We start from the raw sequence: 72,089 nt of genomic DNA, 5'->3' as shown, positions 1-72,089 counted from the left end.
TACAGGTTTTAAATGAAAACTCCCATTTTTTCAGAGACAAATTCTTGTTATTATAAAAAAAAAGCCTTGAGAATCCCTGATAATAATAATTTATCAGCATTTATGGCCCACTGGCGGATACAAAAACTAATGCCACTTGGCCCTGGGGAGATGGAGGAGTTCAGAAAAGCTAAAATTTGCCAGAAAAAGGTAGGATAATCCCTCTGTGCCGTGAACCTTTTCTGAGTACCTCCCTTAAATTCCCCACTCTGCAGGTTAGCCCTGGATACTATTAAGAGAGAGGGCAAATATGTCAGGAGTCTGGATTTTGCTCTTCGGCCAGTGTGCACGATGCGGCAGCCGTGCCCGGTGATACCCGTTTGCATCCTCCTGCCGAATGCAGTCGAATCTCTTCGGCGTGTAGTTCCAAGCTGAAATTAAATACTGCAAATTCCAGGTCAGGCACTCGCTCTTTTTGAAAGCTAAAGTGATCGTTTCCCTGTGCCCAGTTTTGATTTCCTGAGCATAAAAGTAATGTGTGTTCTCCAAAACATTGGCCCACACAAGCTGGGCACGTACCCGCAGGTTTTGAAGGTTTCTTTTATGAATCTCATGGAGATGTGTGGCTTCAAAAACCAGACAAAAGTCTGCCCTAAGTCAGCGGGAGCTTTGCTTGTGCAAAGACTGCTGGACTAAAGCTAGGAGATCTTTCTTTTTCCCTGTTACACGACAATAATCCATGGCATTTTACAGAAACAAGGGGTTTTACTTGCAGGATAATGGGTGAATCACCAGTCCCTCAGCAAGAAAGGCAAAAATATTCAACGAGTGGAGGGGATGGGAAATAAAAAGAAGGAAATCAAAGATGTTACACTTAATTTTGAGAATGAGCAAGGGAGGGATGCACACTCTGATCAGGGCTCCTTCCCTGCAGATCTCAGCCCTTGGGCTGGGTGCTGCGAAAGGGCCCCCTCCCTCCCAACGCACAGGACTTTCCTTTCTAGTTTAGCACAATCACAGGGAGTGAAAGGTAATATATTTTTTTTTCCCCCGAAATGAACAGAGTCGATTCCTGTTCCACAAGGTGGCAACATCGCTTCAGAGCTCGCAGCATCCTGCAGGGCGCAGAGACGGTTCAAAATTTCCTATCTTTTAGGCTATTTCAAACATGGTCTTTCAGATGATTTAAAATTAAGGGGGGGGGGGGGGGGGGGGAGGGGGGAGGAAGCCATTGTTCTCATTGTCATCATTTTTATGTTTTCTAAACATGCAATTTAAAATCATACCTACCTTCTTTTATACATTTTACTGTGTGCACTACCTGTATGATTTCACTTGCTGCCGCTCTTTCTGTATAGCTCAGCACGGGGGAAGGCTGGTTTAATAGCCACTGAGTGGATGCCCACATCTACAATCAGAGTGGCCAAAATAAGAAATAGAACCAAAGCTGAGCCTTGATCTTCGGCATTGGTAAGAAACCAAATTTTTATTTAGCATTTTTAACCAGAGCTTAACTTTACTTTTAAGTAACTTTTTAGAAGCCAAACTTTCTTCCTGACAGACTGTCTTTTCATACCTTTCTTCTCTATGTTCCTAACTCCTGTTTCTTTCCCTAAACAATTATGCAGTCGTTCTGCTCTCTTCAACAACACCTCTGCTTTTCTCTAATGGCTGCACGGCTATTTCTTCCGGGGAAGTTGAAAGGAAATGAAAAACCCCCACCTTCTTAAAAGCCTTAACTCAGCCACTCTGCTTGGCCCGCACAGTAATAAGGACATAAAAGTATGACAGATATTAAAAATAAACCACCTGAAAAGAATACGGATGTTGTGAAGTTAATGGCAAGTACAAGGCCCTTCATTTCCCACCCTGGATCACACAGGCTCTGATATTGTAAAGGGTGTGAATAATTTGGCATGTGTACCTAACATCCTATTAGCCCCCCTAGATCAGAATGAAAATGCTTCGTGACCATGCTGGACAACATCAGTGGGCAAAGAGCAGGAGAGTCAGTCCAAGGAACCTCCCAGCATGAAAGACCTCACCAGATTGTAACTACTTGAGCTGTGAATCCAAGCGACACTCCTGTAACATCACAGCAAAGCACAACGCCTGCTTCAGCAGCAACCTTGTCTTCCACGAGCTCTTTGATCTCATCAGGTATGTCTGCGTTCGAGCAGCTCAAGGGATGTCCCAAGGCCATGTCACCCTGCTGTGGATGCTCCATTCCTGCAGGGCATCTTCACAGCCAGCCTTGGGATGTCTGTAGAGCCAAGTGAATGTGTTCCACAACCTTTGTGCAAGCTTTGTTTCTTCTCGCTGCCCTTGCAAGGAATGCATCAGGCAGATTTATGAATAGTTTTTCCCCAGAATGACACAATGTCCTCTGCTACAAAGGCAAATGTGTGCGCAAGCAAAACTCAAGTTGCCTTCAAGGGCTGCCCATGAAGGCAACACGGTGCGTGGTACTGGCTCTCCAGAGCAACAGGGCAAATGTATGTGTAATGCATTTGGAAAGAAGGTTTATTATGGATACAGGCATCATGTCTGGGAACAACCCTTCCAAAATACACAGCCAGGAATGTTTCAAAGGTCTGTTGGCAATATTGAGCCTGGTGGTGGGGGAATGTTTCTGCCTCTATGTAGATCAGTGCTGGCTGGAGGAGACTCACTGCTGATATGCTCCCAAGATAAGAGCTGAATGCAGACAGTGTCTTTTGTTAACTCCTCTACAAACATCAAATCTCCTGCTTCTCAGAAATGAACCAGGAGTGGGGGCTTTCCATTGGCTTTGTTTGACTCTGCCGAAGCCAAGTTTTTCCAATGCTCCATGTATAACATCTATATGTTTGCTTTTCCATGGGCCGCAGGGCCCAGAGATGCCCTGATAATGGACACTCAGTTCACTTGTGTATAAATGAATACACAGTATAAATGAGAAGGTGACTCAGCTCTTTCTTTTTTACAGCTTTAACTTCTCCAAGGAAATCTTGGGTATGGCTCCTGGTTAACAGCAGAGATTCGAGCTAGGAGTGGCAAATACAAAGCTGCTCCCGTGTTAGCAGCTGAGCAGGCTTTAACTTTTCCTTTCTTCCCCATTCTTCCCCCCCCGATTTTTCCATTGTAACTCAGAGTGCATTTTTGCAAGATATCCCTGAAATTACTATTACTACATCGCAATATTAGATCAATGCAGTGGTAACACACTCCAGATTGTTAAGGCATTCGCATCTTGATGCCTTCCATACTGTCTTGTGGAATCTAGCCTAATACCACGATTAAAATGCCTTTTCCATTTCTCTAAAGCACACTGCCTGCTGCCATTACATAAATGTCTGCCTATCTAGGGTTTTATACTGGCACCCATCACCGGGGTATTTGAGAGTCTAATGAAAAGGACCTCCGCTCATTAAAGGGAGATGAAGGTTCTTGCCAAAGCCTGGGATTAAATTAGAGTCCATTAGGTTTCTCTTCTCACTGACATCATTATGAATCAGGAAAAACACCCCATTCAAGTGAGTTGCGTTACAGCAGTGTAAAGCCAGCGTGAGCTCAGAATCAAGCCCTTTCATTTTAACACCAGCCTACCTCCGTTTTCTCTGGCAGCTTTCTCCCACTCCGCGACTCAACCACTGAAAATAGCAGCCCTCGGTGTAATATATCTCCTTCTCATGGGCAAGCACTAAGCTTCAGAGGGAGGAACCTTTCAGAAGCCACCCTCAGGTGGGATCGGAGAGAGGAAAAAAATAACAAAAAGTATGAAAAAAAGAAAAGGAGGTAACTGAGCTCTCACAGACTCTGTCACGGTCTTTGAAAGTGGCAGAAAGTACCTTGGTTCCTGCCAAAAAGAAGAGTGGGGCTTCAGATATTGTGTGACCTTGGGGTGACTGCAGAACAAGAAACAGCAGCCCATCTCTTGCTGAGAGCTGCAGCCTGAGTCCTTCCCTCCTTCACTTCCCTCTGAGGACTCAGAAAAGAAAGACAGATGCACAGGGAGAGGCACCATCCACACCACCAGGTTTTCCAAGCCTCCTCTTCAAAGGGCTGTACTCACAGTGGGAGTTGCCATCCTTGGCATCATGAAGACAGATGTGAGCAGCTGACAGAGGAACCTTGATTTCCTGGTGTCCCCAGGGCTAAGAATAATCTTGCTGCGAGTTTAAATGCCCAGTGGCAGCTGTGCCTCAGTAGTCCAGGCATGGCATGGACAGACTTGAAAGGAGAGTCTGACACAATCTTGTTGAAGAAGTTTGGTGGTTCCCACCATGTGGATAACCAAGAATGGGAGAAGGAAACCCTTGATGACAGCCCAACAGGTCTTAAAGCTATTTCCCACAAGTGGGAAGCTACTGACTTCAGTGGGATCCCACAACACAGTTGGCATTTAACTGTGATGTCGACGTTGGAGGTATAATCCCAAGGTTTCCTGCATCATCAGTGAAGAAAAATAAATACTTTCAAGGGGCAATTTGGGTGTTAGGTGGGAAAAATGGGCTGATCCAGAGGGATGGGATGAATCTGGTCCAAGGAGAACAAGCCACTTAGGGAACCAAATTGAATTTAAAAGAGCTGTCCATTAAAATACATCTGTGTTTGCCCACAGATGTTGAAAAAGCCCTTCCAAAGGGTCAGACTATCATTTCACACAACAGCAAGACAGTCATCCTATGCCATTTTCACATTAAAACTGAAAAAAACACCTAATTTTCAGGATTCCCTCTAAGATGTCTCCTGTCCGCTCTTCTGACATTATTAAACCTGGTCAGATCTTTTCTTGACTAACAGCAAACTTCTGGGAGAATTTTCAGTTTGAGGGATGTTTGCACACCCGCTACTTACAGAAGTAGTGCTGGCTCATGAAAACTTGAATTGCTGATTAAACTGCAGTGGGGTTCTCTGAGTGGCAGTTTGTGCCAGGGTATTTGATAGTATTCTCCAAGTGTAACAAAATGGAATAGGGCAATCCCCTGCTTTATATGTCTGTGAACCCTGGAGTGGCACAGAATATGTTTAATTTGTTTCATAGCAAACTGAAGCACTGCGGTTTACTTGTGTATTGACGTTACTCCCAGGCTGGGCACTGGTGATGAGCTCTGTCCTGTGCGTTAGCTTCCCCGTGACATGGATGTGAATACCAATCTCTCTTGTAGAGCCACATGAAAAGCCATGAGATCCAGTGTGAGAAACAGGGGATGTGAAAAAAAATCATTGCAATGATTATAATTATTAATTACTCTTAGTTATAAAGGGAAATTAATAAAACTGCATAAAATGAAGAGATTTCATTAAATAGGTTCATGAAGTCCACGTGCAAGCACTCATGTGTCTCTCTCTTTTGCAATAAACAAAATCGGGTTTTTTAGTTAGGAGACTTAACAAAGTGCTCTCATAATCACAGTAATAATAATATCAATGTTAGTAATAATATCAATAGTAATCAATAGTAATCAATAGTAATCAATAATAATAATAATAATTATTATAATTCAATTGCACCCGAAATTAAGAAAACCCATACCAAACAATCAGCCAAATTGTTAGCAGATTCTTTTCACTGAGAACCTGTGAGGAAAGTTGCTGGCTAAAGTCTTAGTGGAATTAAATCCTGGTGCTACCTTGAGTCACTATGGGATGTCAACATCTTGTCCCTAGTAATTAAGCATGTAGAAGAGAGAAGCTATTCTTGGCACCACCTACAAGCTGCATGGAAGCACTTGGACACACCGGAAAGTCAAGGGCAGTACAAGCCTGTTGCAAATTCCTTAGGCAGAGGAGGAAACTGAGGCAGAGCTGAGTTACGCTTTGTAATCACACCGCAGATCCACAGCGCTCAGATCTGCACGTTCTCCACTACCAGCCCTTACAACACAAGCAGTGCTCCTCATGCACAGCAGTATTTCCAAGTAAAAGCGAGAGATCAAAAGCAGACGACAGCCTTTCAGATATTCCATTTCATCTGTAAAGGCAAGCGTAGGAAGATTGAAATGATTATTTTTTTTTTTCTTCTTGCCCATTCGATTAACATATGTTTGTCTGTGTTTCAGTATTTTACCACATATTTATATGAAATCCCTCTGCTTGGTTTTTTCTTGGCCTCTCACAGGCTTTCACTCATGATCTAGACGACTCCGAGAAACTTGCCCACAGTACACCATCCTCGTCCACACAACCCTGAACCAGTTCCTACACCTCAGTCAAGTAGCATCCGAGGGCATCTTGGATATCTCCAAGAGGAGTAGGTGCTCCTACTTCAAACAACCCCTGGATAATCCCCAATCTACTGAATGGGTTCAGGAGTGTTAGAAAGCACATACAACTCAGATCAAAAAATGAACCCAATTACAACTGTGTCACTGCCTTTTTTCCCCCCTTTGGGAAGGTGGAGTGAGTCACAGCAGACGATGTTTGGTTCTTCTGGCTTGCTCTCAGGATTGTGGTTTCCAGTGATAAATTCAGCCCCTGGGCAATTTACTGAGGAATTACATAGTGTGGTATAGGCGTCCTTCCACCAGTATTCAAGCCCCAGGATCTGATGAGGTTCAGTGCAGAGCATTCAGATTTGGTTTCTTTTTAATAACGCTTACCGAACGTGAACGGCTTTAATAATCCCCAGCAGTCATTAAAAGCTTTTCATCTTCAAAGTGCTCTACATATGCTAATTAATGCTCACAACCATCCTGTGATGGTATTATTATCCCCATGTGGCAGCAAGGGAAATGGAAGCAATGAGGTTAAGTAATTTGCCTGAGGTCAGAGGGAGCTGATGACGAAGCCGCAAGCAGAGCGCCTCATCCTCTGCTCCACCACGCATCTTCCTCCCGCAGCACTGTCATCTGGTGCCCAAAGCCCTGGCTCTGTCTTGTCTTATGTGAGCATGGGACAGGTACCAGGAAAGGGGTGAAAAATGTCGTTTTTGCCTCGCATCCCTACAGGCATTGGCTATGCCACCAAGCCTACACGGGTGCCAGCCTACACGCCACGTTACCAATGCACAAAAAGCAGCATAGGCTGCTTTCAGGATAAAGTTCCTGCTGCAGCTCCCTATGTCAGCACGGGCCCAGGCCCTCCCTTCATGTTCTCCAGACTCAGCAGCCACAACCTCAGGCATCCCATAGCCCAACACACCAGCAAATAACCCAAGGCTGCCTCTTTCTACCCACTCTATGGCTATTTTGGCTACATCAGTTCTAATAACTTAACAGTGCCAGGGCCCATTCCTCACCATTGAGGCCAACTGTGACAGTGTGACCATACCTTTGCTCCAAGTCTCAACTCCCTAAGTGTCCCAAACATGGTGACCATCTCCAAAATGCCTACGGGGAGCAGTCCCTGGCCTGGCCTAACCCCCTGACCATGGCTGGGAATTGCTGACAGCACTTTTGGTCAGGGCCAAAAGTTTGCCAGAGACAATTCCAACAATTTAATGGCACAGACAACCAAGTCATAGTGCTCAGGCCAAAGCTTGATACCATTTGATTTCCTAGTCTAGATTTAGCCCCTGTGGCTAAACTACAGCTACAGCCAGCAATGTGGGTACCTTGTCCTCAAAAATTTTCAAAGACAAGCCTCACTGTCTTTCAACTGCCACCATATAGAAGAAAACAAGGTTGAGAGTCATGACTTACTCAGGATCATGCACTATGTTAGTGCCACAAACATGAGCATCACTTTGGTCCTCTGGCTCAAAAGTCAATACTTCATAATTTGGTCAGCTTTGCCTTTCCAAAACATAGATACCTGACCATTAACCCAAGCACACTAGCTTGTTTCACAGCCAGCCCCTTTATGGTGGGTTCAGCTGCCAAGGATTCACTTTTAGCCCACATGATTAGGAGCTGATGAACTTCTCCTTCCATTCTCTACCCATTCAAATAAACACTGAGCTGTGTTTTATTTTAAAAATAAACAAAGGCAGGCTGGACTGAAACCATGGTAGGAATGGCCCTAATTCTGTTCTTGGCTGCTCTGCCACTCCTAGAAGGTTGTACTACGCTTATAGGGAGAAATGACTTATTACTATTAGAATAATAAACTCCTTTCTTTTATGCTTCAAATCAAACTGCAATCTGGTCTGTGCAGAACACATTTCCCACTCCTCCTCCTCATTCTCTTCTTCCTCTACCATGGGCTTCAAACACAGAATCCAGATGCAAGCTATTTTTCCCCCAGCCGAAGGATCTGACTTTTTGGCAAGCTGTGCAAGCTGTTGTGTGGGTGGTTTAAAACTTCCCTCTGGGCCTGTCATGTGGTTAGGGCTGTCTGGGTTGCTCTGAACTTCTGGACACCATTTTCCTTTGACTCACCTTTTATTCCAGCAGAAGCCAGGACCAAGTGTGCCTCGCAAACGGGACTACGCAGAATTCCACTTTGGAGCCAGGACTTTGACGCTTTTTTTTCACTCATGTTAAGCCCTTTGGCTGGGTTCTCCAGACAATGCTGTCAGGAGGCAATCCCTGCAAATAGCTGTCTCCACGACTTTGCTTTGAGCCACTTCATACTCATTTTTCTGAGCAGCTATTCTGTGAAAATTCATGCTTTGTCATATGTTACTAGTTAAGTCAGCAGCAAAGTCTATTCTGGGTCTACCAGGAAGGCCTAATCCCAGCCATCAGAGCTGCAGCACTGCCTTTCCCCTGCTGCCAGGCTGTCTTTCTTTAGATGATGTGCAAACAGTGTTTTGCTTCTGCATCTTGAAACATATGGAGATACGGCCCCAGTGCCTCCAGAGCACCATGAGTCAGATAATCATGCCATAATTTTCCCCTTTTCCTTTTTTTTTTTTTTTTTTAAATTTAAATGAGAACAGTGGTTTGCATCTTCCTGTTTAAGAGAAGATACAACTCTCGTAAAGCAGCCACATCTGCCCGAGTCTGCAAGCTGTGAGCTCCAAGTTGAGCAAACCACCCTGTTCCTCTCATCCGGACTCCATTTAAGGTTGGCAAGCCAGAACACTGGGTAGGTCCCCATCAATATCATTTCTTCAAAGACCTCTGAGTGCATATTGTGTGTACGGATTCCCTAGCTGCTGTCTTCCCTATCACAGCCTTACAAAGACAGGCTCTACAAGCAATCTCTCTACACTCGAGGTCATCACTTCTTTAAGTCTAACTGCTTCTGAAGGTGGAAGAGATAATTTCTGTGTGAGTAACCTTTGATATTGCCCAAAGAAAAGCCAGTGGATAACCCAATGATAGCATGAATGGCACTGCCCAGGGAGGGTGCCCTGCACCCTGTGTCAGGGATGGGAACTGTGATCCAGTGCAGGGCTGCAAGTGCTGATACATTTACTATATATAATGGATCACTGACTCGGCAGTGAGAGTACCACAGGCAGGTGAAAGCAGACACAGACTGTATTTAATGAAATACCTCTTTCCTACAATGTCCTGCCTCTAGACCCTTACAAATCTCTTCAGAAGTAAGCATAGGCTCTTTTGAGGGCACTTCAAGCCCTCAATTGTTTTTAGTCCCAAATGATCAGAGCTGGTCCTGTTGGTTCTTCTTATGGGGAAAAAATTTGGTTTAAAAAAAGCTTGATTTAACTTGGTTTAAAACCTTGAAACCAGAACCGCAGGTGTTATATACCACCAAGGGAGCAACATCCACCTGAGCCTGCAAGCAGCATGTTTGGACAGGGTGTCCAATCCACACGTTTGAGATTCATTAAGTGCAATCTTGCCTGGCAGCCTCACAAAAGAGTTAGGAGAGCCACCATAAATACGACAATAGTAAAATGTTTAGTTCCTAGAAATGGATTTGTCCCTTCATACGGAGACAGATAATTTTCTGAGAGAGGCTGACAACGTGCACCACAGAAGACAAAGAATCAAATTTGCCTGATCACACAATCATTATAACATAAAGAAACATTGTAAATACTGGCAAACAGGCCATGACAAGTTATTCCTGCAACATGCAAGAGCAGGAAACGTTATGCTTTAGAGTACCTCAGAAATCGTGGAGGTCGACTCAGGACATGAAACAACGAAATGAGGAACTTTGACTCAAGTCAAGTTCAAGTGAAGTAGATAACTAACCTCAAATCTTTGCCCAGGGCTACTTAACTGGTGCCAAAACCATTTTTTACAGCTCTGAAAATGTTTTGTTAACTTCCCCTGGTCTTCAGAAAATACACTGTTGTCTACTCTGCCTACCCTTGAGTTTTGGGCTTCCAGGAAGATGGTTCTCTTCCCAGGGCATTTTTATGCAGTTTGGAAGCAAGGTGGGCTTCCAAGGAGATTTTTGTTTCACTTAAGAGGTTTGCATGCTTTTGGAGAACATTCAAACACACACCTGTACGTTAGGATTCAACTGCTTGGTGTCTGGTGCTTGTCTCCACCGACCACACAGCTTTGGTATAAAAGCTCGGGCCAAAGTTTTCAGAAATGGGTTGCTCAACAGGGAGCCTGGGTTTGGCTGAGCGCACAGCCATTCCCTTCATATCAGCATGACTTGATAGATTGTGAACGCTTATTTCAATGCCTTGCTTTGGATTTAGAAGCTTAGCTGGAGGCATTCAGGTTTGAAATCTGGCCTCAACTCCCTCAGTACTTCCATTTCATCACCTATAAAATGGAGGATACCATTTCCCTACAGGTGTTTTATAAGGCTTAACTCATTCATGCGTGCAAAGTGTTGAGATACTTGAATGAGCAGCACCGTACCAGAACAATGTCTTATTTTGTGAACGTAACCTCCAAAACTTTTCACACCCTCTTAGGCCTTCCAATACTTCCTGCTTCCCGCCAGGCTGGGACAACTCCTTTCAGGACACTTTTGTGCCCTATCCTGGCTGGGGAAACAGCAGGTGGTGAAAGGAACAAAAATGAATAGAGGTGGGAGGAGAAGTTATCCAAATATAGTGGAACCTCAGAAAAAGTTCCAGCCAGGGGTGGAGAAAGATCGTGGAGAGTTTGTTTTTTTTCTTTCCCAATCCCCCCAAAAGCTGTTTACCGGTTCCCATCAACAGCAGTGGCATCTCGTGCTCTGTTGACCACACCGCTTTACAAGATGCTTTGGAGGGAGGCGTGCTGCAGGAAGAGTCATCGGGGACTGTCACCACATCTCAGAGCATGGGGGAAGAGGGGCTGCAGAGCCGCTGAGATGATTTTGTGCCTCTACTCCTTCCCGGAGGCACGGGGGGGAAATGGGAGGTAGCGGCTGAGACCCTCCTGCCACAAGTCTCTCTGGCTGTTTTAAAGCTGTGTTAGCTGGTGGAGGGCTAAAACAGCTAAAGGACAGATTGGGAATTTGAAAGGCACAAATGTGGTTTCAATCTGGTTCATCCTTTCTGCTCGTCTTGCACCCAAGTCTTCTGGAGCACAACGGCAGCATCCCCCTAACACCGCCCCTTGCCCAGACAACTTCTGCTCCTTCTCCCCACTCAGACAATGTATGAGCAAGTCCGGAGCAGGAGACAGTGAGTGAATATAAGTACTTTCCCTCACCCCCCTTCCCAGCCCTGACATAATAACAAACAGCTCTCCAAAAAGCACTTAAATTTACGAACAGTTTATAAATTCACAGACGTTGATTTATAGATGTTGGCTTGACCCAATATTAGACACTTTGGTTTCTTTTCTGTTTTCAAAGTGCTGCTGTTATGGCTTGGGTTCTGAGTGCCGTCACACACCAAAAACAGCCTCCAGGTCCTCCCCATGGGCTTCTCTTTGCCCGCGAGACAGGCCGGAGCTGGGGCTGGGCTCCCACTCTTGGAGGGGTGGCTCTTCCCCTTGCCCGGCAGGATGGCTTCCAGCTGGTTAGCGAGCTGTGATGACAGGCTTTCTAGGCAGCTTCATTTCGGCTTCCTTGTCTTGCAGGAATGGTGGCTGCGACACGGGGCGTGAGGAAGAGCCCGTGCCTGTGTGTGTGGTATTCCCTGCCTATGAGCCCCCACTGAATTAACCAGAAAAAAAACCCAAACCAAAAAATAAAAAAAAAAAAAAAGGAAAACCCCAAACCCTGCCTGGAGCCAGTGTTAATTGGCTAAAAGAAACAAAATGAGCAAATTCGAGCTCCAGGAATGTCAAAATTCCACCCTGAAAAATCGTGGAGCTAATGTGTCCAGGCTTGTCATCCTATGGCCACCCAGCGTGAACAGAAAGCCCCACGTGCAGACCATGCCAGCAGGTGAGATGAGGGTTAGGGATAACCACTTTCCACCCCATGGAACTTCACAGTCATGTCTGGCTTGGAAACCCCAAATTTGTGGTAACATACGGAGCTGTGGGCTTTGATGGGAGCCATGAGAGCCTGGCTGAGGGATCGCAACATGTTGAAAGGCAACTGTGACCAATTCCCCCACACTCCCTCTACGTACACATGCACACACAAATAAAAGATATGTTACCTACTAATTGCTTTCATTTGTTCTTTTTCTACCTCTGGGCTAGTCACCCGAGTTTCTCCAGCTGTGAAAAGAAAGAAGTGATGGTTCAGCCTGCATCCTGATCTCAGAGCTACTGAACTAGTAGAGACAATTGCCCTCTTTGGAGAGAAGGCATTGATCTTGCAGGAAATCCTAATTCTGGATAAACAGTCTGCTAGAGTCAGGCAAATCAATAGTGGTCCCTCATATAAATAGACATTTGCTAACACAATGTCCCATTGATGAGTGGGTGTATGAGACATCAGGCCTTCATGCCTCACACTGCTGGTGAGTCTTTCCTAAAGCTGCACCAGCAGCCAGCAGAAGATGCGCAAAGAGCACTAAGAACTTTGCAGCCAGGGTTTGTAGGCTCTTGCTCGGGGTCTGCCATTTTACCCTGCTCCTAACAGTACCTCAAGCTGCTCACCTTGATAAGCATCCCCTCCTTCACCCACCAACAGACACTTTGTCACCAAGAGAAAAATCTGGTGGAGCCACTTGGAGAGGTAGTACTCTACCATTTCATACTTCTATCTTTGGATATGGGGTCCATATTACTTTATTTTGATTTTTTTTTTCTCATACAGATCTTCTACAAAAGAATTTCACTAACAATAATTATTCTAAGTGTGTAAAAGCCTGGGATTTTCTATCAAAATAAAATTTTACCATCAAAATAAAATTAAAATTAATAAACCAGACTAAGTTCTTCTTTGAGAAATGCAAGTTTTTATTAGAAATAGAAAGAAAGCGAGAAGTCTTTTTTGTTTTGCTTTTAATGAAACAAGAGACCAGTTCTCACCAGGTCTTCTATATCTTACAGACTTTTTTTTTCCTTAAGAAAAAAACTACTGGAGAAAGTGAGCATTTAAGAACACTTGATAATTTCATCGTGTAGAGGCATGAGTTGTTTGCAGGCAATTCTGCATCTGCATAGCCCTTCTCCATTGCTAATCCAGCCCTAGCTGTGTTTTAAAGACAGTCTGCCATCATGCTGTAGTTTTGTAACCGTTAACAAACTGGAGAGGAGGCACCGGCCACCCAATGCATTTTAACCTGTGATTTAATGCTGGATCTGAACTCCAGGCCACAGTTTCCCCAAGAGTCAACAGCTTGAAACCTTCATGTTCATGAGCTTTGCCAACCAGAATTTAAATCAAATATCATCCAACCCACCTCAGGAACAGGATGATGGATCTGTGGCCAAGACAACGGACTGGGATCCAAGAGACCTGAGGTTAAATCCAAATGTGCTGGCTCCTTCAGACTAAATTTTAGACCTGCCTGAGCCTTGAGGAAACCACCCATTGGGAAGCCCAGTCCTGTCTTAACATTTATTCAGTGTGGGGAAGATGCTGGATTCACTAAGGGAGCAGTATCCAACTCAGTGTCCTCTGGAGATCCAGCAGACCCACAGCAAAGAGACGTAGACACCATCAGGCAGGGGCAGAAGGGCTTACCCCAGCGCTTATTCAGGTGGTGTGCACCCATGTGTCTTCCAGAAGGAAAAAAAAAATTCTTGTGAAAAAGTGCACGTAAAATAAATTACAGCAGCCCCCGTTCCTAATTGAAATAACTCAGCTCTTCTTTTCGTGTGTGCCTGTGTTTAAAGAGAAACCTGAAAGGCACAAGTTCACATTATGGACTAATAGCCTGGAAAATTTCAGTTTAAAAAACAAAGCTGGCTTTGAGTTACACAGGAGAGGCCTGAAAAAAGCATCTGAAACCACTAACTTCTATTTTTTCCTGCACTTTTTACAACATAATATGGCTGAACAGATTTTATTTTATTTTATTTTATTTTATTTTATTTTAAAAACTTGCTTTAAAAAAATAATCAACACAAAAATCCTCTCTCTGGCCTTCATGTGCCAAGTTTCAGCCCAGGGCAAATTTTTTACAGCTGAATTATACACCCTGAAAAATAAGGGGCTTATAACGACAACATTGAGAGTCCCCTAACTATAGTGGTATGAATGGGGAGGGAGGCATAATAAGAATGGTCCATAGTGTGTAGCAACAGCAATAAGTGAAGGAGCCCTTACTCAGCATGAGGAATTCTATATATCTTGGAAGGCTTTCATGAACCTAAACATTATTGCTAAGAAAGGAATAAACAGTTTGAACTGCTGTTGCCATTCATCCAGCGCTCACACACTGAGGAATACACAGAGTTGTTCTCTCAAAGCCAGAGTGAAATATTCCAGACATAACTCTTTCTTACTTCGGGGCTGGAGAGGATTTTGAGCCTCTGTTTGAAGGCAAGCTGGAGAAACACTCTTGCTCTGGGAGAAATTTTTTTTACAGCAATGATGATAATTGACTGCGTGCCTACAGCTCTCGGAGCTGAGCTTGAGCTCGCCAATGGCCACAAAGGACCATTATTGGCTGGGATGGGTATCTCTAGGTGAAGTGAAACCAAACTAAGGAAGTTAGCAAAATGACTGCCAGTCTTGAGGGTGGACCAAATCTGGCGGCCCAGAAAAGGTACAGGAAACAGTGCCATTTTTAAAACTGCTGCTTGTAAAATCATCTAGCAAGTTGGAGGCAGAAGTGGGATTTAGGCAGATGCAGGAACCAGGGTGCCCATGACACCAGAGCCTGGGTATCTCCTTACAAACTGAGATCAAATGTCAAAATTTCCCTTCTCTTCACTGCCCTTTTCCCTTCTCTCCTCTAAATACATCAAGTCAATCAAAGCACTGGGCTTCTGCCATTCCATAAATCTTCAATTTTAATTTCAGCATGTTTGCGTACAAACAGGCACACATAATCATACTTATAAACAGCTCTACCTGCACATATCTATATAATACTCACCTCACTGCTGTATTTTTATTTTCTATTACTTCGCATTTGCTATATGAAGAATCACGTTAACATCAATAACAGAAAATTGACATTTTCTGAAAAGAAAATGCAGCTGAAAAATTTTCACCAAGCTCAGTGATCATGTTCTTATTTGACCAAAGGACATGACTTTAGCACATGATTCTCATCTGAAAGTGGGCATCTGAAACAGGTTGGAGGAATCATGTCTTAAAAATGCACCTCCGTTGCTACTGATTTCCTGAGAGCCTATACATTACCAGCTCCGCTCTACACGTCTGCACTGTAGCCACCTAATATTAAATAAGGAAATTTCCACTCCAAAATGTTTTGTTATGGTGCCTATACCCCAAAACTGCTGCTAGCTTTCCCCTCTCCCTGATTAAAAGCCACAATTATCAGTAATTGCTGGATCAAAGGTCTGATCTGGATTTCACATTTTCTTACCAGTACGATACAATCTCAGCGTTAAGACCGTAATGTAGATTAAATTTGTGTCTGTTAGCACAGAAATTAAGATTACATTAATTTTCAACCTCCCTACCATGCTTCCTTCTGTATTAGTTAATGAACTGTTTCTTTTTTTAATTACTTCTGCTGTACCTCAAGCCCAGGAGCATAAATTGAACTTACAAATAAGAAATTTAACAGAGAAAGCAGTTCATAGTCTTAAATTCACACTACTCAAGTAAACCCAGTCTTTAATCTCTGGAACCCATCTTGGACAAACGTTTCTAGAGTAAGTGTCAAGTTTCTGGCAGTAAATTTGGAATAACAAACAAAAACCTCAGGTGAAGAAACTTTCTAAGTCCCAAAACTGCATGAGTTACAAAGTTAATGTTATTAAGAAGAATTCCTGAGCATGATATTTTTTCCATACCTGTGAAAGGACTAAAGTCTAATGAGTTTGCAAAAAGTTTGGACATGGAAATTAGTAAAAATTACGCGTGTGTATAATCCTAGAAGTTTGGACATGGAAATTAGTGAAAATGACATATGTGAATAATCCTAAAAGTAATTTCCTTGAAAGAGCAGTGAAAGAGTAGCCAAGTATTTCATTCTAAATATTGAGATTTAACGAGACACTGGAAACCTAAAAAGCAACACATCTCTCTTGAAAGTTTTGGGGTTTACTTTGTGTTTTCTATCTCCCCACAAGACTATTAAAAAGGAACAAGACTGGAAGGGAGGGTGGGGAGGGAGAGTTTTTATACCCTATCAAAGTCTTTTCCTTTTTATTTCATATAAGCAAGTGCTTTCTTTTTTCATATAACAACATAGAGAGGTATACATCTGACATTATACTCCACTGTGAAGCTATTTAGGTATAAATTATTTTGTATTTATACCTGTGCAGTAACCAGAAAATATGTGACTATGAAATTATGCTATAACTCTAAAAGCCTGATCTTGTAAAATTATGCTGTATTGCTGATCTCCAACATACTGAGAACTTTTAGTGGTAGAAATTTTGGGTTGAAATTTACATTTTTAATCATGAATATGGGAATTTCCCTTCTAAATGAAGTGGAGGGGGAGATACCTGCTTTGACAAGATGTTCCAGGTTATATATAAAACAAAAACATTTTCAAACTTTTCAGTGAGACCAGAATATTTTGCCTTAATCTGATAAACGTTAGGGAGATATTTTGGAGGAGAAGGACACATTGTGAATGAAATCATAAAAAATGCTTAGAAAGATTTGGTCGACAATACCCTGTCCATGTGAAGTCAAATGTCTTTGTGGAAGCTCAGGTGGAGCCCTCCACCAACCGCAGGGATAGTTGGGCTGTGAAGAAAGAAGGTCCATGTCTGCAGGGCAAAGAGCTGCCCAAAACCTCTCCCAGTGCTCTCAGTATTACTTTGTATTGAAGTCCAAGAAGTCCCTACTGCAATAATTACTTAAAGCTGATGCCCAGCTCAAACTGTCCATGTTCTCCAGGCCTCCCTGAGTGATGAGTACCCTCTAACCAGACTCCAGAAAGACAGCCAGCAGATCAAAGTCAGCTTTCATCCATCCATAGCAATGGGATGCAAAAAGGAGCTTAAATATACGTAACTGAGTGTGTCAACAATGAAAAGTCATTTTGCTAAAAGTTGTCCATCAGGCATTTGTATCACAAACTCTGTTATTTTGGCTGCTCACCTTGCCCTGCTTTTCACATGGTGCTGAACATCCAATCCCTAAAAATCAGGTCTTCTCCAAGCTGCCACAAGCTAAGCACCCAAATGCACTGATCCTTTTTCACAGTCTTGGGCTCATTTTGTAGCAGTGCATGTCCACAGTAGCTCATGGGAGCTACTAATTTTCCTTCAGCTCCTTTTCTTTACATAGGGACTTTGACTAATCTCCTTCCTCTCTGTCACAAGAAAAGTGATTTTCCTAATGACACAGGCTAGACAGATGACAGATTGTCAGGTCACACAGTACATGTTTTCTTTAAGTGAGCTTTTTATTTGTTATTTTAAGGTTATTTCCAGATCCCTGACACTTATTCCAAAAACTCAGGTAACCAAGACAGAGCTCAGAAACTGAAGTTATTCTTAGACTAATCAGACCGTGATCTAAATCTACAACACTAATCTCATAATTTGGCATCACAAAGCTTAACCAGTCACATCTGGATAAGGTACTCTACACTTATATCCATATTTAGCCCCACTGTTTTCAACCTGTTTACTCTGGAAAATAAAACACTCAGGCTGTTTCATCTGGAGCTCACGTTAGTGAGACCTACTTGGGTGGAGAGAAGAATGACACGACGAGATAGGGCTGAAGTCACAGCTACCCTAAGAGCACACAGCTCCATGCTATTTTGTAGCTCCATGCTATGTTGTAGGATTCTGTAGACTACACTGGTCTCTTACAACCCCTTACACCCTACAACAAGGTGTGAAAAGACCCAACTGGTACCCAACAACCTCTGTTGGGTTTTCAGGTTCAGCAGAGCGGTGCATGACAGTGTCACCAATGGGATCCCATGGCAGAAGAGAGGAAGCCCCTTCCTTTGGATCGTGCCCACTCAGCACCCTAAAAGAAATCCCTTTATATCACCCACTCCTTTCTTTCAACACATAATCTTGAGGGAAAACATTATTACTATTATTGTTACCATTGCAGTAGAGCAAGGAGGCTGTGCCAAGACCAGGTCCCAGTTGTGCTAAGTGCTGTGCAAACAAACACGTGGGGCATTCATGCTCTAGGCAGCACGAGAGACAAAGGCAATATTATTAGCATGCCCATGAACTGAGGCACACTGAGATTATCCAACTTGCCCAAGGTCACGCAGGAAGTGAGTGGCAGAGGTGGAAATTGAATGCAGATTTCTTGAATTGCAGGCCAGGATTTTAACCACAAGGCCATCTTTCGTCTCTCTCAGGTTTTTCCCCTCCGATCTTTCTATTTTAGCACACTTTTGAAAAAAATTACTCTTAAAAATCCATTCGGCAATACTTTAGGTATGCTGTGGCCTCCACAACCATATTTAGCGCAATTATAGGCTAAAAGGAACTCTTGCAAATTATGTGCAAATAGATACGTCTTTATGTAAATCCAAGTTCTTGGAACATAAATCTACAGCCAAAAAAATAGAAAGGTTTAAGCCAGGGAGGAATTAAGCTCCAAATTTTTTCCTCTTCGAAGGTTGGTATCTGAGGTACAACCCTCACCAGCTAAAGAAAGGAGAATACAGACTAGATGCCTGGGGAGGAGTCATGCCAGCTCCAATAAACCTATGATTTCACCTATAGAAATGTGAAGGCAACAGACACTTGGTCATTGTTTTGGAGGATTCTGTCCCATATATGACTGTTTCTATATACATGCCTATTTTCTAAACCAGTTACTGTACCAGAAGTGCAAGAATACTGAAAGCCAGGCAACTTTCTGATCGTGCACAGCCCCACAGCAGATATGGGAGCCTGAGCATAGGAGGGTAATTTGGCGTTTGGCTAGGGATATTGTACAAGTGTAGCCATCTGGGGAGATTGTCCGTCTACTGAAATAAATGTGCAGGCAGAGAAGTAAATATCCTCTCTCCCAGGCGTGCCAAATGCCTGGCTGCTCCCAGACCAACATACGGCAGCTTCTTGCTGTTGTAATCTCAGACACAGTCCAGGAGACAAGCTACCATGTTGCTCAGCACAAACACAAGCGGAGCCAGATTAAACTTATTCACCAGGGCACCCAAGCGCGGTCTCTGATTCCCATGACAAGGACGTGATAGCTCACAGGAAACAAAAGAGAGCTGGGTTTTGTGCTCCTGCTGCCAAGGGGAGAGTGCTCCTTCTGAGTGCCACACTTGGTGCACGGTTGTGCCTTGGCTGCAGTCCTACCTTGGATCTGCAGCTTTGGGTACCACACCAGTTTTGTGTAGGCCGTTGTTTACAAAGTTCAATTTAGGCAGAACACCCTATTTTTTCTCAAGGAAAGTCTTACAGATTTTTTCATGAACTTGATCATATAGATTTGGTTAAAATGGTGCAACACATCTTCTCCTTCCCTCCTCCAGAATTCAGAAGGGAATGAGCTTCTTTATACGGACAAAATGTGATATTCTTCATAATATGGTAAGAGGAATATGAATCCATACAATTTTTCTATCAGAATAAAAGCTAGGACAACTGTTCTGCGATGTATGCTCCTACATTTACTAAATAGCTAGAGACCCAAACAGTAAATGGATCTGTTCACTAGTTTGGAGTCTAAAGGGCACTGCCTAGACACATCCACGCTATTCAGCTTTTATGGTCTCTCAAACGGGACAACCACATCCAAAATACGTATCAGGAACAGTCTCTGGCTTGTACAAACTTCAAGAGGTGTTAGGTATCACCTACAAATGCCAAGGACTGCACCTGAGTCTCCGTGCCTGACCCTCTGTCTCGGCAACATTAGATTTACTAGCTAGAAAGGAAACTTCTCCAAGACTATATTTAAATTCAATGTCTTCTACTAAAAATCCTCAAATTTTGAGTACAAAGGCTGGGACCCTTAGTCTAAATGCTGGCAGCCCTCAGCCTCTGAGAATGGTTTCATTCTTTTGTCTAAATAGAGCTGGGTATGGTTGGGGTGGCACCAGGGACAATGGGGGAAGAGGGAAACCATGAGGTTAAATGGAGTATCTAGTAGGTAGAAGACAAAGATGGAGGGGCCAATAGCTCATCCCCTGCCTAGAGCACTTTTAATGAAAGACCATATGTAAATATATATATGCATCTTCTGGAGCGTGCTGGAAACTAAATGAGCAGAGGGTCAGTCTGGTTGGGAGCTGTGGGGCAATATTTATTTCAGGACCACTTGCTGGGGCCAATACCAGTGAGAGTGCAGGACCAGTGCCCACACATGCTATGGAGTAGATACACAATTACCAACTTTCCCAGTTATGCAGCCGATTCAACTGAGCGTCATGAGCCCCGTTTCTGAAGGGAGAAGCACGTGCTATTCTCTGCATGCTGCACGTGGCATCTGCAAAAGGGACCAAGTAAGAAACATCCAGTTTTCTTCAGAACGGCATCATTCAGGAACAACACCAGTGTCTTTAGTAGAGCAACCCAGCCCTGTAATATGGTAACCATCGGCAGTACTTGTCCTCCGTGTGAACACGGGCGAAGGCTGTGGAGTCTCATTTAAAACTAATCCAGCAGCAGCCAGGAGCACCAGCAGTGCTGGCTCAGCACTTCCACCAGGACTGGTGCAACTCGCTATAACTCATTCCTTCTGGGCTCTTTTTTAAAGTGCCATCTGGGACTCTGCTGCTAAGCTGTCCTCTGAACAACAACACTGTTAATAATAATAACAATATTCAGGTCTTACATAGCATTTTTCACCTTCAGATCTCGAAGTGATTTACTATGGGAGGCTTTGGAGGGATTTAAGAACAGATTATACAGACATCTGTCAGGAATAAACCAGATTTCCTGACCCTGCCAAAAAGCAGGGGAATAGTTCGATGTTCTTTCTAGCCCACAATTTCTATGACTACCCCCCCATTTTGTACAAAGAGGACTTTGACTCATTGAGTAGCAAGATGACCTCGGTGGATCACACAGCTACTGATTTGAAGCCCCTGTGGCAGGGCAAGACATTATAATGGTAAAAGAAAAGAACTGAAGCTGTCCCCATACTAACACTGTAACCAGCAGTCACGGGTGGTCTCTGTGGAAATGCACCAATGCACCTCAGATGACTGAGCAATAAGAAAAAGTGTTACACAGACAACATTTCCAATGGCAGGAAACCATATGTCCTGTTGAAGACTTGAAGAAGGACTTAAGTCGATGGCAAAGATAGGATTCATCCTTCAAGATGGAGGTGAGTAGCCCTCCGTCTCCTTTCACTGACAAAGTGGAGCTGGAGGTGGTAACTAGATTAGACACTTGATTTTTTGGTTGTGATGTTAGATGAGAGACATTGCAGCCAGCCTGGAACGAGGGAGAAGGATATTCTCATGGCTTCTTTGTAGAAAGAGGGCTTCCATGAGCACCTACACACCTCAAGGGGCTCATTTCAAAGTTAGGTTTAAATTACTCTGAAACAACACTGTCTGCAGCCTCATAAACATCAGAGACAGATCAAAACTGCTGTTACAGAAATTAATTAGCAAAAGAGTTTTAAAAATGCACTTTGGAAATGGCAGAGTGGAGAGCGTGACGGAAGCCTTGTGACGATTTTGACACAGTGACACCCTGATGGTCTTCAGTTGCAACAGGGATAAAAGAACCAGATCTCAGTGCACTCCAGAAAACTACACCTTCCAGGTGCGGGGCAGTTGGGCTGACCTTTATCTGCTGAGAAAGGGCCCCAGGGGTTCCCTAAATGCGTAACAGTGAAGAAGCCAGTGTCAGATTTTAAGGCTTACAATATTCTGTTACAGTTTGTCTTCCTTTTTTTGTAACCAATAACTTAACTCTTTTGCTTAACTCCAACAAAACCTGACTGGTTTGAGTTTATCTATCTGGTGTGTAAAGTGGTCTCAAGTACATGACACAGCCACTGAGCTTCCTTAGGAGCAAGAGATCCAAGCACATTGAGGGTGTCCCGTGGAGATTCCGCAGTGCAATACATGTTTAGTCGCCCTCAGAGACTGGAATTTCTTTGCAAACATCAGTCTAAGAAGCAAAATCAGCAAGTGCCAAGAAAAAGAGGAGCCATCCTCAAGCCAGGCACGACTTCGTGTTATTTTGCAAGGGACATAGAAAAGTGAAGAAAAATGAGAACATTCTGAACCACAGGAATAAACTCCTCATTGTCACAGGTCACAGTTGGAGTTTAGTCATCATAAATGCACGTTCATATCTGTATTCATGGAGCAGCACCTGAAAGGGCCCTGGGACAGGCAAACAGCAGCACAGACCTCAGCTGAATGGCTGCTCCATGCAGACGCTGCAATTTTAAGAATCATTTTATGAAATGGAAACAAATATTTTAAATTATTTTTTTTCCTTTTGAGTATTTTTATTAACTTTTTATTTTTCAGTCAAATTTGCTATGCTTTTTTTCTTGTTTTCTTATTAAAGGAAAGATAAAAACAAGAAACATCAACCTATTTCATTCTGCAGACCCTTCTTCAAATTCTGGAAAAGTTTTTGATAAAAATGTTCAGTTCTCAGCAAATATTTGGTTTGGTGCATTTTTTTAATTTTTTTTTTTTTTTTTTTTTGGAAAATCTTCATTTGTGACAAAAGCCCACCTTTTGTGGAAATCACGTTTGAGTGGAAAATTTTAGCCACCTGCGGAAATGAAATCTGTGAACAGCATGTAATTTAGGAGTCGGATGAAGATAAATTCAATGGACTGATTTTTAGTTTCTCATATTTCGGAGTGCGGCAGGGATCCAGGTCCCACCATGCCAGCACGGCCACAGGATTGGACACTTATCAAAGCGGTTGCCTTCGGGACTCTCACAAGATCAGGCTTTTACTCAGTGAGAGCTCCACGTCTTCGGAGGGAGCAGCAAGGCCACAGGAACAGCCTCATTTCAGCATCAGCCCCGAGAAAAAACAGGAATGTGGAGGGACTTAAGAATTTTAAGAAACAGCAAACACAAAGCTAGTGTCAATTTTCCCCACAGATACAGGAAAAAATGTTCAGGCACAGTTTAAAATTTTATACTGGTTTAAAAAAAATAGAAAAATCCACGTGAACTTGTTCACTCATCACCCTGAATAAAAAAGGGTAAACTCTCCCCATTCCATGAAGCTATTCTTGGCCACTGTAAGCTAAAAAGCAGGGAGGGCAGTTTAAAGGGGGCAAATACAATTAATGTTCCCGCTTTTGCCATATTTCTGGGCCCAGGGGACAAATCAGGAAACTTTATGTCAGCAGGAATGTGAACAATAAAGGCAAAGTGGGTTGCATGTTAGAAAACCATTTCACTCCCTTTTTATATTTTTTTATTTTATTTTTTTGCCCAGCAGTATGATGTGTTAACAATTTTGTTGGTTTAACAGTTCACACTTCCAGCACATTTATCCATTGGCACATGGGGGTTTTATGCATTTAACAGTTTTCTTCATTAAAGTGGGTTCCACTGTGTCTTAAAAATTGTTTTCTTTAGACTGCGTGTTTGTTATTTTATATGGTGTGACTGAAAAGCAGGCCAAAATTTTGGCCTTGGAAAATGCACACTGCGGAGAGGAGCCCAGCGCAGGCAGCAGGATTAACCTCCCTCAAAGCCCAGCACATATTCTTTTAGGAACTGCTGATTGCACTTTGAAGCTTTCTCCCCTAATTGCTGGGAGATTCTTAATTTGTCCTGAGCTTGGGAAAACGAATTGCAGATGTACGTGCTGCAATCGAAACCCTCTCTGCACAGGGTTTTTGCACGCTGTCATTGAGGTGGCCTTCATCCCCTTCCGCAGCGCCCTCTAACCACCTGTTTTTTACAAAAACAGTGCCAGCATTTTAAATTTTTTTTTTTTTTTTTTTTTAATTTTGAAGGGAGAGCGGGGGCTGGGGGAAGGGAGAGGGCGGCTGTTATTTCTACAGAAGCAGGGCTGGTTCTTAGAGGCATGAGAGACACCCAGGTGTTTTCACAGCGAGCCCTGTGCAGGGCCCTTTTGGAGCCGAACTGGATTCCTGTTTGCCAAACTACACTTTCAAGAGGTGTCAGATATCGAGAACCTGTTTCCAACGCCAAGCCAAGCAACGGAGGGGAAAAAAAAACCAAGGGGAGGGAGGAGGGGAGAAGGGGGACGTGGGGAAAAAAGGAAAAGGGGAAAATGTTCCTCCTCGAAGAAAAAGGTAGTTGTTCCAACTTGGCTGTTTCTTTTTAAAATAATTAGTTAAGCAGCGCATAAAAACAGGTAAGTCTGTTCTGCGTTGCTCATAGCCTTGGCAGGCCCCGTCCTTCCCTGCGTTAGAGGAATTTCTGTGAACCACCGCCGCACAGGAGAAGGGAGGGGAATTGTATCACCGTGACCTAAGGCAACCCAGCTTGTAAGGTTAACCATAATTTTTTAAACTAACATGACCTCTGTTAACCCCTCCAATCTTAAAAAAAGGAAAGAAAGAAAGAGAGAGAAACATGTTTACAAAACCACTAGAAGGAGAAAGGTGGGGGGGAGAGGAAGAGGCCGAGAGTCCTGTTCCTTCGCTTTCCCCTCTGTCCCTCCATCCATCCCTCACCTGCTCCTTTGTCCCTGTGTGTCCACACCGCTAACTGGTGTTTACTGGATCCTGATGCAGCACGTCTACTAGGGACTTTGCTTTTTCTAATGAGTCACGGAATCATAAAATTAAGCCATTCTGGGAAGCCAAAAAATTCGGTTCCATGTGTGCATTTGGGGCTTTGCAGGAATGTTCGTGTCTGGATGTCTGAGTCACATGCTCTCACGGTAAACGTGATACATCCTCTTTTTAATGACACCATTGGCTTACTTTATTTATTTTATTTCCCTCTACTCATCCCTCTCTCCTTATTCTGCAGAAGAACGCGGGTCATTTCCTCCAGCTGGGATGCCAGGTAAACCCACCTCAGGCACCCTTTGCCCTTCCCTCTTCTATAGCCGTCTTAAATCAAGTAACCAAAGCCAGTGCCAGCACGGCCCCAGGCCAGCTGGAGGTGGCATGGGGCCATGGTATATGGTGTAGTCAGCTTTCGTGTCAACATTTGGATGCTGAGTTCATCTTAACCAGAATGTGCCAAGCTCAAAGGAATCTGAGTCTGCCTCAGAAAATACATATGCAATGCGCAGCCCACACAAAGGCACTGGCTCAGGGAGGAGGCTTCTGGTCTCAAAATTTTCCTTATGGCTTTCTCCTACCTATATTCATTTCTGGTCACTCAGAGACAGATGTGGCAGGGGCAAAAAGGGTATAGGTATGATATGTAAAGACCTGACCTCATCTCCCACTGATGCACAGGCTGCAAATGCTGCCTAACTGCTCGAGTACTGCCCTCCTCCGTGCTCCACCAGTTCACACGGGAGACACAAACCTCTGATTTTATATGGGACTGCAGTTAGGCCATTCAAAACATCTTTTCTTTGAAACAGTTCCTTCCCTGCTTAAACAAGCACAAACACACACTCCTGGTTATATATTTATAATTATTAAGTGTGGAAAATCTACCAATTAAGTGAAGTTAATGTACAAAATAAGGAGCAAGAGGCCAGATTCGCAAGTGGTATGAGCTGGCGGAGGTTCAAGACTTCATTGGAAAAATAGGCCTGAACTACCATTCATTTAATATGTAGTCCAGCCCTCCATCCTAGAATGAGCTCATGTACAATTAATTGTTTATATACATATATATTTGCAGCCCTGTTTGGCTGCAGTGAGTGCATGGGAAATACCAGGTCTACCACAGACCACTCACCCTCAGATGTGCTGAGCTCGGCTTTCCCCAGACCCACTGTTTGGGGAGTATTTATAGAGCACAGTGTAAAATGGCCACAGTAGCTGTTTATTCTGAGTTGTTGTCCTTCCTAAACAGTTCTTATAGCCCATGAGAAGACATTCGCCTTTCAAAGATGAAGCTGAGCATCCAGTTTCAGCACCTTCCCAGAATGATGTTTTCTGGAAGTAATTCCGTCACCGTCACCACTAAATAACAAGGAGACCTGTGTCGTTATGAAGGCACTTATTTAAACAATTTAAACATATTCCCCTCATCTAGCTACTACAGCCAGTGATATAAGAGGGCAGTGCACATCTGAAAACCTCCTTTTCAGACAAGTGAAAATAGCCTCTAAGTTGTGCTAGAGGTAGTGGTCATCTCAGAGAAAGGACCGGGTTCTAGATGTATTCTCAATATCTTGAGCTCTGAGTACCCATGGGCTTCAAGCAAGGGAGGTGACCGTAAAGATCATCTCTATGCTTCTTTTGTATGTGCCAAGATGGACCCACACTGAATGGCTGAAAAAACTGAAAGAAATTGTGGTTAGACATAGAGCAGCCGGTTGGGAGAGGGTTTTGGTCTTTGTAAAGTCTTGAGCTGAGTCTTGGGAATTGTTTGAGTGAGCAATTGTTGGCCTAAGCCCTACTAGGACTCTCCTGATAACTTAGCAGTAGAATCAGTCAAGCCTTAGTGAAAAGGGCCATGCCTTAATACAGAAGTAACATATCAGGTCACAGCTAAAATATCCCAGTAGGTCTCATTGAACCACCTTGCAAGACAGTTCCAAGGATGGAGGTCCAGCCTGCTGATCTCTGCTTGCATGTCAGCAACTCTTTTCATTGGCCATGTGCTTATGATGTAATTGTCTGATTTCTGGAAGAAAAGAAAACAAAACATTGGAGGCTCGTTTCCTAAGCTAAGCAAGGAGGAAGCGAAACTGCTGATGGAGAAGAGCAAATGTCTCACACTGAGGACCCCAATCTCTCTAAAGAGGCATCACTGGCACATGTGTGTGTGGGAAAAAAAAAGCCAACGTGCTTTTTCCCACGTTAAAATTGTTTGGAAAATACTGTTATTCTGATTGTTCACAAATATTTAGTGTCTTGGAGTTTGAATGAGTCTCTGCTGCTTTGACGAATTTGCTTTGAAGAAACATAAACACATTCATAACTTTTTTCTACCTCATTCCAAGAGTTGCCACCTCAGAATCACTTACAATATTAATTTAAGGTGGTCTTTTGCAGTGGGGAGTTGACTTCAGCATCTAACTGGTGACGAGCCACAAGGTATCTTTGAGGCCTCTATGTTAGCAGAGAAAAGAGTTCTTCAGGTCATCTATCAGGAAAAAAAGAAACAAAAACCAAAACAAAAAAAGGCCAGAGCTTGAATTCTGATGCAGTTAATGGAAAGAATACTAAAGTTTAAAATCTCTCTGATAATGGCTTCCCAGTCTTCTCAAAAATAAAAGTTCTGCTAATGAAGTTTCACCCACATCTGCCCAGATTTGCACTGTTTTTCAGTGTTTATTTTTCAGTTATTTCCAAACACTATTCACATTCTTATCCTATAGTTTGTGGGCTCCATAAGAGCTGGCAACTGAAGGGGCTGGGAGAGCTGAGAACAGAACTAAAGGTCAGATTCCTATTTCTGGGCCACATCCTCTACCACACTGTCTTCTGCCTTCTAACTTTCTCCTAAAACTACTTAACTCACACTCTTGTTTCTTGACATCATGTCTTGGGAATGTTTTCTCAGCCAGAACGGAGAGCAATGCATGTAAGAGAATCATTTTGTCCTAAAACTATTGCTTTAAGGAAAAAAATGTCTTCTTTTCCTCCCTGGCCTGAAACATCTTGAGATTACATCAGAGTCGCAAGGGAAATGAGGAAGATCCTGGTCATCTTTCCTCATTGTTCCTTTTTCTTCTTTTCTGGCTGATGAGTCAGAGGCCTGATGATTTAGGTGAAACACAATATGAAGGAGAATATGTTGGGATTCTCATACTTACCCTCACGGTCCAAATTGACAAGCAAATAGAACTGTAATTTGTTGTAGGCCTTGTTTTGGGCTGGTACCGCATGTCCACATTTTATAATTTCTTTTATTCACTAAAGGGACATAAAATAAGATTTAGGTAACTTTAAAAGCATACAAAACATTAACTGTTCAAAGCTTTAAGAGATTTGTCTGAAGCTGCTGAAATGTTTTTAAATTCCTAATATTATTTAAAATGGACTCCTGTAATCCCTGCAAAAACAGGCCACAGATACCAGTAACTGGGCATCTGAAATGGTGGTCTAATTTGAGGCAGGTTTTTCTTTGCCCCAGTTTCTTCCTTTTCTTCACAGGAACATTGTAAAGACCCTAAAGTACTTTAATGTTAATTAAATATTTGGAGACCAGTGTGATGGATATCATGGAAGAGACTAGAAGAGTGTGAAGCATTCACTCTCTGACCCTGAAATAAATAAACCTGATGTTATACATCAGAGGAAACCCATCAGTTGCAGAAGCTGAAACACACAGAACAATTCAGGCTCAATTATGTCCATCACAGAGCTTTGTTTTCCTCTATAACACCAAGCATAAGGCCTTCTACTGTCCCCATCAGACCATGCCAGTCACTCACACCTTTTCTGGTTGCCACTCTTATCTCAAAGCCTGGAGCTCCATCCCACTGTACTCCACACAACTTTTCTACAAGTCCTGCGAGCTCTCCTTCCAGTTTCTTCCCTTATTATGTTGGCAGGATCCTCACCATCCGATTAAGGTGAATTACTGTGAGACCTGTTTCCTTTCCCTGTGCTCTGTATGATACTAGGGTGGTAAGTATTTAAAGTATAGTAATTACAATCTTTCAGTTTTTTCACGTCACTGAAAAGGACTCCATATGAGAGATGCAACTGATGAGAAAATCATGGTCTTCCACTGTAGCTCTGGGCTGGATTATGGTCAGTGCAGAGATACTCTGGAAAAAACAAGTGCCTGAATTCTAATAAACTTCCACTCAATAGCTGAGCAGGCCCCAAATGAGATTTTCCGAGACATTTGCCAAACTTGGATGGATTTTCACCAGAACTGCCAAAGCTAAACTCTGACTTCAGGGCATCCCACTCCTCTGGTTCCAAATCTTTGCTCCACAGACCAAGTCTACTAGAGGTTCGACAAAATAGCTGTTTGGATTTTTTCAAGACAGCATAACAATGTCTTTTTCCTCTGACATTGCTCTAAGAATAATTTTGGCTGAAATGTCTCAAAACAGCTCTGCTTATGGGGAGAAACCAGTGATGCTATGTAGACAGCTGAAGGCAGTGTATTGTGTAGAGCATGTCAATCAAACTAAACTTCGTTGGCTGATACTTCCATTCAAGTTTGGTTCAGTTCATACTTCATATTGCTGGATCAAGAGGCTTAATTTTAAATCTGAAATTTATCCACAGACACAAGAAAGGTGGAGGCCAGGTGTCACACTGAGCCTTGGAAAATGTCCAGTGGGAAGTTGTGCAGCAGACTTTCTGGGTGACATTGGGCATATCAATCAATCAAGGTCTCTGTGTCCACCTGTATTAGGGAGGATGTACTGCTTTTCTCCTGTTTTATATTTCTTTTGAAATTCTAATTTCTGAAGCAGAAACTGTCTCTTTCAGTGTGTTGCCTTGTTAATACAGAGCATTTCCAATCCCATCTGACATCCTAAGATGCTGTTGTTAAAGAACTGGGAATAATAAAAATTCCCACTGAATTAAGTGGTGGCAGGAGGAAGCAGCCTGTATGAAAAACTAATAAAAATCAAGCTCGGATTCATCAGAACAGAACTCCAATTTATGAAAAATGCAAAGGAAGGACATTGATCTCCCTGCACAGGAAAGGCAATTGGCAAAACCAAACAATTTCAGCTCACATTCAGCAGAGGCAAAGAAATAAATCTGCGTACCCGCTAATGTGATTCCTCTGAATGAACTTGAGCCCAACAGTAGCATATAGGCAGAAGCCTACATCCAAAAATAGAAACCTCTTGGAATCCACAGCTCATCTGGACAGGATTAGGGAAACGCTCCCTGAACATTTAGTGAGTGACATGTCAGAAAAGAATTGAACCAATTTACAGCAGTCCTGGAACGTCCCAAACACAGTAGCTCTGAAAACAATGGGATAAGAAGGAATTGATTGTCCACTGCAGCATAAAGCAACTATTTCAGGCAACAATATCAGTGACATTAACGACTGCAACGCTGTCTTTGGGTAGCTCTGAAGGCTGTTAAAAACTGTGGCTGGCCCATGGGTACAATGCTGAAATTGTACCCAACTGAAATTTTTTTCACTGATTTCACAGTTTCAGGGGAGATTAGTCAGATTTGCCTCTGACTTGTTTTTTGGTCACCCTGGAGCAGAACAATGCATAACATGTTGACAGTGAGGTTTGCTGTGAGGAAATTAGGGTTTTCTTTCAGTGGGGTAGCTGGAGGGGAGAGGAGAGAGAATTGTCAATACAGTTGAGTAGTCTGAGTCAAAAAGCTCCTAAAAAAAGTCAATCAAATATGTTGGGGCCAAGATTTAAATACTGAGACAGACCAAAGTAGTCAGTGCCTGTAAAGAATCATAGAATTTTCCCTCTTTCCAAGACATAATGCAAACTCACCGTCCAGATCCTAGTTGACATGCATCAGGGAAAATGCCTGGAGGAGCAGGACTGCACACCCTGGTAGAGAAATGCTGTTATATCAGGGTTATTCTTTCAAAAATTATCTTCTGTTTAAATAGAGGGTACATGCAAAAAGGGGTTTTTCTGATGATAAAAGTATTATTTCAACAAAGTGTTAAAAGTATTATTTCAACAAGGTGTTATTTGGCAGCTGTGTATCGATATGAATTAATGAACTTCAGCCCCTCTGTCCTCCAGCCTCTGTCTCCAGGAGAAAGGCAAGCATCATGGCCTTGCTTTTGAAGGAAATAAAACACACAGGAGCCACACTAGCAGCACTCAGGTCACTGGGAATGAACGTGGTATAAATGCTTAGAAAGGACAGATGAAAATATCTGGTATATATTTGATCCCAAGTGGTAAAACAGCCTTCCAGATCACATGAAGTGGCCAAGCTGGGGTTTTAAGCCTCTGCCTCCACCTCCACACTACTGGAGAGGTTACAACCACTCCAACCCGATCCCAATTAAAATCTGTCCAGAATTATCTTGGTCCCTGGTATTTTTAGATTATATGTTCTTACCATGAAGTCTTTGAAACTGACATTGAACAGAGTTACTCCTGGCTTATGTCAAAGCAGGGAAGATTCATCCCCTAAGAGATCCTCTTGCTCTTTTAAGCCTCTTTTGCTTAGGCTCTGGACAAGGAACCAAATGCAGTGAGACCAAGAGTTTAGCACGATAAAGAGAATATCCAGAGTTTTCATAATGGGGATTAGGTGCAACCAGAGACTTTTTAAGGGGATAAAATTCCTTTAATTAATAAAAAGGGTGAGGGCTGCCACATTTCAGATACCAAAAAGAAAACTGAAGTGCAAGGCAGCACTATGTGTGAGCCTCCAACTTAAAACTGGTGCTTTGATCCAGGTACCTACAATTGCAGTAACAACCTTCCAGGGGTGGACCTACCAGGCTGCAAAATGTCATCACTAATGCCATGAGAGTTTTCTCAGACAAAAACAACCCTTCTTGAGGGAAAGAGGCTCACTCAGATATACTGAGTCATTGTCTGTGTTTCCCTACCTGACAATCTACACATTGAGTTTTTTTAACATTTAAACAAAACTTTATAGCAAGTTAGAGACTTGAAATGTATTACATTCTTGTAATTTTTGAAAATAAAAATAAGTGGCTAAGTGGAGAAGGAAAGGCCTCCTAATTCTCCAAAGAAGAAAAGACTGCATTGTAAGCCCAGTTTTTATTAGATAACTGAGCCTCCTTGTAAAGGATGGTGGATATAGGTATGCCAAGGCTTCAGCCAGCATTCCTGACTTAGAAGACATCAGAAAACCTACATCCTACAATCCTACATCACTGGTTTCTTATTGTATGGATACTCTGATGTCTAATGCAGGATTAGTTCACAGGCATCCTCAGGGCAATTGAGTTTAAAAGTCAATCAACAGGAGATAAAAGCCCTTTGGAACCTGGGCTTAACTAGTGCAGGTACTTGTGGAGTAACTAGTCTTAATGCAAATAATTGGACAAATATTAGAAGGTTATCAGAAATTCCAAAAAAGACCATCAACTATACAACAGAAGGAATAACATCTTCAAATCCAGCAAGATGCTTTTCAGGAATGTGTATTTCAATTACTGAACTCAATTACGGGGGTAAATGGCACAGTTGGTCTTATACTTATTGACCTAAATACCTTTAAAATATAAAAATATGGCTATAAAGTCAAAATAGCTCCACTGAATCACTGTGAGACTTTTAAGGTACACATAAGTCTCTGACGAGCCAGATAAAGCAGACATAGCAAACACAAAAGTTCATTACAAACGCATTACAGCTTTGAGTAATTGCTTCCTCTCTAGCATGAATAAGAGGTCACTAGATATCCATGCAAAAGGTGCAATGCATCATTTCTCCCTGGAAGAAAGGCAGCCACCTCAGGGCTTAATTATGCATACACTGTTTGACAAACAGTTGAAATATTTTGAAGTATAGTGTTTCTATGCAAAAATTTCAAGGGAGAGGTTTTTATGTTCTTATTCTTTGTAGTCATCTTAGAACTCAGAGTGGGAAAAATAATAACCTTCAGCAGAGACTGCAGGTTTGATATAAACGACTAGTGCAATGGATTATTTGGTACAGTTTTACTTCATGCCCGAAGATCTTCCACGACTAGTAGATAATCCCTCAGATGTATGTTGTATGGGAAAGGTATCAATCTTGTCAAAAAAAAAACCTTATTCTGGTATTGATTTTGAGGGGGAGATTTACTTTCCCAATTACAAGTACATCCTTTAGCATCCTGTTCCCAACAGCTCTTCAGCTGACCAGTCCCTACAATGCTTAGCTCATCAAATGTGATATTTTTTTTCCCAAAAAACAGCTCTCCGGAGATGGTCTCATTTTGGGACTTTCCATGTATCCTCCACTCTAAGATTCACATGAGCAACTGTTTGTTTTAAGATGAATCATGTCATGTTTTCATGTTTTCTGACACTTAAAAATATTTTGTTTCCGCCTGGCAATGAAGTCAGCCACTTACTATTATTAAACATCGTGCTGTTATTCCCTCTTTTGAGTGATAATCTTAGTCGAGCCCTTACCAAATCCACCTTTACACTCTCACATCATACATAGATGCTCCTGGTACATCTCCGGTTTGTAATATCCCTGGTTACCAGCTGCAGTTGAAAGTCTATGCTAATACGTTGGATTTACTTGTCCTCTCTAGCTGATTCCAGCCTTGTGGTTTATGGGTTGCCTTTGTGGTTTGCTAAAGGTCAGGCCCTGGATGACTCTAAATTTTCTTAAGTGGAATTCAAACACCACAGATAAGTATGTGTTCAAAGTAGTTGTCTTGGGTGGTAGGGATTCAGATTTGGTTCCTTGTGCCCAGGATTGAAGCCCCTCCTCTTCTTCGATCAATGATCACACAAAGGTGTCCCTACCACTCAGTGCACTGTCCTCTACCATCTCTTGTTCAGATCCCAACTGTCTCCAAAATTTCAGGCTCCTGCTAGACCCCGCGTTGCATTTTGAATTACACCCCCCCAACCCCACCGCTTCCCCAGGCTGATGCCAAGAGGCTGATCCCTGCCTTTGGCTTGACTCAATAACTGTAATTCTCACTCTCTTTTTGCTGGCTTGCAGGCAGAGACTGCATCAGCCATAATTCAAAATTGCGAACAGATGACTAGATTACTTACTTGAACTGTACTCAATCATTACATCACCCTTGTACTGAAAATCACAGCACTGGCTCCCCATATGATTTTGCATCCACTTTAGGGTTTGGCTCCAGAGCTACTGGACTTACTCACTTGCTCCAGCTTACCTAAAAGAGCTGCTTGTGCCTCATAGACATCCTCAGGCTCTGAGATCAGTCGGTGCCGATTTATTGATCATTCCAACAGTCTGACTGAAAACTGCTGGTGTTGAAGCCTTGGCTCCTCCAAACTTATTTTGTGGAAATCCCTGCAACTTTCATCCAAGGAGAGAAAGGGAAAGGAGGGGGAAATAAATCTCTTAAATTGTCCAAACACAAAGAGAAAACATTTTCTTTAAGCTGACAACATCTTGGCCTCAGCAAAGGGAGAGCTCAGATTTTTACTTTTTTTCCCTCTTTCTTTCATGAAACCCTTTAGGTGTAATCTTTGCATTCAGAAGTTTTCCTGACTCAGGCATAGCTGTGGCTGCTGGACGGGGTGCAGATAAGAGCAGTGAGGAGCTGCAGGACCGTGGCTGGCAAGTCAGCATGCCCAGCAACAGGGGATAAACCCCTGGGATGCCCGGTGTGGCTCCTTGCCTCCCCAGGACAGCCAGCCCCAGGCTCGGATGCTCAGACCCTCTCAGTACCTCCGTCACAGCCGCGACTCATCACTGGGTAGTTTTTGCAGTGATCAAAACTTGGTCAGAGGTGTTGACCTTTCCCCACGGCAGAGCCAGTGCTGGCTGGCTTCATTTGTCCCGCCGTCCATCAGCAGCTCTTTCGTTGCTACTCGCCCTGGGGCTGTCAGAGCGTTGGCCATGATCCCCGCCTGCCCTTCTCACCCTCGTGATGATGTTTGGAAGCAGAGCCTGAGCTATGTTGAGCAACACGTTTCCTCCCCCTCATCGAAAAGCAGCTCAGGACAAGCTGAAGGTCATGCAAAGCATGAGTCAGGGAACCAGCCAGGCTTTCCAGCACCGTCATCGACGCACAGCCAGCCCTGCTGCAGTGACGGAGCACTGGTGCCCACTCAATACTGGGTGAAATTATCCCATGAAATGCTGTGAGTTGGCAGCCTGGGTCTCATTTGAAAAGAAGAAACATCCACATAATGAAAGCCAGCATTTATGACTAATTGGACCCTAGCTAAGCAGGCTTACCAGATGGGTCAAGGTCTGCATGTGCAGGCACAGAGAAAGAGACAATTTCTCTGTCCACAAGTCAGGTCAGGTCCATTCAGGCCAATGGGCCAGCATCTCATACGGTCATGTCTTACTGTCAGAGTCATATGCCATAAATCCTGCAGCATAAATACCACTAAGTTCAATAGAATAAAATGAATTAAAATGAACTAAAATGAATTAAACTGAACTGAAAAAAAAAATTAAAATAAAATAAAATAAAATAAAATAAAACAAAACAAAATGGAACAAGTTGCTTTGATGGGCAGATCTGAAAACATTTCCCAACCTTTTCTCTCCAGATTCTTACCCCAAAAGATGTGTCTTTCAGCTTTGTAGTTGCAGTCAAGATTTTATCTTTAGAAAAGATTACAAGAAGTACTTCCATACACTGTCAAATTCAGGAAAGGAGACTGACATGCTGAACAAGAATGGCCTCACTGACTGTGGGTAGCAATTCAGGCCAAACCCAAAGATTCCCTCTTGCAGCTGAGTGGTGCTATCCTTTTTCCTAACATATTAGATGTAAAAGCAGGAACGAAGCATACCTTCTGAGATAGAAACAGCTTCAAAGGGAAAAAACATTGTGGCTACTTCTCCCACACAAATGCCCACCTACCATCTTTCCTGACCCCCCTGAGCATCATATGGCTGACAGCCATGGGACATATACCCATACATCAGAGAGCTGAGGGGGGGAGACCCCTGGCAGCAGTTCACAGGCAGAGGGTGGTGGTGGCTTCCTAGCCATCATCTCACCACCCTCTGGGGGCAAGGCTCACCTTGGTCCTCAGTGAGGTCAGCAGCAGCAGCTTCAGCAGCCCACTCTTTGCCTTGCTTCTTCCCATGTGGGGTTTTGGGGTTTGCCAACACCCTCCGCCAGCATGATACAGCTTTGGCACAAGCTGCATGTGTTTCTGGATCTACAGGTTGTCCACCCCATCATTAGCTCTTCCCTCTTCTAAACACGGCCACATGTATTTTTATATTCTCCCTTGAAGCTTTTATATTCACAGCAGGGCTACAGTGAAGCCTCAGGAATGGCTTCATATGCTCAAGATGTCACACAATAAATGCCAAATGTTATTATCAAACACAACTCCTAGACACATGCCGGACTGGCAGAGGTGCCTAACTTTAGGGACGGTCCCCAAACACCCTCTAGACATGTTTGGTTACAAGGCTGCAACGCTACTTCACAGAATCCTGGCAAAACCTGTGACACCGTCTCAGCTCATCCAGGGAAAAGCAGGTTTCGAGGTAACTGCTCAGAGCTTGCTCTGAGCGTTCATGTGATCCCCAGCCCATCCAGATGCAGCTCTGCTCATTCCCACTCTACAGATGGCCAGAGCAATCCACTCCCTGTCATGTGTAATGAAGGGCAGGAAGGAGAGAGGATTTTTGACATGTTTAAATATTATCTAAAACAAAGAAATTGCTCAAAAGCCAGGGATGCATTTAAATAAATTAAAGCTGCCAGCAAAATCCCATATTTGTTACAGTTCATTCCATTTCATCCTCAGAACCATCCCTCTGCAAAACATGGCAGTTCCAGTAGTTTGGTGTCCAGATGTTCCCCGTCATATGCTCTGCACTGAATCATGGGTTGTTTTTTTTTTTTTTTCCTGATGTGACTCCTTAAAAACAGTGAACTTGGATTCCAGGACAACCTGAGTACACTTTTCCATAATGAGGGGCGATTGAAAAAATACGGTTGTTGACTTGGCCAGTGAAACACGGGCTTTTTTGTTCTTCTCTTCATCACTCTCTCTCCCTCTCTTTTTTAATTCTCCAGCTGGCTAGTAATCCAGCATCATCAACATCTTTTTGCATTTTATTCCTTAAGCCATTCATATTATACACATTCCAGTTTTTAAAATACAGATTTTAGGAGTGATTTGATGTGGCTTGGAATTGTGACATGCTTACACATTTATAAAAAATTCATTAACTTGGGGGGGAGGAAAAGAAAAGATTGCATCTTTTATTTTCTTTCCTTCCCTTCCCTTTTCTTCATTTCCAGCATATGAAATTATTTGCCGGTCATTTAAGAACCGCAATGTCAAAATGTGGTTGCCCCACAGGGAGGAAAAAAGACAGTTCATCCCTGCAGTTTTCAAGTCAGTTGTTAAGAAGTAGCTTTGGCAAGGGCCAAAGCCAAGCTGATCTTTGAGCTGTGATGTTTAAAGGCTATGCTAGCAGTTCTGCTCACTGTTACTGAGAACACCTCTTCCCACAGTCCTTAAATCTGCCAAATCATAACCAAAAGATGATGCTGTACAGGGCCTTTGTTCCAACCTTGTGAAATCCCAGTCTCCAAGTTACAACTGCCAATTACTCCTGTCTCTAGGCTCAGTCGTTCTTGGACCTCTGGTGAGATCAGCAAAAAAAATGCCAATTTGGAACCTTTCTCAGGAACACTGAAATATCTAATTCATCTAAGCTATAAGGTGATAACTTGGTGTCCAATCCACAGAGGGATTTAAATGGCTAAACTTTCACTGAACTCAGCTGGAGTTTAGGCACCTAAAAGGGAATTCTGTAACATAAGAATATAGTCACAAATTCTTGTGCTCTTACACAAAAGTTCTGCACAACTTTCTTTCAAAGTGTCATACTATATGGAAAATAAAGAGGTAGTTGGTGACAGCCAACATGGCTTCACTAAGGGCAAATCCTGCCTGACAAGATTTGATGGCCTTCTACGACAGCATTCCAGCATTGGTGAATAAGGGAGGAGCAACTGACATCATCTACCTGAACTTGTGCAAAGCATTTGATGCTGTCCTGCACGATATCCTTGTCTCTAAATTGGAGACACATGGATTTGATGGATGGACCACTCAGTGGCTAAGGAACTGGCTGGATGGCCGCACTCAAAGGGTTGTGGTCAATGGCTTGATGACAAAATGGAAACCAGTGACAAGCAGTGTTCCTCAGGGGGTGGTACTGGGACCAGTGCTGTTTAACACCTTTGTTGGTGACATGGACAATGAGATCTAGCGAACCCTCGGCAAGTTTGGCAACAACACCAACCTGTGTGGCGTTGTTGACACGCTGGAGGAAAGGGATGCCATCCAGAAGGACCCGGACAGGCTTAAAAGGTGTGCCCATTGCAACCTCATGAAGTTCAACCAGGCCAAGTGCAAGATCCTGCACCTGGGTCACAGCAATCCTAAGCACAAACACAGGTCTGGCGGAGAATGGATTGAGAGCAGTCCTGAGGAGGACTTGGGGGTGTTGGTGGATGAGAAGCTCATCACGAGCCAAAAATGTGTGCTCACAGTCCAGAAAGCCCACATTGTGGGCTGCATTCAAAGAAGTGTGGCCAGCAGGTCAAGGGAGATGATTCTGCTGCTCTGGTGAGACCCCATCTGTAGTACCGCGTCCAGCTCTGGAGCCCCCAACATAAGAAGGACATGGAAATGCTGGAGCCGGCCCAGAGGAGGGCCACGAAGATGCTCAGAGAGCTGGAGCACCTCTGCTGTGAGGGCAGGCTTAAAGAGTTGGGGTTGTTCAGCACGGAGAAGAGAAGGCTCCAGGGAGACCTTATAGCAGCCTTCCAGTACCTAAAGGCAGCTACAGGAGAGATGAGGAGGGACTCTTTTTGAGGGAGAGTAGTGGTAGGATGAGGGGTAACAGTTTTAAACTGAAAGAGGGGAGATTTAGATTATATATTAGGATTTTCAGAATCAGTGGTGAAAACGCCATTCCAAATTGCTGGTTTCTCTGTAAAAACTTTTAGCAGCTTATCTTATTACCACTGTATTAAGCTCTCACCACTACATACAAAGTAAGTATAAATTACTCCTGTCCCACAGCAGAGGAAATTGCTCTGATCTTGGAAGCAATGAGTGATGGAATCTTCTGCTGGTTTCTTGATATGAAAATATTTTTTTTTTAATTTTCCATGGTAATTCCACCCTTAGACAAAAAGCCCTAAATTCCAAATTTTGTTGTCTAGAAATATTTGAATCTGCCAAATATTTTAAATTAAGAGTATTTTATTTCATTATGGCATAATTGCAAATCCCACAAGAGTTTCATATTTCTACCCAGTTATATTGAAAAGACAATCCATAGGACAAAAAAGAAATGCCATCTGACTTTTCCTGTTACTTAGTCTCTTTTATTGCATTCACTCTGTTCTCAACTTGTCATGACACTGGATTTAAAGAGCAGTGAAGTAGAAATTCTACCTCATCTCATTTTGATACCCAGACTATGAGCTTTTGAGGAAAAGAGTTAAATCTGACCTCTTTGTCTCTGTGACGTGAATTTCATACCAACATCAACTCAGAAGGCCAGGAAGACCATCACATTTCATAAAATACTTAAGCACATGCTTCAGCTGAGACCTCAGGATCTCTAGATCATCCCTGGTCTTCAGCAAGACTTTAGCACATACTTCAGTTCTTTAGCAAATAATATAGCATTGGTAAAATGTTCCTTTTTCTCCTGCCCGTATAGCAATTGAAATCAAAGGATGAAATATTACACTGTCCTGCAAGAGCTGGAACTTTCCAGATTCAGGCCTGAAGCAATGTTTTATGTAAAGATGTGATATACAAGAGTTTGTCTTTAAAATGACAGGGTTATCTCACGAAATACAACTTGCAACCAAGAAGTATTAAAGCTGCAAAAAAGAATACAAAACAGTCCTAAAGTCTTATCCTTTTCATTTGCACATGAGACAGGATTTTCAGCAACAAGTTAGTGCTAAAGTGTATAATTTAATATCCAGCATGTGTAATGATTTCAAGCTAACCTGAAGGACCAGAATCTGCCATTCGCTATCTTTGAGCCCCCCCCCAGTTTAGTGGGGAGAGCCCATCGATTTGCTTCCAGCTAAGATCTGTGGTTGTCTCACGCCTGTCTTAGACTGTTCACAAGATGACAGTCTAACACCATAAGATTCTAATCTTTGAGCTATCAAAAATGTGGAGCTGTCTATTTTTGTTTCAGCCTAAAATTGCTTCTCAGATTTTTATTTTTCAGTCCATCTAAAGATGACTTTGAAGATCACATGAAAGGGAAATAGAAAGGACCAACTTTGATCAGGATAATACAATGAAGCTATTAAGGACTTTGGACCGGGTGAATCACTCACATGCCTTGTAGTAGCAGCAACTAATAAAAACAATTAAAAATAATAAAGTCAGAGAGTCATACAGCCAGTCAGTGGTTCAGTGACCTCACATACGAGCAATCATCTACTGGATTGATATTTTGGGCTGACTGGAGTATAAAGGCTGAAAGAAGATTATCACTAGATTCTTATAATTGTTTTATGAACCCCCTGGTGAATGCAAACAGGGACTAAATAAGAGCCTTTCTTACATAAGTTCACAATTAAAGCCTTGGCAGGCCAAACAGTAGTTTCTAGTCTTTCAGCAATGAAGTTTAATGCTCAAAGCAGATCTCTTTTTTTCATTATTTTGTCATGTTTTCTCCAGCTGGTAAACATGAGTCAGGAACAATGACTGGGGGAGGGGAGAACTTGCTACTAAGAAACCAGTTCACTCCAAAATGGGGCCTCTCCAGGCACATAAATGTCAAGGAAAGCTCAGTTCACCTTAGTCGGTGTTACCTCTGACTTTGCAGTGCAGCTGGTCCTGGAAAGGGATGCAGCCACCATCAGGCCAGCTCTGACAGCAATCAAGTAACACCCCCAGCGCTGACTTTTTCCACCTGATTATCTCAGATGCTTGCAGCTACTGGAGCCTGGACTCCGTTGTGGACCACACACCTACAGGAAAACTACCCCATTCTACTCCACCTCCCTGTTTCCAACAAATAGGAGACTGGAATTGCAGTGGGAACTGCATATGCTTCCTTATTCTTCACCTTCCTCCAAGTGAAGAACATAAACCACCAACTTTTCCAATATGAAACCTTGAGTAACCTGGTCTTACCTCATGTCTGACCCTGCTTTGAGGATACCTCTTGAGGTCTCTTCCAAATGGAATTATTTTATGCTTCTGTGATACTAAGCTAATTTGTCCTGGATAGCCCTTTTCTCTTGCTGTGTTAGACTAGAGAATAAAAAAACTCACCATGAACTCCTGACTTGCTCTCTTTTTCTTCCTGTAACTGCTGCATACCTTTCTTACAACATCATAGGAGAAATGAGCGCTTAGGCAGCATCTGAAATAGAAGGTGGTGATGTCTTTGTGATATAGCCATACTATTTAAGGGTCATCTATTTGCCAGACAACAAATCTTCCTGGGTTCCCAAAGAACAGAGTCAGGCCCTTCTGAAGGTTTCAGAGAAGGAGTTTGGCTTAGGGATGGTCCCTCAGCCCTTGGAGGAGTTTTCTCTCTTCATTAGCTGCAGAAGCAGTATGGAAAGGCCTGTTGGTTGACTTGGGAGACTAAAGTTGGATAGGGTAAAGACCCTGCTTGACTAAGTGTGCTGAGATCCCTCCCCAAACATTTTCTGCAGGAAGGAAGAAGAGCTCAGAGGCAGGAGTGGGAGAAGAAAATGAAAAACTGCCTGAATAAGATCTCTGCTGGAGAGAGGCTGTGGAAAGTTATGACAAGAAAAGTTATGGGAGAAATATATATAAGAACCAGAGCTATGAGAGAGCAGGTGGTGAGGTTGCTTTTTTTCTTGAAGCAAGAAGAAAGTTTAGGGAGATATCAGACTTTTGTTATTGGCTGCTCCGGATTCTTGAATGGTGGATGATAACATTCAGGAAGAAATTTCAAGTAAGAGCAGAAACACTGAGACAGCTTGCACTTGCTAGGGTCTCCTAGATGAAGAAGAGATCTGGGGCTCTGCATCTTCTCCTGATCTGGTAAAGCTTGTGTTTGTACCACTGTGTTACCATGAGCACCGATACGGAGAATGGCCAAGAGGACACCTCACCTATTGGGTCAGCATCTTAAGACAAATTCCACTGGTGGACAGGAAGCATGAGAGTGACTGCGAAAAACTACAGTCTGCTGGGATAGAGAGGGGGAGCAAAACCCAGCCACAGTGGGAGGAGAGGACTGTAACAGGGTAGGTTTGACCTTTCAAGAGGAAGAGAAGACCATGTAGGAGAGGACTAAGTCCTGCTCCTCATGCAGGGGCCAGATTTATAAAAAATTCTGGTCAAGAAAGAAGATTTCTAAATTATTGTCACCCAGACAGCTCTGCCTCCAAAGGGACAGGTGGTTTTTGTGTCTGTTGATTGGGTGGAGTTGCTCTGCTCTTTTATTGGGTCGAAAATGAGATGTATTAAGAGGCTTTTACCCCAGTGTGCCTGTGCCACTCTTTGTCCTTCTCAGCAGGGGATGCAACTGGCTTGCAGGGAACTGGCAGGGAATGAGCATCCTTCTTGTCATTAGTTTTGTAAGCAGAACTACAACTGATACAAACTCCTCAAGGGTGAGGTGACCTGGGGCAGAGTTAGAGGAGGAAGGTGAGCACAGAGACCTGCGAGGGAGCTTTCCTGTTGCTCATTAATTACAGGAGTTGGAGATACTGAGTTTTTCTCTTCCACTGAATGCTGAGTTACCAAAGCAGGCTGAAAAAACATTGCAAGAACTTAGCCTGAAGCAAGTGTTGGGGCAGGAGTACGGGAAAGACACACGCTACAAGACAAACAAGGAGTTTGTGCACCCACCATTTCATCATGTAACGTTCAAGTATTAGCCATGTACCGAAAACACCAGTCACTTACATCCTTTCCCCAGCTATGATCCCCCCAAGAAGCATTCACTTAGGCTGAGCTGAACAAAAACCTTCATTCATTACAGCCCCGTAGGATGCAAACAACTTCACAACTTGATAATCCCTTTCAGCCCTTATTAAATCAGCAACGCACTGCAGGTGGGAAGTCAGCCTGGAAAGGAGAGACAGCCCTTTACGCTACACACTTTGCAATAAAGCATGGTTTTTAGTCACCAAAAAAGATTTCCAGGGCTTTCCCTGCCTGTCTCTCCTCCCGGGAGGCAGATTCCCAGTGTCCCGCAGCAGATTACAAGAGCATCGTGTTTGCATTATGTGGTGGTGATGATGTGTTTGTTCTTGGCACCGAGGGGCTCTGACTCCGCAGAGCTCTAGCAATGACAGTGGAAATCTTTCAAGCCTTGAGCTGGATTTGCAGCTTCCCCCCTCCCTGTTGCAATTCAGGCTCACAGTGCAGAATACAAGACTCTTTTGTGGGGAAAAAAAAAAAAAAAAAAAAAAAAAAAAAAAAAAAAAAGAAAGAAACCCACTGAGATTTGTTTTCCATCAAAAAAGAATGGATTTACAGCCCTCAGGACATGGCCCTGCTTTTCAAACACAGGCCCTGAGCAGTAGTCGGATGCTCGTATCAGAAGTTAGGCATGTATAGCCTGACTTTATGTCCACATTTGTGGATTTGATGTTCCATTAATGAGCACAACATATGGGAAGGCAGGAAGCGAACAGTCCACGGCTGGTTTTATTGACAGTGCAACTTTTCCCCAGTGCGGTGCAGCCCCTGGAGCCACCTACACAGTATTGCCAGCCCCATCAGATGTGGCAAGATGTTCTACTATTAGATCAAAATATGCCAATTATTTTTAATTGAAGATATCACCATTTTCACACAAATTTAGTTTTTACTTTTTCCCAAAAAAAGTTGTCTAAGTTGATTCTATTTACCACCTTTTAGTCTTTTCTTCCTTCCCAATTAAAAACTCTAAGAAAAATAAGCAGGTTCTTCTAAAAACTAAAGTTTCAAAGGGAAGTATTTCATTTGAAAAAATCTCAAGAGGATTTTTGATCTAAAGCCAGCATTTTTAGTGAGAATGTTTCCATGGTTGGTTTTTACTTTTTTTTTTTTTTTTTCCTAAAATAAACAAAATTTCAGATTGAATTAAAAATTTCCATTCTGGTTGAAAAGCCAGACCTTTTCTGTTGGAAAAATACTTTGGTGCCTTAAAAGAAAAAGCCTTTTGAAAAACACCTGACTTTCTATTTAGATTAAAACTACCCAGCTGAAAATCTCAAACCCCCAGAGCAAAAGATACTAAACCTATATCCAGTTTGCATTCCCACTGGCAGGCAGCAATATCTTTTTCTTCCAAAATGCCTTCAGCTTTCCGTCTGTTTGCAGACTTTCCTGCGTATGGATTTAAGTTTCAGGGTTCCTAATTTATATATATAAATACATACATACATGTGTCTATGTATATATAAAAGTCACTGTGGCTTCATATCCTCAGACTGTACGTAACTGGCTCCTCTCTTGTTCCTGGCCTTGATACTTTAGGTCTTATTTGTATGGGGACATTGAGAAAAGTAGCTGGAACGAATTTGCCATAAAGTGTCTTGGGGCCTACAAACAACTACATATGTTTAAACTTGAATTATTTGTCATCTTAGGTCCAAAGAGGTAGCTCTGTCTGGAACAGAAGCAACACTGTTTCTGAGTTGAAAAGGCACATTTGCACACCTTGTCGTTAATGTACCATGTTTAGTAAAGTTTATGTTTCATGAGGTAAATCAGGAAACAATGACATTTCAATGTCTACAGAGATTTGAAGAAGTGCTCATGCGCCCCAAAGCTCTTTTTTCTCCCTCCCCACAATTTTATCAGCTGAAATCAGCTAAGAAAGATATTACCCTTTCCTGCAAACTTTGCAGTCACTGAGATTTTAAGGGCATTTTGAAAGGATTTGGCTTTAAAGCAAATGCTTTAGCTTTCTATTACTGTTGTAGCCTGTTTTCTCCCAACCTTCAGATGTCATAAAAGAGAAGATAAAGCAAAAACACTACTCTCTTTTAACAGTGACAGTGCAAGGTGAAACAACTCTTATGGGACTCCCACATCAGTGACATTTTCTTTCCTTTTTCACACCAAAACAGGCAGGACACAGGTGTCTGTATTCCAAATTTGCCTTTGGCCTTTTCAAACAGAACATTTTTGAAATTATCCTTTCTTTTGTGACCATGATTCAGATATAGACAAGGTCAGTGAGGCAAAGGGAGAAGGAATCAAGTTGGAGGCTGATGTAGGTGTTGGCAAGAGTTTGACGAGAGAGAAAAAAATGTTGATAATACCAAGAATACCAGATGGGAAATGAAAATTGTGCAAGAATAACTAAAAATCTACCAGCAAGTAGAATAATTATGGGCATCTGTAGTTTTAAGACTGTCTTGCTCCAGCGTGAAGACCTCTCAGTGGGTTTCTGCGTCTTAGGCAGAACTAAGAGCAATGCTTTTGCTGCCATCACCACAGCCGCTGCTCAGTGACAGCTCCAACACCAACTGAAATGAGGTGCAACTTCACCGACACTTCAGTATCTGCTGGGAGGTTCTTACTTTCCTGGATCAGACCATCCACATTTGTTCTGAATCCTAGAGGAAATAACTGTTGGGGGTTGTTGTGCCATTGACTTTTAGCTTCTCTCCCTCCTCTGGTCTTCATGATAAGCAAAAGGGAACAGACTTCCCACTACTGCAACACTGCTAACTGTTGGTGCTAAGTCAAGGAGAAATTATTCTGCTCCGTTTTTAGGGAGGAGATTTTTTCATGTGCTTTGCTCTCACACAAAACAAAGACTTGTTGACCTCATCTGGTCTGAGTTGCAATGGTCAAACTGTTTCTAACCCCCATGGACAGCTCTCAAGCTGTGACCAAGGCTTTTCAGCTGGCATGGGAGCTGCTGCATGATCCAGATCACTGGATGAGGAGAAAGCAAACAGCATGACTCCTCCTCCAGTATGCAATGGTGGGATCACATCTATCAGTAAGCCCCTTCTCAAGCCACCCATGGCTCTTGGGTGTCCTAGGTCACAGAATCATAGAATGGTTTGGGTTGGAAGGGACCTTTAAACGTCATTTAGTCCAACCCTCCTGCAATGAGCAGGGACATCTTCAACTAGATCAGGTTGCTCAGAGCCCTGTCCAACCTGACCTTGAATGTTTCCAGGTCCTACAGTCATGGTTCTCCATTGTGTAATTTTGGCATTTGGATCACTTGGGGTATCATGGTGTGAGATGATATCCCCCCAGGTGTTAGTCTTACTCCAGCTACTGCAGGGGAAGATTCCACAAGTAGCTCAGACCCAATGTCCGTGTTTATCTTGCTTATAACTGGGTGAGGCACGAGTCTCTTCCAGACATGGTGATGTTTCGCCTGGCATAGAAACAGAGCAATGCTGACTTCTTGCAGATGCTGCTCATGGGTTTTTTAGGCTGCTTGAGAGCTTAATATAAAATTAATTAATTTAGTTCTGGTTATCAGTTTGTTTGGGTTTTTTTAATTTGTCTCTTTCTTGGAAATTGTACCTTCTCTCTTCTCATCCAGCACCACGTTTGTGCATCTGTTGCCTCAGAAAGGTTGGAGCTATCTGGATGGCTGCTGAAACAAAGCTTTAGTCCTTCCTGTTTGGTCTCAGTTAGAAGAAAAGCTACATTAATATTAATAAGGTTTTGTAAAAAACCACAATGCTTAGGGATTTGGGGTAGAGATTTTCTCAGCTGTTTTCTGCCTCTACTGCCATTCTGAGGCTTTCCCCAGGGAGCTGAGGACATGTTGCCCAGTGAGGTTTGAACTTCTTGTGCTGCTGTTGGGAGCCTGTCAGATGCCATTGCCCCTGGGCTCTTTGCTTAAAGCTCTGAGTCAAGTTACCAGGCAAATGAAAGGCTGAATTTTAGATGAAGATGGGCTGATTTTGTATCTGTATAAAAATTTTACTCTCTTCCCCAGAAATAATCTTTTTTTTTTTTTCCCACACTGGAGAGGTACCTTTATAAGTACATGCTGCACAAAAGAAGAAACAATGAAATTCAGCCATTCCTCTAACAACTTGGGGGAGAGTTTCTCCCACGCATAACCAGTTTAGCAAGTCTTTCTACAAAAATTATAGTAGGATTATGTTCAGTGTTCACAGCACTGCTGCATGGATCCTGAGTTGGGCAGAGCAGCAGAGAACCTCTTGAAATGTGTTGAGCAAAGGAGATATATACCAGCTGAGGACCTGCCCTGCTTTATTCTCTTCCCCCCTACAGATTTCATTGATATGAGCTAAAATGAAGTAATTGGAAAAGACATTTACAGTGGGAAGCAGAATGGAAAAACTCAAATTGGGGCCAACCAAGGGAGGAAAAAATCACCTGCCAATAAAATTGGCACACAATGGGAATAATTGCAAGTCTGGGGAGAAAAATACATTCTCACTCTGTTCTCCACAGCATGGTATCTTCTCTTAGAGCAGAATGAGTGAATTTATTGAGGTCATTCATCCCCTGGTAATTTGGCTACTGTAATATATTTCACAAGTGAGAGGAAAACAGCCCGAGGAGACAGCATGCGAGAATCCAGAGCACTGGGGGAGGAGGTTTATCCAAATTTATAGCCGCCAGTAAGGATGTGGCTTTATAATTCACAGTCACTCTCTCTCCCTTTAGCTTCGAGAAATCTGTCCTCTTAATGGCCTGCACTAAACATCCCAGTGCAAATTCAAATCTCGGTGATGCTGGTGTAAAATCCTCTGAGATTGATAGACTCAGTAAGGATTAAAACCAAGACCTTCCCTATATCCAAAAGCTATTCTAGGTGAGCCTGAGATTTCACAAGCTGTGTTGCTTTCTTAGAAATACCAGCATATAAATGGGTATGGAGTAATTTAATCAGGACGTGGATTAGCTCACATTTAGATAAGTTGCTCCATGTAGAGAAGCTTCTGACTCTCACCCCATGTCTGCCCCACACTGCACTGCCCACAGCAAGGACTGTCCCTTTTGGCTGTCTTTGCCTTCTGCTTCTGGGTGGGTCCTGAGATGGGATTTTTCTTCTCCACTTAAAACCTGGTATAAATGAATCATTTTCCTCCTATTTCTAGCTCTAGATATCAGCTTGCTTGCCATTAAACTTCCATGTGTGACAGAGGACCTTCTGCTGAAACTGGGACAAGAACCTGTCTTGCTGCCACACCAGACATCAAGATGCCAAGATATTCTTGAGATTAAGACCCAGGCCAAGGCTAACACAAATGAAATGAGCTGGAATATCTATAAAAATCACAGAGACAATAACAAAACTGATGGCAGAGGTATTAATTTTTGCAGTATTTAATGTAGGTTGCAAGAGTTCTACCATGTCAAAATGCAACATTTTCTTTGCTCCAGTTTGAGAACATTCTTTGTAAAATTGGAGTGAATAACAGAAAAAAATGAGGAAGATAGAAGTCTGAGTCCTATAGAGCATGCAGTCTTAGAAGGCACTTAGAGTAGAAAATGAAAAAGAAAGCTAATCAAGTGCAGATAAGTTGTATTTTGCAAAATAAACCAAAGTTTTATTGTTAAAATTATTACCAAAAAAAGTCACACAAATAACACCATCCCGCTAAATCCACCTTTTTTTTTTTATTTGAAAAGGTTTACCTCTGGTATAAATTATACAGGAAGTCAGGCAAAACTACCTGGTGGTGCTTTTTGGTCTTAAAATATCTATTTATTAAAGAAGCTTTGTTTTCCAGCCTGCACATCACTCCTATGTGGCAACCTCTGTTTGATAAGATTATAACTATTAATTAAGTCATGCTAATGAGGACAACAAGAAAGGGTTTTCCCATCTCCCCCACTATATTTCAAATGCTGCCCATGTCAGCTGTCTCTTGTATCTGCCTCCAGCTTTGCTGTCTGCTGTATTTCTTCAGTAGGGGGAGGAGGATTTAAAGCAGCAAGTCATAAATTGCCAGACATCCTCATTTTAACAGGATGATCCCCTGTTAGAAGAGGATTTCCCCTCGTCTTGTGAGTGGGAGTAATTGTTCTGTGACTCCTGGTTTCTCTTTGAAGCACGTGGGAGAGGAGCATCCTCTTTTGAAGCCCAGCTGTGTTACAGGACCAGCGGCAGAGGAGGGAGATGCTCTGTGGTGATGCCGCCCTGTGCTGGGAAAGCTGCGTGGGAGAGCCCTGGCTGTCTGGTCTGTTGCTCCTCTCCTTGGACATCACCATTCCAAAAAAAAAAAAAAAAAAAAAAAAAAAAAAAGGACAAATTAAATGTGAATGCAAGGTAAACATCTAGTCATAAAACACGTCTCAGTTTCCCCAAAATTTCTAGGCCAAAAGCATGGTCTAATGAGCCACTCATTGAACCAAAAAACACAAGGTTTGGCTTCATCCTATTCCTTTCTCTTCTCTGTGGTAGCAGGACGACCATTACATTTTTCTGCATTTCTGCCCTGTGTTGCTACCCTGAGCCTGTCTGTTCGGTTTGGGTTTGAGGCTCCTTGGACCAGCTGTCATCTCCCTTTATAAATGTGTGATGTAACTGCCAGCTCCATCAGGGCCTCTAGGTGCTGTCACACTACCAATACATATAGACAAATTCCCTTTTTTTTTTAAAGTTAGTCTGGTGGTCTGAGGTTTAATTCATTAATAGAAGAAACTTGGATCACAGCAATGGCAGGGCAGCAAGCCCCGTCCCTGTGGCAGGAAGCAAATGCGCACTTTTCCTTTCAAAAACAAACAGGCAAAACTGCGGAGAAAGTTCTCCTCGGCAGCGTCCCCGGGCAGCGGTGGAACATTTGAGCAAGGTCTGTGGGGATTGCAGTCTCCAGGCCTGAGGGGTGGAAATGCTCTGAGGACTTTCTGCTCTATTTTTCCCGGTTCTGGCCAACTTCCTATGTATAGGATAAAAATAAGCCCTGAGTCCTCCTCCTTCCGTCCACTTCATTAGAGACATCCCTCTGTGCAATAACAAAACAGGCCCAGAGGAAGCGACACAGACCAAAATACAAGAACGATAATTTTCCTAACACAAATAAGCAGGCAGAGGAACTCATCTAAGGAAACAAGTGAGTGAAGGCAAAGCCACAGATGAGCAAACGATGGAGCCAAGAGCTATGCTTAGGCAATGCAAGCCTGCCTCCAGCACGTCTCCTGAGCCATCCCCGCCTGGGAAAGGCTGAGTGGTCACCTCATGTGGACCTCTCTGAGCCCCCACCTCCTGAGCACCCAGTCCAGGACCGATCCTAATCCACTGCTGGGTAACGTGGCAATGGGAAAAGTTTTCTCAACAGAGACCTGGACTGACCCTGAACCAGCCCTAGCTGTGTTTTTCACAGTGCTTCAGAAATGATGAGTGAAGCCACGGAATGGAGAAGCACAGGTTAACAAGAGGGATAGCAGAATTCCTCTGACTCTGGTAAAAAATAGCTGGGCTCAGTTGACTCTATTATTTGCCATTTGGAGGCGCTGAGGCTGCTGTTCTTCCAAAATAACTTCAGCCCAAGTGTTTATTTATCTAGAAATTCATCGTGGATATTTGCCGTGTGTTGTAGTTCTGTTTGAAAAGCTTCAATCATCAAATCAAGGAGAGGGAAAACAAAAGCAGATCTCTCAGCTGGCCGGTCCCCCACTGCAAAAAGGAAGCAAAAAAAACAAACCATTTGCGAACAGACCGGAGGCTGAATGTTTCTTGCTGTAAATGATCAGTGAATATCTCTGAACACTAACTTAATCCAAGGAAGCCAAGATCAGTTTGTGAATGACTTGTTAAGTTAAAAAGAACCATATTCATAATAAATAGTCTTTGAAACCATTCTTTCATGCACGCTCCATTTTCACAAAGTCGTTTTTATAGGTAAACAGCCAAGCCCTCACTACCCAGGAAGTCAATGGCAGAGATAAGGAGGAGACCTGAGGCCATGTCTGTTTTAGAAAAATTAAACACGGCCGGGACCACTCTCTAGCCTGCAGGCCAACTGGCACAGAAATGCCTGCATCCATTCATTAAACTCTCCTGCTTTCCAAAACAGAGAGGCTATATCCAAGCTGCCAACTGGGAATGGTCCCTGGCCGTGCCAGTTGCCAAACTGTGCCTGGAAACTGTTTGGAGGGATGCTAGTGAGCCAAGGCCAGAAGCGTGCAAGGGACAGGTCTTAGGATCAAAGGCAAATTAAAACACCTGGGAATGCTCCTTTGCAATGTGCAATTCTGTTGTGTAGGCATTGCCTAAGAGTTTGGTGTCATGCCTTGAAAGCCATGTCACTGGACCCATGTCATTTAGCCAGAAAGCTTTACTCCTTCATTCATATCTTGGCTCTGTGCATCCACTTTGGGGACGTGTGGAGAAACCGGTTAGAGCTTGACATGCCTGAAGGCTTCAGGGCCTCTTTCACATCTGTATTTTCCTTTACCAGTGTCCCCACTACCAAAAAGGGACGCTTGGGACATGGGTGTTTGCAGACTGGGGTTCAAACCTCACCTGTGCTAGAAAGCAAAATTTATAGTTCTTGAAAACCACAAAAATTGAGGCACCCCTTCTGGGAACCTAAGTCTGATGTCTCATCTTTGTTAGCCAGCATGTCAACAGGCAACAATGCTCATACTTCACATTAATGGTCCTCTTAAGGAAAGTCTCAGTGGCACAACCACCTATTAGCAGGGGACAGAATGGGAGGGGAATCAAAACGCTTAACATCTACACAAGCACTTCCCACAACGATCATTAAATTAAACCATTGAAAAGGCCCTCTGGGGCTGGCCTGGGCCTCAGCACGCTTTGTGAGATCCCTCGTTTCCTCCGGCTTAATGAATTACGCAAGTCAAGAGGGGCTGGACAGAAAGGTGTGAATAAGCAGCTTACTAATTCCCCACAGTAATCACCTGCAAAAGTGTTTAGGAACAACATGTATCAGGCAATAAAAAGTAAGAAAAGGAGCCTGCAAGAGTGAAATATCTAGAGTTCTTCAGTAAGAGACAAGGGGAGAGCAGAGCCAGGGAAGTGTCACCTTGACATGAATCTACTCTGGGCACTGAGCACACAGCAGTCATCAAATTGCTTGCTCGTGGTCCCAGGGTTTCTTCTGCTCATATGGCATGCACCTGCGCCTTGCTGGAAACTCGTTTCAGTGCATGTGAGAGAGTCCCAGCTTCAAAGCAAGCCTTGTGATTTTTGGTTCCTGTGTGTGAGAAGGGTATTAATAAATGTTGTATTAATAGATCATCCGCTTACACGCTTCCCGTCTTAAATAACGAAGATATTAGATCAACCCCCTTTTCCCACTACCTTCAGGCTTCTTGGATGTTTACAGAATGAGGCAAAGGTAGGACGGTAATAGTAAAAATGGACTTTGTAATCCAACTAAATAGAAACTTAGGCCTTAATGCTAGGAGGGTTTGGAGACCAGTTCATAACTGAATTACAGAACACGAATGGATAATTGCTCTCTAAACTGGCTGAATCCAAGCTCAAAGTTGAATATTCATCCTTGCAGTTTATGGAAGCTGGAAATCAGAGCCAAGGTTTCTTACTTCCTCTGGCTTGGGTTAACATGCCTCCTAAGCCGCTTTCGGTAGGGTGGGAAACCTTCCTCCCTTCCTGTTTTGAGAAACAGAACTCTGTCCTCCTCACCCACCACATGATGCCTCCAGAGGACAGGACACAAGCACTATCCCAAAAATTGGATCCAGTCATGTCTCCCTGGATGATGTTCTCTTCTTTCTGCCATCTTCTGAAAGGCTGATCATCTTTTCCAATATACCCCTTTTTTACAAAGCTTTATATGAATAAATTGAGTAAAGATGGCACTGAACACTTTAACTCCATTTCATCATCCAGCCCTTATCTGCAATGTTGAATTCCTGCTGATGTTGTCTTTGCTTTAAGACTCCACAGGGCGTTACAATGAATCATACTAGCATAAGCACAAGAGTTGGTTGGAAATTTTTAAACCATTTTTCATAGGAAAAACTCAATTCCTAGTAACCAAAACACTAGGGAAAAACATTGGTTTCAGTTAATCTCCTGACTCAAAGTATGTTGAAAAAAAAATTACTGAAATGCCATATTGTGAGATAAAGGAAAAATTAAGGTTATTGTTTTGAGAAAATTAGACTAAGTGAAGTATAAAAAATAATTGAAAATCGCTAAAATTAAAAGTTTCATAATTAGTGATTTTAAATGTTTCATTTGGTGTAAATCAAACTTTAAAATATGAGTTTCAGTTTCTAGGGTTTTAGGGTTTTTTTTTAAAATCCTGGGTGCTTGCATCTTGCTGCTAGGGGGCTGTACTGCAGTATGTTAAATATTGTAAAAGAACAGCAAAATTATTTTCTGCCCAGCCCTAATATGGACCTACTCTAGGGCATTGCTACCAACTGTGCTTATAACTACACCTCACGGGAAAGTACAGAGGAGGCTGGAAAATAAAAATGGTCTCAGAGAAAATAAATCTGTTAGCTGGCATCTGGCAGCACAATCAGTGCTGTCTCACATTGAGGGAAACTGCAATTGTCATAACATGCTGACTTTGGGGGCTTATTCTATGCCTTGCCAGGAGGTCTAGCATCTTTTGAAGTCAGCCAGCTTTCTCTAATGTAGTAAAATTCATCACTAATCACAGATATGCATGTCCTGCTGGCACCTTTGATCTTCAACTTTTCTATCCATTTTGCTCTCTCTGTTTATTGGTCATAATGACTTATGGCAGCTGCATGCTACATATTGTCCAAAACTCTTTAGCCATCCAGCATATCGTGGAAAGTTCCCAGGAAAGCTCCCTAGCCGAAAAGTAACAACTCTGCAACATAACTCTCAGCGCCATATGCAGTAATTCATCAATAACACTTCTTCTGTAGAAACCAATGGACAGATCAGTTACAAGAGCAGAGCTGTAATGTGACCTGCCAGATAGATGGAGATCCCCACGGAGAATTCACTGACTGCACAAAAGAGAATAGAAACTCCTCTAGTGTTTCTGCAAAGAGGAAGAGCGCAGCGCTTGGATTAGTCTGGGCTGGGTATAAGAGAGTCCCTCTCCACTCCGCACCAGTCTGTTGCATAACTAGTTCCTAGAAATAAATGAGAAACAAAATGAAATAAAATTATTAAAAAAAAAAAAGCCAAATTTCCTTTAGGAATTCCAGTGACATATTAAAAGAAATAATTTACGCACGGCTGCTCCATGCCTTAGGTTTGTCTGTGCAATTACTCTTAGCGCTGTGCTAACAAGAGGCTACTTTACAACAGGGGAGTCTGGTCGGGATACAGCTTGACATCAGCTTGAGGATCTTTCTGAAATAACACCCAAGACCAACCTGTTGTTTTATTTGTGTATTTGTGCACTCTCTGCCCAGTGTGCATGAATATTTTGCTGTAAAATCATGCCAGTGTATTGAGATATTGTCTGTTTTTATCACAACTCTTCATTTTAGAGGAATTTTAGACTTTTTTTTTCTTTTTTTTTTTCTTTTTTTTTTTTACTTCACACTGTCACATCTTGAATTTTAACAGATTTAGGCTGTGGCACGGTGTGGAGGTGATGTCCAAGCCTGCTTGGTAAGGAGATACTTGCACTGATCCCAAAGTCATGAGTAAGAGAGATATACTGAGAAATGTAGGACTTCTTTCTAATACTTTCATTCTTCTCGTGATTTCCCATCCATGAGGCCAAATCCAGATATACAGAAGGAAGTCATAGTCCACATATCTTGTAGAGAATTTTAAAGGAAACAATGTGATATTAATATGGGTTAATGCAGTGTACTTAGGTTACAAAAGGAATTGAGATCTCATCTCTCCCACTTAATAACTGCCTAAAAAGATAAAGAATTAAGAGTCAATTTACATAATAGAGGGAGGTCACATGAAGTTCCACGCAGATGACTGTTGTTCAACATATCCATAAAATCTGGGAAACAGTGACTCATGAAATAACAGAGATTACAGATGATAGGATCTCATTCGGATCTCATGACACTGAGTGATACTCATTGTTGATGAGATCTCATGGCACTGAAAGAAATTCAGTGTTGATAGATGCAAAGTAATGAATATGGGATAAAAATAACCCTAATTATACATATGTTACAATAGACTCTTAATTAGCTATGACTGTTCACAGAGACACTGGTTTTTGTGGACAGTTCTCTGAAAACATTAATGCAGTGCTCAACAGTCATCAAAAAGCCTGACAAAACACAAGGGATTATTAGGAAAAGAACAGAGAACAAAACAGAAAACCTCATTATCTCATTCTAGAAATCTGTTTATTCCTGTTCATCTTGATTAAGTCATGCCTAGACAGACGTCCTTGGAAGAGCACAAAAGAACTCGAAATTGTGCTTAGAAATAAGAGAAGCAATTGTACTCTCTCCCTGGCCAGTTCTGCCTCTCCTGCTCTGCTCTGGATGAACAGGATAACAGGGCTCCTGAACATAGTTCTGGACCAAAACTGGGCAGAGACACCAGAAAAAAACAGGAGGTTTTAGGATGTTAACCCTGATGCCCTACTCCCCCAGCACCTCTTCTTACCGGGACACATCCCATGCCATGCAATCTAGGCAGGTCCACCACAAGTGTAAGTCACAACACTGAGATTCACAAGGTTTGGGATTTCAGCTGATAACTTACGTGACTTCTTTATTTATTTTGTGTTAGTATTTCTCCTGTTCTGGGACCACAATACGCACTAATCCCTCCATAGGAGACAGCAGCAAAAGTGACAAAATTTTGTCACTACTGGATGTTATTATTCAGCAGATTGTCTGACTGGTGTAAGACAGCTAAGGAACATCCACTCTCTCCCCCAAAGCTGAATAATTTCTTGAAAAAGCAGAATATTTTATAAAATGAAGAGCAGGCAAAGAATAGAATAGGATTTCAGAGCCAGAGGGTAGAGCTGAGTAAAGGGGAAATGTGAGATTTAAAAAGAAAACTCTGACTGGGGAAAGTTGCTGAAAAACATTTGCCAGATGATGGAACTAGTGGAAAGCAGATAAAGACTTTCACATAAACAAAAATGTTCAGAAAAATGTTCACTATTTTTCTAATAGCCTTCAAAGAAATCTTTTTTTCCCCATAGATAAAAATCTCCAGATTTTTCAAATTAGGACACTTCTTCCATTCTGCTCCTTGCCACAATTCTCCTTTACGCTGAATATGGTAGACACTGAGGGCTTGGCTTGTTAGTGTAAAAATATCTTCAATAAAAAATTTTGCTGACATTGCGTATAGAGAAAATTTCTCTTCATCCAGTTAATCATATAGCTTTTGCACCCAGACACAGAAGACTACACATACGTAAAACTTGTTTCCAATGAGTTCTTGCTTCCAACAAGTTTTGTGCTGGATTTGCCACGTTTCCAGGGATTTATGGTAAATGCATCAGGATGGCATTAAAATCTAGAAGCAAAAGATGCTGCAGAAAAGGCACATTCCTAAAAATCTTTAACATATGGTGAGAAAGAGAGAGGGTAGGAGAGGGGCAATATATCAGAGCTCTCTATGCAATGAGAAATGAGAGAAAAATGAAAGGGATGCTCTTACAGGGGTGCTTTAAACCCTTCAGGGATGAATGCCAAGACTAGAATTAACACTTGTGAGATCGTCTTTGGCACACTGCACTTGAAGAAGAAATAGTCCAGTGGATCTGGAACGAGTCTGGTAATGAGAAGGCTCATCAGGCCCCAACATGCCCAACATCAACGAGAGCTCCCAAAGTTCAAGTAGGCTGTTAGTTTTGTGGCCATATCCCGCTGGTGGAATTGGTGCTGCTTTAGGGTCCCAATCATCCTGATCACACTGGTTGCATGGTCTTGAACACCATTTTCTGATCTCTGGTGCAACCCGTCCTACCAGTGCAACCCTACAGAAGGAAGGGCAGTGTGCTAGGCCATCCATCATCTCCAGCAGGGTCATGTTTGCAGCTTGCACAGATCACTCCAGAACAGATGGGACAGGTTTCTGCCTGCATCCCGCCACGGAGCCGCTCAGAGCAAGAGAGGAATATTCAGATTAACAGAAAATTTTGCAGTCAACATATTTCAACAATGATTTTCCTCCAGGGAAGCATGTGGTCCAGTTCAGGGAAATGAGAAAGAGAGCAATTTTTTTTCTTTAATTTTACATTTGAAGTAATAACAGTTTTCTGGCTTCTTGTGCAGGTCACTAACAATGCTCCCCAGTGAAAAAAGTTAGCAGTTCCCACGTCTCTGACTCCCTTGACTGTAATAAAACCTGAGGCAAAAAAGCTCTAAGACCTGATGTGCATTTGCACTACAGCCTCTTTTTGCTTTTCCAGTAGTATGGACTAGCCTTACTGCAGGCATCAATGTCAAAGCTTGCGCATTATAAAGGGGTGTGAGTGTAAATAAGATCCAGCTTCATCAATGCGTATGTCATCACTGTGGGAAAGGACAGGAGAATATTGACTTTGGGTAAAAACAGCAAGACCTTTAAGGCAATAGAGGCAGAGAGGAGAACTGGGAGTAGGCAGAAATAAATCAATGCCAAAGCAGAGCTAGAAGTTGTGTGTTGCTGAGGGCACAGGACTGAAATCCTGATTTAAGACTAGCACAATGCAATATCAGTAGAGATAAAGAGAGTGACTTAGGGGCTGGCTGACTGACAGCATCAGAAAAGGGTCATTAATGGGAAGCCCTCACTCTATGGGGGGGACCCACTGAGGCTCAGTAGGGAGGGCTCCAAGGTTTGGTGCATTTCAGCATTTCTGTCAGTGATCTCTGGAAATAAATTTAGCATCACTACTAATAAAAAGTGTTTAAGGATCAGTGAAGGACTAACTGAGAGAAGAACAGGAGTATGACCAGTAACTCACTTGATAAACCAGGTCAGTTCAGGGAAAATGCTTAAAAATGAGCTGAATGTGAAAGCATGGGTTCAGGAACAAAGAACACAGGCCACCTTTGTAAATGGGGATTGTCTCCTGCCCCAGGTAAAGGCTTCATTAAGATACTGCCTACAGGAATTGCAGGTGTTTTGCTCCTGGGTAGAGGGTGGTGGTGAATGCCTTCATGGCCTCAATTTCAGATGCGGCTGGGATGGAAAGAGCTTCATGCCACTGAGCACCTGCAAGGAGTTATCCACTCTGATTGACTTTTATGCCTTGGTCTATCAGTGGCATCAGGAATTTAAGCTCTTTGCTCTGCTTAGAGCTAAGTGCCAAGCTTTTCCACTTTCAGCATAGACACCCAGGAGGAAATGAAAGGCACAACTCCTCAGTTCTGCTCTGGGCAAGCAACAGCGGAGCATGAAAAACTCTCAGTGAGTACTGGAGGCCCTTCTCAGCCCAAGGCTTTTAGGAAAATAATCTGTCGAAGATCCTTGTATGGATAATGGATATGAGAAAATGGTACGACTTTTCACTGGAGAGGAGGATAACCAGTGAGTGCCCTAGAGATCTGTGATGGCAACAGATTCGTAAATGATCTTGAAAAGGAAATTAACAGTGAGGTGGTCACATTCACTGATGACACAATATTTCGGAACCGACAAGCTTGTCTGTGAAGAACTGCAGAAGGAGTTTATTACACTGAGAGACTTGGTATTAAACTAGCAGATGACACTGAACACAGATGAAGGCAGCTATGCACAATGGGGAAAAACACTCTAACATCACATATAAAATGATGAGCTTGGAGTTCGCCATTACCATTCAGAAATGAGGTCAGAAATTAACCCCATTAGGCAGCTCAGATGGCTACTGAATTCTTAGTAGCATACAAAAAAAATAAATTGAATGTTAGGAATTATTAGGAGCAGAGAAACATTATTACCTGACTCTGTTATAAGAGTATTACAAATCCATGACATACTTGCATCTTGAATAGCCTGTGCAGTTCTCAAACTGCTTATAACAGATGAGATGATGATAGCAAGAAGGATCAAAGAATATGAGGAATTTTCAACCTTCAGCAACTGAAGGGAGATTAGATACAGTCATATAAAATGAATGACGTGGAGAAAGTGAGTGATCTAAATTGTTCCCTGTATATTCCAATACAAAAATGATGGAATATCAAAGTTAGCAGTTGGCAAACCCAAAAGATAGAAGAAGAGGTGCTTTTTTTTCAGAGGATGCACAGCTAAGCTGTAGGACTTGCTAACAGGATGCTGAAAGTTCACATCAAGGAAAAATTGTACAATTTCATGGAAAAGAAATCCCTTTTGCATTACTGAAAACAAAGACAGCAACTTCTTGAGGCATAAATAGTTGGAATTTGGCAGAGTAACCTGGGGAAGTGTCAGTATGTGCTTAGCATAGTCTGCTCTGCTTGCTCTCTGCCAGATCTTGCTCCCCTTGTTACTTATTCAAGAGAAGAACATTTATACTTGAGCTTCTCCACAACCTGGTGCTTAGAGATATTCCCAGGACATGGGAGATGAGGTTTAGCCCCCTCAAGCCAAGCATCCAGGTTTTCCACTTTCAAAGTATGTGCTTTGCCCCTTAAACTGCTGTGCCAAAGGTGGGCGCCAATCTCATATTTAACTGGTTTGGACTTCTCCAGCAGAGTATAGGAATCCCACTGCTTAAAGCTGGCGTGGTGCCATGTGCCAGAACAGGCACTTCTGAGCATATGTGTGACTGAAGTTTTGAAGAAACTCCAAGACAAACACAGAGATGCCTTCAACGTTAAACGCCAAAGAACCAATCCACTTGGAGTGAATTCCACCCCAAGAGCTCAAGCTGTTGAGCTCAGTGACAAGGAGACTGAAAGAGATGATATGACTGTACCACATTAATACCTCTGAGTGAAGAAATACCAGATACTAAAAGGCTCTGTAGTCGAAAATGGAAAGGCACAACAAGAACTGAAAGCCAGGGAAATTCCAATTAGAAATAAGGTACAAATTTCTAACAGTGATTGTGGTTAACCACTGGAACAAACTACCAAAGGGAAGTGGTGGATTCTCCATCCCTTAATGTCTTCAAAGCAAAAGAGGATGTCTTCCTGGAAGACCTGATTTAGTGAAACACAATATATTGGGCTCAATGCAGGAGATCTGGATGTAATTCAAGGGCTTCAGATATTCCAAAACTTGGGTTAAATGCTCTTCATGTCCTTTCATGCCTTTACCTTTACTAGCTTTAACTCCTGCAGGAGTCTGTTGTCAGAGGGACTACAGAGGGAGCTGAACGGGCTAAGGTATGAACAGGGCTGGATTTAGAAGCCCTTCTCCTCCAGGAAACTCACCGTAAAAATAGATCAGAGAAAGTTGAGCTTTCAAAGATCAAGCTATCAAAAAGTAACTGTAATAAAACACTGGCAAATCAGTTTATAGACATAGAAACGTGGTTAATATTGCTCTAATACCCATAGCTCAGAACCACTTGTCCCCAGCATTTCCACAGGGAACCAGAGAACTGCAATTTCATGTGCTCTATTAATTTCCAGAGCAAATGGGAAAAATACAGATGGCTCATACATGGCTAGGAAACCACTTCCCACCTCTTGTTCTCAGTCCACTAACCAACACAAGTGCCTTCCCCCAGGAGCATGGTGCCACAACTCCCTTCTCCTTATATATTTCACAGCAGTGCTCTGTTGGGTTTTTCCATTGCAGATGTCACCACAAAACACATAGCTACTGCCTTTCAAACCACTTTGAGGTACTATGAGTACCTCTTGTGTTCACCTTAGAGAAGGCTTCATGCTGTTCAGGCTAAAGGATTTACTGTAATTATATCTATGGTAAAGATCTGTGATGAATTATGCAATCCTTATATCTACAGATGAATCACGCCGATGGAGCAGAAGGATATGGGGTCAGAGTCAAGCTTGGAAATGGAAAATGCATACTCCAGTGTTTTAAAACATTTTAGGTTAAAGCAGCCAAGATTTCAGAATTTCAAACATTTTTTTTTAATCTTTGTTTAAGCCTGGATTTGGAGAGGGGATTGGCTTCGGTATTTAGATTATTATTTTTGCTGTAACAGGATTATTCTTTTCAGTAACTGTTAAGTCGCCACAAGCTTGTTGCCTTTTCTGTGCAGGAATCAGTTAAGCATCACAGATAGGGAAATATTATTATAACCGGTTTACAGCCCATTTTGGCCAAGAATAGGACCAGGAATGCTGACTCTCAGTCACCTGCTTTCACAGCTAAGCTAATAAATGAGGTAGAAAGCTAATAAATGAAGCCACTGTGTACATTAACTCTCATATAATAGTACTTATCCCATGCTTGTGTTATACACAGGAGGTCAGAGGAGATGATCAGAGCAGTCCCTTCTGGCCACAAAGCCAAGGAAGCTATTTTTAAACATGAGGCAACATTCAATAACCTGCATCAGCTTTGATTAACTGTTCTGCAAGATTGAAAGCAACACAAGCAGAACTAACGTGCACTGTGGGCAAAAAAAGACGTCAAAGCACAGCTCATGATGGCAAGGTTTTTCGTGCATAAATACTGGATGGGAATCTTGGCCGTATGGTTCATGCTGACCCTTTTGGAGGAGTTCATCATGTCCCCAGACCATTTTCACTAAGGCTCTTACAGAAAGGCAGAATCATCTGGGCACTGTAGCTTCCTTCAAGCCTTTAGCTAACCCCAGTCTCTACCTCTTAAATACATAAATACACATATATATAATTAGATACTATATATGAGCTGCTATTAAGCAACCAACTTTTTTAAACATGCAAACAAACTTAGTATAAGCTCCATAAAACAGCTCTGCTTTTTCTGGTATTGATTTTGCTTATTTTGAAATTAAGCATATCCATAAACATGCTCTATGGTCCCTTGAGGTAAGTCTTATAAGGTATATTAAAACAAGAAAAAAAAAGAGGAGGAGGAATTTTTTGGCAGCAATTACCATCTCAGATAACCTGCCTGGGGTTGGGAAAGTGTGCCAGCAATCTGCCCAGAAATAGCTTTCATTTTGGCTGTTTATTTTCATATGCTTTGTCTGACACTTTACTGCTGTGGCTGGGTACTTAACTGTCAGCTTCCATTAAACGCTTTGTCAGCTGTTCCCACTCCAGGCAGAAACCAAAATTATCCGTTCATCTCCCATTATTCATTAAAGTCAACTCACTGGCAGGAAGCAAGCAGGATGACAAAGGAAATCATCCTTGCACCAAATGGTGAGATTTCTTCAGGCTCCTTTGCTCCAGTGCTCCTCCAGTTCCTCGTCCTTTCCTTCTCTTTGCCCCAGACATTTTCCTCGCTTGTCTCAAATAAGTGGGGACTCGAGGGCAGCTGTTGCACTTTAAAGCAAAGTTGGGAGGACTGAACTCCTCTGCAGCAGCTCCAAAAATTTAGGGTATTGTGAAAGAGAATAATGTGGTTTTCTTCACATTAGTTTGGACTATCACAGCGTAATCATATGGGTGACTATCTCTTCCTATGGCAAGACACAATGTCAAACATACACAGGATGCTAATAAAATAGATTTGGGATTATCTATTATATGATTTCTTGTTTTCCTGTTCCAGGGTGTGTGAACGGGTTAATTTTTAAAATTATTTAAACCAAGTTTCCCAAGTTTTGATATATAAAAAGAAAGAAAAAGGGGTTAAACAACTCCAGAAAAGGCAAAACATGTCATTTCAGGTCAAGCGAAACATTTTAAGATGACCCAGACTGATCCTCCCTCTTCCAAATTTGGTCTTACCCAAACCAATGCCCCTGTCCCCCCAACACTTTAGTTCACCCTTCGAACCAGAGAATCCATTACATGTATTGCTCTAATTATGGTATGGTTTCTTTTAATAAGCAGATGTGGAACAGTATAATCTTAGCTCCGGGCTACTGAAATGGTGGACTCCAGTCTGGACCTGGACCTCACATAAATTTGCCCCATGCCTTGCCAAGGTCCCAGACATATGACGTCTCACACATTCCTGAAGGAGATCCCATGTTTTTTACCAGTTTCTGGTTTTCCAGCAGGCAGCTGCAGGGCCCTGCCAGGACTTCCAACCACAAAGGTGCTGTGCACGACCAAGCTGGCCCACCACAGGTAAAGTGTACAGCTCCCTGCCAAGTCCCCCATGGTAAGAATTAGCAGATCTCAATAAAATTACCCAGTGAGCCTTTATTAAAAATTGAGACCCTATTGCTCAAGATTGCAAAGTGCTCACCTCTAGTGCAACAAAAGCCCCCCCCCCCGCCCCAAACAAAAATAAGTGTTCCTCAACAGAGGATCTCTAGTGCTGTTCTTCTTCCCAAAGAAAAACCTTTAGTCTTAACATATTTGTTCCCACTCGTGCTCCTGGTGTTTTTCAATGAAAGTCTTGAAGCTGTCCAAGTAGCTCATAAACCAGAGCCCCTTTCTGATTCAAGTGTGCCCTCCTGCTCAGATTTTGGGAAATGGGATGATTAATTGATTTCCATCATCGGTCTCCCCATAAGTCACAAGCCAAGCTGCTATTTCAAGTTTCCATTGACAAAGATTTCATTATAAGAAGCCATAATTTTTAACCAGCGCTGTGCAAACTTTTTAGTCTTCAACCTGAATTAGGCCCATATGTTTCAGAAAAACGCAGTGAGAGCAAGTTGGGGGGGTGAGGTGGCGAGGGGAGGGGAAGAGAGAAACTGGTCTATCTCAGTGGCTGAACAAACTTCCACCCACATCACAGCATAAAAGGGCTCCGAATTGGTCTTCTTAACCCTTATCTAAACAAAATAAATCAAAAATACAATTTTCCGATTGACGCTGAAGGATTTGCTTTCTTAGCCAAAAAGCAATTTTAAACTCCCTTGCTGAGTGAGCTCTGCCCAGATGCTGAACTCCACCGGGAGCTCCTGGAGTCCAAGGTGGTATCGCTTAATTCTCCTTCTCATGTTCTGCTGCTTGGATAGAAAGAAATGCCCTCAAAATAGCACCTGCCACAGGATGCAGTTGAAACCACAGCTGTGTTGCATGTATACCTGGTGACTGGGAGACCCTTCCTCCAGAGAGCTTGACAACTCAGTTGAAAAGACAAGAAAAATGAGAGAAGGGCAGCGTTGCAATCTTTATTCACAGCATCAAACAGGCAAGGTGTATTCCAGTAAATAAAACAGTGCCCAGCTATGAGCTCAAGAACCTGCCAAGATCGTCTACCCTGTTTAAATGTTAGCATAGTACATGGCCATGAGCAAGGGACTGTCAGTAATAACAAATTTATCACAGCAACCCTGTTGAACCAGTTCTAGCAGGGAGCAGGATGGACATGAAGATGCAACCTCAACCTGACCTGTTTTACTCAGCCGCATAGACAGAGTCTTCAGTGGAGCAGAGGCCTCATCTGCACTGTAGCTCCAAATCAGAGATCCAGAGATAGGGAGATCTAGAGACTGAGCGCCACCCCTGCCATGATAAAGAATGTCTACTTTCACATGGCTGTTGCTGCATCCCAAAATGACCTCTTTGCAGCACTTTCCTTATCATCTCTATATGCTGAATCCTTCGGCAACGCCAGATCTGTTGCTGCGTAATGGAACAGGAATCCACTAGAGGACAGGGGAGTGGAACAGCAACATCACTCTGAGGATGGACCCGAAATACCAAGGTGGTAGTTGAAGAAGTCAGGACTAAGCTGTGTGGCTGTGTGATATGGCCAAGTCAAAAACTACTGGACATAGAGGGAGGAACTGATAAGTCTGTTTCAGTCTCTCGTTCTCTTTGATTTTCAATCTGGCCTTGGACAAATCACTTAAACCCACTGCAACTTGGTTCTGTCCCCTGAAAAACAGAGGTAAATAACATCAGCCTACCTAAAATGTTCTCTGAGAGGAGTAAACGGAACCTGATGTACAAGTCCTAGCTTGTAATCTAGAGTGCCAGGGCAGCACCTTGGCACAGTACTGTCACACGGGGGGCTACAGCATTCAACAGCTTGGGGAATCTAAACATGACATTCATATGACGGCTGTTTCCAGCATGACTGAACAATGGTGACAGCACCAGTCATGGTAGGATCTGGAAGGGCCAGAGGTTCATTTGAAATTTCCCCAAAGAAAAATATTTAGCAGTTATTGAAGACAAGCAGCAATTTAATCTTCTCTGTCTCCTGAATGATAAATTTAATCAGAGTTCCAGGTCTTTCCTTCTTTTATTTTCTTTCTTTCCTTTTAGCTGAGCCCAGCCTGGCTGGAAGCCATGTTTCTAGGACAGATCCCTGTGCTGTGAGGAATTTGTCTCAATTCAGGTTGGACTGGTCAAACGGATGATGTTGCCATAAGGTAGTGGTAGATCAAGAGTAATATCCCGTATCTGATGTGTTTCCTCTCCTTGCTGGGACTTTGCAGCCTGTGCACTCATTTCTTGTCCCAGCAGCCTGTCATTTGCTGTCAAATTCCTAGCTAATCTTGTTTCAGTTCTGCCGTGAAATAGTGATATATTTGATGATGTCACAACAATGTCATCAGCCTCAGTGGCCTCAGAGTCTTTTGCATAAAGTCAGGCAAGTTGGCCAACAGAAGAGCAGAGAGTTTTTGCTACCCTGAGGATTTCAGAGAGCTTGAAGGATGGAGAAATCACATCAAGTTTTGATAAGAAATTAATGCTTTATGTTTTTCAGGTATCAGAAATAGCAGTAAATCCATACAATCTAAGCCCAGAAGAAACTATTTACTTAACAAAGACCCTTAAAGATGACCCTCCACTCATCTTGCTGTGACTTCAATGTCTTATGCTCATGTAGACCTTTTTTTTCAGGATAACACACATTTCTGACTAAAAGGACCAGAGATGAAAAATTCCCCACTTGCATTGATAGTTGTTCTTAACAATTAATCATCCCAACAGTTTAAAATGTGGTCCTTGTTTCTCATCAGGATATGAGTTCAGGTGCAGCTTTTGTTACCAATTTTTGCTATGTCTCTGTGTACTTGACCAGGAGATCTTCAGTACCGCTATTTTATCCCTATGAAGATACTTCATCTGGGATAAACAAACCACCTCACAACCTTGCTTTTCACAATCTTAACAGACCAAGCTCTTTTAAGTCTTCCACTGCAGCACATTTATTTTCTTGCCCTGGAATTATTTCATTGTGTTACTTCTTGCACCTTGTCTATGCAACTTAAAATAAAAGTGTGCCTGAAAGATGATTTTCTCTCTTGGACAGAGGCACTAGTTGCACAGATCCATGCTCTTGGAGACGTTCAACTCAGAGTGCCAGTTCACATCCCACCTCATGGTTTGGATGTGGATCTACACTCTCCAGAACATCCTGATGTAGGACTTGGGTTCAACCAGCTTCTCCAAATTGGGATTTTCTCCAAATATCCTTCAAGTTTCTCCTGTATTTTAGTTCACAGGTAGTTTCATCTAAAGGCACATCTGAGCCCAGGATTCTGCAGCCTGACCTTGGCAGACTCTGCAGTGATGTCTGTGTCTTGGGAATTGCAGTCAGTCAGTAGCAAGAGGTGAATTCAGCCAACCCTTTCAGTCCTGGAGGCTGACCTTACAGGACAAATCTCCATGGAGCTGTTTTTGCATCTCCGGTGCCGGCACACAGACATGTAATGTAGTATATGCCCTTCCCTACGGGACACTCCTCCATGAGTTCATTCCTGGCTTAGTTGGAGGAGCTGGATTTTACATTATTAGGTATTGAGTTGCAACATGAAATTACCAAAATGTAAAACATGGGAAAACATACTGTAAATCACTTATTGGCAGGTCTTTCACCTCTTTACAAGTGCACAACTGGATACATTTGAGTCTTTTGGAATTTCCAAATTAGAGCCCAGAAGACCTTCCTGAAGAAAGGCATTTTCTGCTGGCACCAAAATAATTTTATCTGAGCTAAACAACAGAGTTAATGTTTCAGCATTCACACAGCCCTTTGCAGGCTACAAATCCAAACTTAATTTCACCTCCTTGTTGTACTGTAGCTCTATTATTATTACTTTTTTAATGGATGTTATTTTTCTTGTAACTCTCCTGCTTTGGCTTTTCAAAAGAAATATACAGAGACCCAAGGGACTGACAGTGAGAATGCAGAACCTTTCACCTCCAGGTGAAAACACTGATATCTTTAATGAACTTATCAGGAAGTGAATGTACCTAAACAGAGTAAACATATGTTCTTACTACTGTGACCTCCAGCTCTTCTGCCCCCACTGCTTGTTACCCTCAGCTTGTGGTGACAAAGGATGCTCTGATACGAGGAAGGGGTGTTTTTTGTGATTAAGGCACTAAACTGGGAATCAGACTGCTGTGATTTGTTCCTGACTGCGCCACAGACTTCCTGTATGACTTCAGGCAAGTCACTTAATCCTTCTGTGCCTCAGTTTCCCATCTGTAATTTTTTTTTTTCCAGTTCCTTGCCATTCTTGTTTCTGGGGCAAGAAAGGTCTTTCAGCTGAGCCACAGAACAGTTGAGTGTAGACTGTATTACACGGTTGTGTTTGAGTGTCCAAGGGATTGGGTCATGCCTTCGGTTAGCTCAAGCTTTCAGATGGGCAGGGATGAGGCATATTTCTTCTTCCAGAATTTGTCCAAGATATGTTATTGCGCTTTGGCTGTTCAGACAGGGTCACAAACTGAAGGGGAGTTCCTGGGAAAAAATGATGGATTAGATTTTGGATCAGGAATCCTACAATGAGGATTCAGAAAGTAGAAGTAAATATATAACCTATACTTGTAATATCAGTTCAGATGACCGATCCCAAAATGCATCTGACTTGGGATGCACCCCTGACACCTCTTTCATGGAGACTCCACCAAAAGTCAGCAGCTCACATGCACATAATGAGCAGTCTTGGAAACCAAACCAAAATACCCCATCTCCAAGAAGTTCACTCACCAAGACACAAGGTAGGTCACAGCAGGACTTACTGCAACATCTGACATAAGGAGTGAAGGTGTCACCAGGAAAGTCTCCCAAAAGCCACAGCACGGCTTGTTCTTTCACGTGCAAAGGCTGCAGCTCAGAACAGGTAAGACATAACAGGTTTCTCAAACGCAACTTCTGCCATGTGTGGAGACAGGGTTTGAAACTGCCACCTTGGACACAGAACTGAAAGTGTCTGTGTTGGTAATGGCTCTTCATATCCCATGGAAACGATCAGGAATTAAAGCCTCCCACATTTTCATTTATCTGGACACCGGTTTAATTTTTCTCTACTTCTTTTACTCTTAGAATTTGTGGGGTTGGTGACACGCAGCCTGGGTGTGAGTTCTTCTTACATTCCTGTTTTCTGCTCTCAACATGTCAAAGATCACTCACAAGCACACTTTTCCTGTAGGGACAAATTGGCTTACGTGGCATCTAGAGAGAGGGGCTGCAAAATAACAATGAATACAGCCTGCTGGAGAGAGGTGGCATTATCGCAATTTGTACCTTTCAGTTCTTATCATCCCCAATAGTTACTCATTTTAAATTAGTAGACTTTTTTAAAGAAAGTTTATTTGAAAAAAAAAACCCAACAAAAACCAGTTACCAGATATCTGCATAGAGCTGGTTGCTTTCTTGCTGTTGCTACAACCAGTTATTTTCTCTCTAAGTGAGAGAGACACATCTGCTGGCTTTGCAGAGAGCACATCAGGTCTCCTGGATTAGCAGGTCTTTCCGTGGACAACTTGACGTGAGGCTGGTGTCCCACAGGAGATCCCAGATCCCAGTACTCGTTATGGAGAACACTGCACTTTAGTGCTCAACTTGGATGATGCTCTGGGAGATAAAGTACAAAGTTATCCATAAACCATCAAATGTTTCAGACCTTTCAGAATACTATTAGCTGATTCCCTCAGAAATTTATTAGCTTTACCAATATTTTCTTTCTTAGTTTTGTAAAGCAAGCTCCAAGTCAGCTAGTACTGACTATGCAGAGCCCTGAAACCACATGTTTATTTTCCTAAGTTATAAAAAGTTTATAAGGGTAGCTGGTATCCTTATGGGCCACTGTACAGTGATTTGCTACTGCATTCCACATTGATACAGAAGAGCTCTGTGTTTTATACCAGAGGGAAATCCTTGTGATACAGCTGTCCAGCAGCCAACAAGAGTACAGACACCTTCAAAAATATAACCCTGATAAAAAATGAATAGCTGAAAAGGCAGAAAACATCCCTTCTGAGAAAAATCAGTTTGAATGGTGCAATGACCTTGGGCACCGCAAGATCTATATTGCAATACCCCAATGAACATTACCAACAAAGTCCTTTCATCCCAGCCATAGTTCTTTTTTAACTAGATCATTATTTCTACCTGAAAACACTGTATGTTCACAATAATTTTCAGAACTACTATGTAATGGCTACCTTTCTTTTTGCAGCTAATGTCTAACTTCAGGTTTTCAGTTTTCACGACTTCATGTTGCTTCATTGACACGAAGAGGCTTTGGTCAATTTACACTGGAGAATGGAGAGACTGTTACTCATTTATCTCTTAAAATAGTGAGTACACAGCTGCACAACCTGAAGAATTAGGTCACTATGCTGCTATGACTGTCCTGGAAGGAGAAATTCAGAGAAAACAAGGTAGATTTCAAGAGAGAGCCTGGAATGTGTGAAGAGTTAGCAAAATTGACATAGATGCAATAGCAAAAATAAGTAATTTTGCAAATCCCTAAACCACAATGGTTGGATTAGGGCCCTGTCATACAATTCTCGGGCATAAGAACAATCCCTTTTTCACTTGAGTTCATTTCATTAGCTTCTCTCAGCTACATAAATACTCATATTCTCAATGGGACTACTCACATCAATAAAGTTCCTCAAGTGAGCAAGGATTGCAACCCAGTTTTAGTGGAACAAACCCAGCCTCTGACTTTGATTGCATCCCTCACTTTTCTGAAAAAACTTCATTTCCAGCTAGAATGAGCCCACAATCCCTGCAGAGCTTTCTTTCACCACTTCCAAGCACAATCCCAGTTATTTGTCTTGTCAAGTAAGAAGGCAAACAGGACTCTTCCAATCTCCCCAGCTTCACCTCCCTTTGTAAAACACTGCTGGGCCTCAAGCAGGCCAACTTGGATGTCTTTTGGAACTCCTGGGCATTGCTCTGCTCTGATTGATAGATCCCTGATGGGGTTATCGTGCTCACATCGAATCCCAGCCTCAGCCAGCCAGCAACCCTCTGAAGTCAAAATGCTGCTCAGTGTAATATTATGAGTAATGACAGTAGTATGAAAGCAATAATTACTCTGCTTTATTACTCAGCTGTAAATTGTTTTCTGATTAGGCTTTTAGCCAATGCTCTTTGACACTGTTGCACAGCGTTGACTGTAATTAATTCACTTCTAGTTAATACAAATGCCATGGAAAATTGCCCTTTTACCTATCAGTTCCTATCACAACTCTGATGGAGTCCTTACTTTAAGGTCTGCTGCAAGGGAGACAGGATGGGCAGTGCTGGAGTGAGAAGTGCATTGCACTGATAGTGAAAGAGCACCGACAGCAGCAAAATGGAGATATTTTGCCCCCAGCTGGCAGCAACCACCACTGGGATCTCTAAGTACAGAGGACAGAGATTGAGTTAGACATTTCCTGCGTATTTTGCAAGCAGGTTTTTTATTTATTTCCATTGTGCAGAAAGCATAGGAGGAATTTCTCTTTTGCCTCCAACTCTCCCTGTTCATCCGAGAATACACGTTAACAGCTGAACGCAGCAACACGCAGAATCGAAACCAACAAATCTGCTTAAAAACAAAACAGCATTGGGGATCAAATAGGATTTTTCCAGCAACACGTTTCTTATAATTCAATGGTGCTTTGAACTAGGTAAGGCAGCATAGGCTGTGGGTGAGACAGAGGACCACATCCTGGCAACCAAGCCACCCACTGAGACTTACAAGCATTATTACTAAAAGCACACAACATCTGCTTTTAAGTCATGATTAGATGTATCCATTTTTCATTGTAACTTCAGCCATTTTTTGTCCCAAGACACAGAAAGATCTGCTTTTTAGAGTTCTCGCTCTTTTTTTTTTTTTAATTTACAAAAATACGCACATATAGAAATAAATATAACCCTCTGTAAGAGCTGAAAAAGTTTAGCTTGATTTTCATGACAAGGCTACTGTCAATAAGCTCAGGTCTCATGTGGTTCATCTCCCCCCAGCCCATGTCCTACTACAGGGAGAAGAAAAGTGCAAGTGACACTTCGCGTCTCCCTGAGGAGAGGACACGAAAAGTTGAATACAACACAAACCAGCCCCAGCCTGGCTAAACTTTGTCACTTGCACTTAACACCTTCTGCTTTTCTACAATGTTTCTGAAAAGCTTTCTTAACTCAAAGAGTGGATAATAGTTTGGTTTGTAAAATCTCATCTGAAAGGGCTACAGGGAGAAAATTGAGGAGAGAAAGGTTAAGGTAAATCAGTCTGGGAAGGATTAGATCAGAGGACACAACTATTTTAGCCCAATGCTTCAATTACTGGCTTCTTATGTCAGTGTTTATCATCTTTTCCAAGAATATACAATAAAATCAGGACATCGAAACTCATCCATTTCTTCTCAGGACTGCAGTCTTGAAAACTCTGCTGACATGCATTGCTTCCACAAATACCCACCAGATACAGCACATATCAGGTAAGGGCTTCATAGTGGGAGGCATGAACTCTTCATTTAGTGTGCTCTCTTCCCCTTAAGGTGGAAAAAAGAAGTGGGAAGACAATGAGGCTGAAGTCGAAGCAAGGTCAACTCCTTCCCCTCCCCTCCCCTTATGTTCAAGGACTACGAGGTATCTCCAGAGATCTACAAAGACTGTCATAGAAAATAAATATACAAAGCTATTTCTGCTTCATTGTTATCAGGCACAAAACAGTAAATAAACACTTACTCCTACAAAGAGAGACAGATGGAGACACATGCCCCTTAAGTGTAGTTGTGTTGCAGCAAGTACGGGTTGCTACAAGTAATAGCAGGGTTTGCAAAGTGCAGGAAAATAAGACTTGGTAAAGTAGAACAGGTAATAGATTGGGCTTTTTTTCTGTTGTGTTTTTTTTTTTGTTTTTTTTTTTTTTTCTTTTAAGTACAGTGACAGGAACGTATCAAAATGTTTTTATGGAACAAAAGGACAAGGACACCTGGAATACTGAGAACCCTGACTCACTGATTCCCTCAACAGGACTAGAGTTCAGCACTGAAGCATTCATTTCAATAAAAAGGACATATTTTATCCAGTGCTAGGAGTCACAGAAACCATCTGCAGGATAAGAAAATTCTAGTAACATTCAGAACAACTTGCTCTCCAAGAGCCTGTGTGTGTACAGGCTTGTTGTACATGACTACATGAATGTTAGGATTGTGTTTTCTGGGGAAGGGGAGAAACCTTTTACATTGTAATATAAATGTAATGAAATGTAATATAATATCTATAAATGTGAAACCAGTCTCTGCTGCAGCTTTCTTACACAGAACA

This window comes from Numenius arquata, chromosome 9, assembly GCF_964106895.1.
Source record: "Numenius arquata chromosome 9, bNumArq3.hap1.1, whole genome shotgun sequence".
NCBI classification, from domain to species: domain Eukaryota; kingdom Metazoa; phylum Chordata; class Aves; order Charadriiformes; family Scolopacidae; genus Numenius; species Numenius arquata.
Note: the sequence above shows the minus strand (reverse complement) of the source record.